Here is a 72,089-nt window from a genome sequence, read left to right as displayed (position 1 = left end):
GTAGTTCTCATTGTCGAGATCTTTCACATCCTTGGTTATACTGATTCCTAGGTATTTTATTTTTTTGGTGACTATTGTAAATGGGCTTCCTTTCTTGATTTCTTTTTCTATTAGTTCATTATTGGAGTATACAAATGCTACTGATTTGTGTGTGTTGATTTTGTATCCTCCAACTTTACCGAAATTGTTTATCAGCTCCAGAATTTTTTTAGTAGAATCTTTAAGTTTTTCTACATATAGGATCATGTCATCTGCAAACAGGTACAGTTTGACTTCATCTTTTCCAATCTAGATGCCCTTTATTTCTTTCTCTTGCCTAATTGCTCTGGCTAGTACTTCCAATACTATGTTAAATAGGAGTGGTGAAAGTGGGCCTCCTTGTCTTGTTCCTGATCTTTGTCAGAATGATATTGGTGGTTGGTTTGTCATATATGACTTTTATCATGTTGAAATATTTTCTTTCTGTAACTAATTTGCTGACAGACTTTACCGTGAAGGGATGTTGAATTTTGTCAAATGCTTTTTCTGCTTGTATTGAGATAATCCTATAGTTTTGTCCTTGATTTTGTTGGTGTGGTGTATCACATTTATTGACTTTTGTATGAAGAACCATCTTTGCATTAGTGTGATAGATCTCACTTGATCATGATATAATTTATTTGAAGTGTGGCTATGTTCTCATTACTAATATTTTGTTGACAATTTTTGTGTCTGTGTTCATCAGAGATATTGGCCCATAGTTTTCTTTTTTTCTTGTATAATATAGATGACATCCCTCAAGTTTTATGCATTATTAGCTTGATTCCCACTGTGACTGTTAAGTGGGTGGTAAATCCTATTATGGTAATTGCAAGGTGTGGCCTTGCAGAGGTGATTAGATTCTGAGGACCATGCATAATGAATGGATTTAAAACAGTGGTCATGGGCATAGTTCAGAGGGCTTTAAAAGGAGAGCACTGAGGAACTATCTCTCTCTCTGTTCTGCCATTTTCCACCATGTGAGATCCCTACATTGCTATAAAGCCACCACTAAAGAAGACCCTCACCAGATGTGTTCCCTGGATACTGGGCTTCCCAGACTGAGAAACTGTAAGCAATAAATTTCATTTTCTTACAAAGTACCCAGTTCTGTGTATTTTGTTATAAGCAAAAAAAAAAAAAAAAAAAAGACTAATACATTTTATCTGTGCCTGGTATTCTTATCAGAGTGATGCTGGCTTCATAGATTGAGCTTGGAAGAATTGCCTCTGTTTCATTTTTAAGGACTAGTTTAAAAAGAATTGGTATCAATTCCTCTTTAAAGGTTTGGTAGAATTCAGCAGTAAGGCCATCTAAGTCCAGGCTTTTTTTGTTAGGAGACTGATGATTACTGCTTCAATCTTTTTGCTTTTTATCAGTCTGTTCAGGTTTTCTGTTCCTTCTTGGTTCAGTCTTGGTAGTTTGTATGTGTCCAGAAATATACCCATTTCCTCCAGATTTTCAAATTTGTGGCATATAGTTGTTTACAATAGTCTCTAATGATTCTTTGTATTTCTGTGGTGTCATTTGTAATGTTTCCCTTTTTGTTTCTGATTTTTGTTATTTGGGTCTTCGCTCTTCTTTTTTTTTTTTTTTTATTAACCTAGTTAATGGTTTGTCTATTCTGTTTATTGTCTCAGAAAATCAACTTTTTGCCTCATTGTTCTTTTGCATAATTTTGGGGGTCTCTATTTCACTTAGTTCTGCTCTGATCTTAACTATTTCCATCTACTAATTTTGGGTTTGGATTTTGCTTGTTTTTATAGTTCTTTGAGGCGTAGCACTAGGTTGTTACTTTAGATCCTTCTATTCTTTTGATGTAATAAGCATTTATTGCAATAAACTTCCCTCAGTACTGTTGTTGCATTATCCCACAGGTTTTGATATGATGTGTCTTTATTGTCAATATCTCAAGAAAGTTTTTGATTTCCTGTTTAATTTCTTCTTGGAACCATAGGTCATTCAGGAGCCTGCTGTTTAATTTCCAGGTATTAGTATAGTGTCTTAAGTTTTACTTGTCATTAATTTGGCTTTAATCCATTGTGGTCTGAAAAGATACCTGAGATTATTTCAATTTTTAAAAATTTGTTGAGACTGAATTTGTGATCTAACATATGGTTTATCCTGGAGGATAAACCACATGCTGATGAGAAGAATGTATATTTTGTAGTGGCTGGATGAAATGTTCTGTAGATATCTGCCACGTCCAATTGTCTAAAGTGTAGTTTAAATCCTGTGTTTCTCTGTTGATTTGCTGCCTGGATGATCTGTCTAGTGCTGAGAGAAGAATTTTCAGGTCCCTCACTATTATAGTATTGGGGTCTACATATTTCTTTAGGTTGAATAGTGTTTTCTTTATATATCTGGGTGCTCTGGTGTTGGATGCATATATACTTATGATTATTATGTCTTCTTGCTGGATAGATCCCTTTTTCATTCTATAGTGGCCTTCTGTGTCTCATTTTATGGTTTTTGGTTTAAAGTCTATTTTATCCAATATATAAGAATAGCTACTCCTGCTCGTTTTTGGTTTCCATTTGTGTGGTATGTCTTTTTTTCCATCCCTTCATTATTAGTCTGTGTGCATCTCTACAGGTAAGGTGAGTCTCTTGAAAATATCATATAGTTGGGTCTAGCTTTTTAATCTAATCAGTCAGTCTTTGTCTTTTGAGTGGGGAGTTTAACACATTTACATTTGGGTTGTTATTGTTATGTTACTCCTGGCATTTTATCACTTTTTTTTTAGACGTTTTAGGTATCTTTTGTTTCTTTCTTTTCCTTTATTATTCATCTTCAACATTTATTGATTTTTTGAGGTGGTAAGATTTAGTTTCTTTTTTCTTTCTCATTTGCATTTGTGTTTTACCAGTGGGTTCTGTTTTTTTCTTGTTTATTCGTGGAAGTGATTATTGTCTTTTGTATTCCAGAATTAGGAATCCCTTGAGAACCTCTTGCAGGTCTGGTCATGTGGTGGTGAACTCCCACGGATTTTGTTTGTCGGAAAAATACACTATTTCTCCCTCATTTCTGATGGATAGCCTTACTGGGTATAGTATTCTTGGCTGGCAGGTTTTTTTCTTCTAGTATTTTGAATATGACATCCCATTTTCTTCCTGCCTGTATATTTCAGTTGAGAAGTCTGCTGTTATTTGGCTGAGGGCTCCCTTATAGGCAACTTGATGCTTTTCTTTTGCTGCCTTCAGGATTCTCTATCTTTGAGCGTTGCCTGTTTGACTATAATGTATCTCAGAGAGGATCTTTTTTTTTTTTATGGAATCTGTTTGGGGATGTCTGAGTCTCCTTCATCTGTCTCTCCCTATACCTGGGAACTTTTCTGTTATTATTTTGTTGAATAAGTTTGCAATGCCTTTTCCTTTCTCCTCTTCTGGAACACCATGATTTGGATGTTTATGCACTTAAAGTTGTCTGCTAGCTCTTAGATTTTCTTCATTTTTTTATTGTTTTCTCCTTTCTTTTGTTTACATGGGTTATTTCAAAAAGACTATCTTCAAGATCAGAAATTCTTTCTTCTGCTTTCTCTAACCTGCTGCTTAAGCTCTCAGTTGTTTTTTTATTTTGTTGAATAAATTCTTTAGTTCCAGGAGTTCAACTACATTCTTTTTTAAAGGTATTAATCTCTTTGTAAATTTTGTCCTTCATATCCTGGATACTTTTTCTCATTTCATTGTTTTTTAACTGGGTCTTCTTTTATCTCATTGAATTTCCTTAAGATTGTTGCTCAGAATTACTTTTCATTCATTTCAAGGGTTTTCTGCTCTATGGGTCTGGTTTGGTACTTCAGAATTATTATATTCCCTTGGTGGTGTCATATTCTCTTGTTTTTTCATATTTCTAGTATTTCTATGTTGATGTCTGGTCATATGGTAGAGCAGGTGCTTATTCTATTACTCTGGAATGAGTTTTGAGGGGAGAGACTTCATTCTCTTTTTCCATTCTCCTCTGGTGACTCTTCTTATGTCAATGCAGTCAAGTGGGCAGTAGGCTGCCTGGTCAGTGGCAATGGCTGCTACCATGGCAATAAACTGTCCTTGCAGCAGTAGTGGCTGTGGTGGTGGCTGTTGTGGATCACCCACATGAAGGACTGTTTGCAGCATGCTCCTGCCTTCTGTCAAGCAGGGCAATCTGCCCACAGCTCATGCCTAGGTCCTAACACTAATTACTAATACTAATACTCATGCCTAATACTAATATACAAATTCAGTAAAGTTGCAGGATACAAAATGAACACACAAAAATAAATTGCATTTTGATACATTAACAACCTACTATCTAAAAAAGAAATTAATAAAATGATCTATTTACACTAGCATCAATTAAATACTTAGAAAAAAATCAAGCAAGGAGGTGAAAGATCTGTACACTTAAAACTGTAATATACTGATGAAAAAGATTGAAGAGGACACAAATAAATGGAAAGATATCCCATTTTCATTGGTCAGAAGAATTAACATCATCAAAATATCCATATTACCCAAAGCAATCTAAAACTCAATGCAATCCCTATCAAAATACCAATGACATTCTTCACAGAAATAGAAGAGGTGATCTTAAAATTTTTATGAAATCACATAAGACCCCATTATAGCTAAAACAATCTTGAAGAAAAAGAACAAATTGGAGGTCTCACACTCCTTGACTTCAAAATATACTGTAAAGCTATAGTAACCAAAACAGCATGGTACTGGATAAAAATAGACAAATAGACCAATAGAACAGAATAGAGAGCCCAGAAATAATCCCAGCTACTTACAGTCAAGTGATTTTCAACAAATGTGGCAAAAATATATAATGGGGAAAGCACAGCCTCTTCAACAAATAGTGCTGGGAAAACTGGGTATCTACATGCAGAAGATTAAAACTAGGCCCCTATCTCTCATCATACACAAAAATCAGCTCAAAATGAATCAAATGCCTAAGTGTAGGACCCAAAACTATGAAATACCAGAAGAAAACATAGAAGAAGTACTACACAAACTAGGAGTGGGCAGCACTTTATTTTTATGAGACTAGAAAGACACAGGCAACAAATGCACACACATAAATAGGACTACATCAAACTGAAAAGCTTCTGCATCGCAAGGGACATTATCAATGAAGTGGACAGAAAACCTACAGAATAAGAGAAAATGTTTGCAAACTACATATCAGACAAGGGGTTAATATCCAGAATATGTAAGAAACTCTAACAACTCAACAGCAAAAAAAAAAAAAATAACCAATTTAAAAATGGACAAAGGACCTGAACAGACATTTCTCAAAAGAAGGCACACAAATGGCCAACAAACATGTGAAAAGATACTCAAAATCACCAATAATCAGGAAAATGCAAATTGAAACCACAATGAGATATCATGTCACTCTAGTTAGAATGGCCATTATCAACAAGTAAGAAAATAACCAGTACTGGCAAGGTTACAGAGAAAAGGGAACCTTCCTACATTGTTGGTGGGAATGTAAATTGTGGAAAACAGTTTGCAGGTTTCTCAGAGAACTAAAAATAAATCTACCTTAGGAACCAGCTATGTCACTACGGGGTATGTACCCAAAGCAAATGAAATTAATATATCAAAAAGACACCTGCACTCCCATGTTCATCACAGCACTGTTCACAATAGCTGAGAAATGGAATCAACCTAAATGTCCATCAGTGGATGAGTGGATAAAAAAAAAACTGTGGTGTGTATATATATACACATATACACACACACAATGGAATACTACTCAGCAATAATAAAAAAAAAGATATCCTATCACTTGCAGAAACATGGATGGAACTAGAGACCATCATGGTAAGGGAAATAATTCAGGCACAAAGACAAATACCACATGATACCATTCATACGTGGAATCTAAAAAAAAAAAAAGTGGTTCTCATAGAAGTAGAGAGTAGAATAATGGTTACCTGAGACCAAGGGGTCAGAGAGGGGGAGGAAAAGTGGTGGACTAACAGGTACAATACTATGCTATCTATGTGAACGTTGTGCAAAATATGCATGTGTCAAAACAACATACTGTCCTGTACTCCACAAATATGTATAAGTACAGGTTAAAATATTCTGAAGACATGGTTGAGCTTGGAGGATATTATGTTAAATGAAATAAGCAAGGAACAGAAAGAGAAACACCACATGTCCTCACTCATAAGTAGGAAGAAAGAAGAGAGAGAGAGAGAGAGAGAGGGAGAGAGAGAGAGAGAGATGGACAGAGGCAAGAAACAGAGTACACCCGGGGTCCTAGGCAAGAGCTAAGGGCAGCATCCCCTGCTGGGATCCAGGCAAGGAGCATGCCAAAAACACCACTTCCTCACAGGTGGCCCACCACAGCCACTGACACAACCACGGCTGCCACAAAAAGTGGCTTGACACCACAGCAGCAGCCCCAGCTACCATGCAGGTGGCCCTGCCAGGCACCCAACTGCACTGACACCAGCAGTGACTGGAAAAGAAAAAAAAAAGGAGAGTCACCAGTGGAAACTGGAAAAAGAAAAGAACCTCTCTCTCCTCAAAGCCCACTCCAGCCTGCTTTACTTCTGATTTTAGTAATTTCTGTCTTCTCTTTTTTTCTTCATCAGTCTGTATAAAGGTTTGCAAATTTTGTTGATCTTTTTAAAGAATAAAAAATTGACCATTAAGCAGTCTACAAATCACCATTGATATAAATATTTTAAATATTAACTTTACATAATTCTTTTAGGGTATAAAAATCTTTATATATATTGTGTAACTTGTTAAATATGTAACTATCATTTATTTTCTTTGACAGACTTTGTTATCAGAGATTGAAATCAAGTTCAAAACTGATTTCTCAAAAAATAAACAAATAACAATAATAAAATGATGAATTTTCAGCAAGAAAGAACAGACCTATAGTTCAGAACAGACTTATAGAGAACAAACTCTGGACGCTATAAACATGTACAATCAAAAGTAAATAAATAAAGATAAATTTTAAAACAAATTTTAAAAAGGAAAAAAATATTTTGAATGCAAAAAAAGAAGCGATCTACAGACTGAATGCAATCCCTTTCAAAATTCCAATGGTATTTTTCACAGAAATAGAAAAACAATTTTTAAATTCATATGGAACCACAAAAGACCGTGAATAGCAAAATGTATTTTTGAGAAAGAAGAAAAAGCAAAAAGTATTTTTGAGAAAGAAGAACAAAGCTCTTGGCAGCACACTCCCTGATTTCAAACTGTATTACAAAGCTATAGTAATCAAAATAACATGGTACTGGCACAAAGACAGACACATAGACCAATGGAATGGAATAGAGAGCCCAGAAATAAACCCACAAATATATAGTCAACAAATCTTTCAGAAGGGTGTGAAGAATACACAATGGGGAAAGAATAGTCTTTTTAATAAATGGTGTTGAGAAAACTGTATATCCACAGGCAGAAGAATGAAATTGAACTCTTATGTCACCACATGCAAATATCAACTCAAAATGGATTAAAGACTTAAATGTAAGCCCAGAAACCATAAAAATATTAGAAGAGAACACAGGGAAAAACCTTCTTGAAATCGGTCTGGACATTAATTTTTGACCCCCAAAACAGGGGCAACAAAAGAGAAAATAAACAAACAGGACTGCATTAAACTTAAGAGATTCTGCACAGTGAAGAAACAATCAACAGAGTGAAAAGGCAACCTATGGGATGGGAAAAAATATTTGTAAGTCATATATCTAATAAGGGGTTAATATCTAAAATATATAAGGATCTCACACAACTCAATAGCAAAATAAACAATAACCCAATTAAAAAATGGACAAAGGACCTGAACAAACATTTCTGAAAACGGTCTTCTGGAATATAGTCCCATGTAAATAGGGACTATGTACATTCCACTTTAAGTTCTGTTATGCATATATTCATACTTCCATACATAATGTTTTTTATCATATACTAAAGATAGCTATTTACATCCATCAGTGTAATTATTGACATTGGATGATAAGCTCCCTTATTTTAACTACATTTCTTATTTTAAAAACCAATTCTCTTCATTATTAATATTTTTATAACATTTGGATAATTTTATTGTTAACATTATTACTATCACAAATGTTCGTATTACCATACATAAATATACATACAGTGACCACATATATGAAATTTACATATAAGTCATACACATTCCACAAAATATACATTTTTACATATGTACGTGATATTACACATAACAGAAATAAAAGACACAAAAGGACTGGAAGAAAGTAGTAAAGTGTTAACAATAGGAACAGAATGCTGGGATATTTTCAAGTTCTTTCTATTTTTTTATGGTTTCTAAATTTCTTGTTAAAACATACATTACTTATATAATTGGAAAAATAAACATAATTATGTATTTTAATATGCTAATGCCCGTTAACCATGAAATCCTCGCTAAACAAGTAAAACAGTGGCATTTTTAGAAAAAAATGTTCCAAACTTGGATTTTTCAACAACAGAGATATTACAATACTTTGAAATAGGACAGGAATTTAGAAATAGAGTAGCAGAGACTTAGAATTAAGAGACTGAGGAAGGTGTCTTTCCGGGAGTAGGGAAAAAAAATCTAGCTAACTGTGGTAGGAAAAAAATCCAATTCTCAGAAAAACAAACTCTTGTCTTTACCTCTCATGCAACAGAATGTGTCACTGGTGCGGTCCCCATTCGTGGTGAGCTTCCTAAACTGAGGACACACGTACCGTTGTGTTATTTCTCAAGTGTGGACACACACACACACACACGACCTAAAACTCCTCCTGTCGCAAGCGTCCCCCGTGCAGACGTCGACAAGGGCTGTGAGCGGGAATACTGGCAGCACCTTGATGCAGGACGCCGTCCCTGCGGGCTGTCACCCGCGCACTCCGAGTCGCTCCCTCACCCGAGCACCGCGGGTGACAGCACCAACTCCCACCCTGACGCTGCGAGGGTCGCACAGAGGCCGGCTGTGGGGCGAAGAACCTGCACGTATGATAATATAATGTCACCGCCGCAGCACGGCCGGGGACAGTCTCACGGGCTCAGGGACGGAGTCCTGGACTGAGACGACAGAGGACAGCTCAGAAACTTGAGGAAGGAAACCCAAAGTTACTCTGGCAGACATTAATGGTCACACAATGTCCATTGAATACTACAGATTTTATGGAAACTATTGTTACTTTGAGACTGGGCCACAATATTTCTGAATCCTTAATGGGATTCCAAAATCTCAAGGCAGAAAAAAAAACTAACGGAGCTTTCAGAAGCGTGTGTCTCGTGGTTCTGAGAGGGCTGCTGAAGATTCGTTTGGGGGAAGGACTCCTGCTGCAGCCTCTGTCTTGGAGACTAAAGGCAGAAGCTTTGTGCCTCCAGTTAACACCCCATAACGGTGAATCCCTTCAAAATCTGTTCTATTTACATAATGCAAAAATCTGCTCTAGGAAAAAGTACATTCAAACACGAAAAAAATTTTCTTATGAAGATATTGACACTTTGCTCTGGGACGTCTGAAGGCAGGATTTTGTAACTGCCATGAGTAATGCCCAAGATGCAAGTACTTTCATTGGGATGAGGAGGGACAAATTTCTAAGCAGTTATTTACAGTATTTCCCTCTTTTATAATGATACTGTGGCATATGTACTGAAAATATCTAGGGGAGTATAAAAATGGTTGACAAAGAATATGTCTTGAGGGTGAGACTGAGAGCGACATTTCATGGCCTTATTTTACATATTTCTGCAAAGCTTTCATTTTTAAGTTTTTGCAGTGAGGAAAAAAAAATGAATAAAGATTTTTAAGGGGGCTGTTACCTTGAGGCAACTACACTCCAGATACTGAAAATACACTGTTTGATCATCATATTTCAAAGTACAGATTTGCCTGCACAAACACAACTGGAGGAGGAATCCCACCCAACAACCATGGAAAGGCTTGGACCTGCCTGGCGATAAGGCAGGCAGAACCCCACAGTGCAGGTGTGCAGGAGGCTGGCCACCACACCTGGGCCCCCCGGTGCTCTGTCCAAGCCTCCCCCTGCCAGGCCAGTGGGGTAGCAGAGTGCCTATGTCTGAGGAGGAACTGGGAAAGCAACAGAGAGACATTGCCAGCGCTGCTGGGGTTGACGAAGGTCATTCCAGCGTCCTCTCTCATGCTCTGTGCTCCTGCTCTTTAAACGCAGCATGCCCTGCACCTGGCCACTGGTCCACTGTGTTACAGATGCTGCAGGACCTGAGGAGCCTTAGGGAGGGCCCGTTGGCTGGTTTGGGAGAGGAGGGTGTGCAGGCGTGGCCCGCAGTATGATGGGGAGAGCGGTCCAGCTGCCACACGTGAGAAAATGGCCCCAAGCTCTGGGACGGCTGAGACCAGTGGCCTCGGGAATGGCACTGAGGCAGGAGAAGCCACTAACTAGACACAGGTGCCTCGTATCTGGAAGGGGTGGGAACAGAGAACAATCTCGGAAGATGTTCTTCCTCTCTCTCCATCAGGCTTCTGCCTTCTGGGCACATCCTCCCAGACAGGAGGAATTTGGGAGTGACAGAAGGAAAGGTGGATGACTAGTGATGGCCTGGGCTGACATAAGTCACAGACATTGTGAATGAAACACAGCATTAATTACCAGCCGCTGGAACAGTCCCTATCTCCGCATTTGGACTCTCTAATGATTCTAGCCCAGCACCAAAATTGAGTTTCTCCCAAATTTGAATTTGAATTTTTCTGTTTCACGGTGATCCCTTCAGCTGATGTTTTCAGCATAAATGATTTCATGGTAACGTCTTTAAACCAATGTGGTGCATTTGCGCTCCAGTTGATTTTTAGCTGTCAGAATCTTAGCTTTCTATTAACTATGTTTAAAAGTATTGGAATGATCACTCCCAGTATTGTCAGGCAGAGACCACTGTTAAAGGGGTTTCTCCAGTGTTTGAAAACACTTGGCCTCTATCCTTAAAATTATTAGACTTGGGCTTAAGAAGACCTGGGCTTCAGATTCCACTTACTAACTTGGGCAAGTCATCTGCCTCTCTGAGCATCAGTTTCCTCAGCTGTAAAAAGTGAATAAGAGTAACAATGCACAGAGCTTTTGTGAGAATTAAAGGAGACAAAAGGCGGAAAAGTATCCAGCACTGTGCCTAGCACATTTCACATCTTAACAGTGTTCTTCCCTTTTAAATTATTAATTTTCTTTGCAAAACTATTTTCCCCATCGACAGTGCAATAAACTGTAGATGAACATTTTAGAATCATAGGTAATTTCAAATTATTGAGGTACATATTAATTAGGCTATTTATTGTAATATCTTATTGCGATCAATATTAAATTGCACGGTAAATAAAACTACTCCTCTTTAAAACACACACACATAAAATCAGATGCTTCTATTCAACAATCTGCTCTAAGTCCCTCCTGGTCTGGCCATAATTTTGCAAGTAGTCTGTCCTGGATCTGTCCTAGCACTGCACATGATCTCAATCCTGTGCTGGCTTCAATCCCAGTCATATCTATCTGCCTTTAGGCCGCAGATCCAGACTGTGCTTTCCTGAGACAACCTGTGCAGACGTCTCATGTGCAAACCCTCTCATTCATGTTTAAAGTATGCAAAAGGCAGACATGGAGGAACGTGCAGGAGACAGGGCCACATGCCCGGTCATGGTGACTGGACACTCTGCCTGCCAGCACTTCACCAGGGAAGCATTGGCAAGCCTGTGAGATCAGACTGTGGTCTTTATGTTGAATGGGATTATTCGTGTCAGTATCACCTACAAGTATTTTTTTTTTTTAAGTTTCAAGGTTTTAGATGCAATTGGGACTGTAGTGCTATGGCCATTACCAAAGATTGTAAACCAAAGGGTCTGTGTCCAGTTTTCAATTTTGCAAAAATTCCATAATTGCTAGGAATCAGTTTTTACAGATAAAAGTGCATAGTTTTAGAATGGATTTCTGCTATCTTTAAATTATGCCCTGTTTAGTGGTCTGAACACAGAAGGGAGAGAGAAAGCCCCCGTTCACTGAGACCACAGCAGGGGCCAGGCACTTGTGCATTATCTCATTTAATCTCCCCAGTACCCCAGGTACGATTCTCACTGTCATGCTGATGTTGGAGGTTGAGTACAAGCCAGATAGCTGGTCTCAACCCACTCGTCCTCTCACCAGGTCCTTGACTCCACCACAGGAAAGAATTCAAGAGAAGAGTCACAGTAGAAAGTGAGAACACATTTAATATAATAGATAAGAAATACAGGTTACACAGAGAGAGTGCAGCATGCTCCAGAGACTGAGCAGGGTCCACACCAAGTTTAACACAAAAGTAAGAAATACACACTTAAAGCACAGTACAGAGTGCAGGCTGGCTCAAGAGAGTGAGCAGCTACTTGCTGAAAGTAAGCTTGATACAGAAGAAAGCATGCACTCCTCACACAGTGAAGTGTGGGTTGTCTCCAGGAAAGTGAGCAAGAACCCCACCTCTGCTGGGATCCCACTTTTATAGTTTTTTTATCTAACACATATTCATGCTCCCTAATGAATATTCAGTTAAGGGGATGGTTCCCAGTTATGTAACATAGTCTTGCACATGCTCACTTGGTCTCTTTTTGGGGTGGGTTCATTGGCCAAATCTTATCACATGCACCAGACATATTCAGGAATATTCTGTGCTCTTTAGCACCTCTAGTGGAAGGTCATTCAGCTACCAGGGTTATCTAATCCTGTACTGAGCATAAGCAGCCACTGGATTTGCATAAGCCAGCCTCCTGTGGTCTCATTTTCCCCCTGTTGGTACTGAAAATAGTTCTAACTTGCAATAGTAATCTTCTGTGAGGAAAATGGAGTCAGTATAGTCAGGTCCCCTGGCCTTCTATCCACCTGGGTATGATTCAGCACGTCCATTGTAAACAAGTTATATAAGAGTAGTGTGACTGCACATATACTCCTTGGCTCATCGTCATTATTTTGTATTTTCAGTATGAAAAGGCAATTGCTCTGAACCACTGGCCAGGGGAGCTCACATCTGAAATAAAGCAAGTCTACTCTGTCATTCACTACCAGAATCTTTCTTCAATTACCTGACTCACAACCTGCAAGGACAGGATAGAGGGATCTGTGATCCAGCCCAACACCTTCCTCTAAGGAAAGGCCAAAAGGAGGGTCCTGAAACCTCAGAGAATGGCTGGAAACCCAGAAGCATGTCCTGTAGCCCAAGCCTGTAACCCAAGGGAAACTGAGCACCTCCTATGTCAATCCCACACTGAAGAATAAGGTCTGGGGAAGGAAAGGTTAAAGGGGACAATGAGGCTTAGACCACACAGCTCCTGGGAGACAGGGTCAAATGCAGAGGCAGGGCTGCATCTCAGCCAGTGCCCATGGCTGTCGCGAGGCTCTGCTGCCCTCAGGAGGACCTCCCATAGCAGCATCTGTGGCAGGCCAGGTCTGCGCTCAATTCACTCCAGCCCTTCCCATATCTACGTCTGCCAAGCCACCCCTCCTCCCTTTAACCTTACCCAGGCCTCTGTATGGGGACTAACTGAAACTTCTAGATTTTTCTGTGGTGATGGAACTGGAGGAATCTGAACTTTTACTTACAAAGTGTATGCTTGTTTGCAGCAACATTTCAGAGTGGGTGTAGAACACTACTGCTAAAGGACAGGCATCTCCTTCCACTCAGCCCACTGCATGTACCTTGGTGTCGTCCCACTCTGGCACTCTAAAACACTCGCCAAGAAGCTGAAACCCATTTCAAGCCTTTGAGGCTAGTAGCTCTGGTTTAGATGGAATCAATCAAAGGGCAAAGTGAGTATAACCTTTAGTTCTCTTTATCAGCTTTTATTTTGCTGTGTTGATTCTGAAGTTGAAAACTCTTTGTAGTTTTTGACTTATGAGTCAATTAATCAAAAAGAAGTTCAATATGATGTGTTCTTTGTTAATGAAAATATAACTGACTCTCCTTGTGCTGGCATGTGCCAGCCCATGGCTGGCTAAGCACAGCGCACGTCAGCCACCTAAGCCTGTCTGGACACATTTGAGCAAAGATAGTGAAGGAAATTAGTTCAGAAACTTAGCTACACTGGGTTGACTGTCATATTTCTGTTGATTTCCACATAAAAGAAACATTATTTCCCTTTCTAGTGTCACCAGAGGAAAGGGAGTAGGAGGTCGGGTCACTGACCTTTTGACCCTGTCCCCTACCAGGTTCTCGAACTCCCCCACAGGAAAGAATTCAAGTGCAGAGTCTGAGCAGAAAGCAAAAGCAAGTTTAATGGAAAAAGTAGGAAATACATACTTCACTGGCAAAGTGTGGGCTGGCTGGAGTGTGAGCAGCAGCCCTGCTCTGTCCTGGCTTCCTCCTTCTGTAGCTGGCAATCTGTACATATTCATCCTGTCTATGAATGTTTAAGTAAAGGAGTACTTCCCGGTTATGTAACTCTTATGTAACTCAAGCCTGTGCATGCTCTCTTTGTTCCTTTTCAAGCACTCTCAGTGGTCAATTTCCAGCACATGCACTGAGTGTACTTAAAACATACTAGGTGCGATCCCTAGCCCAGCCTAGTGCACGCCGACCAGAGAGGCACCCCACGAGAGAGGCCCAAGTCCCATGGAGACCACATGCCCCGTGACCCCAGCACACAACCAAGCAGGTAGGCCTTGCCACTGCTGGACCCCATCCCCAGCCCGGCTGATTGCACATCAACCAGAGAGGTGCCCTGCCGGAGAGGCCTGAGATCCATGGAGACCACGTGCCCAATGGCGCCAGTGTGCGACCAAGCAGGTAGGCCTCACCGCCACTGGACTCCATCCCCAGCCCAGCTGAGTGTGTGCTGACCAGAGAGGTGCCTCCCAAGAGAGGCCTGAGACCTGAGGCAACCACATGCCCGAGGTACCAGCAGGCGATGGAGCAGACACTGAGGCAGCTGTGCCAAATTGGCAGCCCAGCAGAATCCTGGCCAGACAATGGTGGACCAGTGGACTGTAAAATCTCTTGCCACAATGACTAAACTTCAAAGGAAAGATAGCAGAAATATGAAAAATCAAGAAAGTACACCACCAAAGGGTAATAACTATCAAGCTCCAGATCCTATAGAGCAAGAAGCCCTTGAAATGTCTGACAAGGAATTTCGAGTGATAATCCTAAGGAAACTAAATGAGATACAAGAAAACTCAGCTAGACAACACAATGAAATGAGGAAAAGTATACAGGATCTGAAAGAAGAAATGTACAAGGAAATCAATGCCCTGAAAAAGAATGTAGCAGAGCTTGTGGAGCTAAAGAATTCATTCAACAAAACAAAAAACACAACAGACAGTTTAACAAGCAGGCTTGCAGAAGCAGAAGAGAGAATTTCTGACCTTGAAAATGGGCTATTTGAAATAACACAGGCAGACAAAAGAAAAAAGATTTAAAAACATTGAAGAAAATCTAAAAGAGATATCAGACAACCTTAAGCACTCAAATATCCAAGTCATGGGTATTCCAGAAGGGGAGGGAAAAGGAGATTGCACTGAAAACATATGCAACAAAATAGTGGCAGAAAACTTCCCAAGTATAGGAAAAGACACAGATCTTCAGATTCAGGAAGCTCAGAGTTCCCCAAATGTATTCAACTCAAAAAGGTCTTCTCCTTTTTGAGATATATTATAGTCAAATTGGCAAAATTCAAAGACAAAGAGAGAATATTAAAAGCTGCAAGAGAGAAGCAGCAAGTCACCTATAATGGAGCCCAAATCAGACTAACATCAGACTTTTCATCACAAACACTAAAAGCCAGAAAGGAATGGGATGATATATCCAAAATACTAAAAGACAGAGATTGCCTGCCAAGAATACTATACCCTGCAAGGTTATCCTTCTGAAATGAATGGCAAATAGTATATTTCTCAGACAAACAAAAACTGTGGGAGTTCACTACCACATGACCACCCTTATAAGAAATTCTCAAGGGAGTACTGGGTTTGGTACCTGAAAAATAACTACCACTGCCATAAAAACTCAAGAAAAATAAAAACCCATTAGTAAAATAAAAATGTCAATAATGAAGAGAAAAAAAAAAGTTTATCTAGAACCCAAGAAACCATCAAATACAGAAGACAAACAGTATATCAGAAAGAAAGGAACAAAAGACACTTAAGACATCCAAACAAAAATCAACAAAATGCTAGGAGTAAATCAACACTTTTCAGTAACAACTCTTAATGTAAAAGAATTAAATTCCCCAATCAAAAGATACAGACTGGCTGACTGAATTAAAAAGGAGGACCCAACTATATGCTGCCTTCAAGAGACCCACCTCACCTATAAAGACTTACATAGACTAAGAGTGAAAGAATGGAAAAGATTTACCATGCAAATAGAAATGGAAAACGAGCTGGAGTAGCTATTCCTATACTTGATAAAAGAGACTTTAAACTAAAAACCATAAAAAGAGATACTGAGGGCCACTACATAATGATAAAATGATTCATCCATCAAGAAGACATAACCATCATAAGTATATATGCACCCAATGTCAGAACAGCCAGATTTATAAATCAAACTCTATTAGACCAAAGAAGGAAATAGACACTAATACCAAAACAGCAGGGGACTTGAACACCCCACTATCAATATTGGACAGATCATCTAGGTAAAGAACCAGCAGAGAAACACAAGATCTAAACAAGACTCTAGACCAATTGGACTTGGCAGGTATCTACAGAACATTCCATCCAACAATCTCAGTATATTCATTCTTCTCATCAGAACATCAATCATTCTCCAGGATAGATCACATGTTAGGTCACAAATCAAGTCTCAACAAATTCAAAAAATATGGAATTATCACATGTATTTTTTTAGACAAAAATGGATTAAAATTAGAAATCAATAACAAACAAAATGCTGGAAACTATACAAACACATGGAAATTAAACAGCATCCTACTTAATGACATATGGGTCCAAGAAGAAATCAAACAGAAAATCAAAAAATTTATTGAAACTAATGAAAACAATGATACATCACACCAAAACCTGTGGGATACTGCATAAGCCGTATGAAGGGGAAAATTTATTGCATTATGCTTACTTCGGAAGAATGGAAAGATGGCAAGTGAACAACCTAATACTTCACCTTAAAGAACTAGAAAAACAAGAACAATCCAAACCCAAAGTTAGCAGATGGAAAGAAATAATTAAGATCAGAGCAGAGCTAAATGAAATAGAAACCCCAAAAATGATACAAAAGATCAATGAATCAAAAAGTTGTTTTTTTGAAAAGATAAATAAAATTGACAAACCATTAGCAAGGCTAACTAAAAAAAGAAGGGAGAAGACCCAAATAACAAAAATTAGAAATGAAAAAGGAGTTATTACAACTGATACCTCTGAAATACAAGGAGTCATTAGAGACTACTATAAACAACTATATGCCAACAAATTTGAAAATCTGAAAGAAATGCATAAATTTCTGGAAACACAAAAACTACCAAAACTGAGCTGAGAAGATCTAGAAAATCTGAACAGACTAATAACAATAAAAGAGACTGAAGCTGTTATCAGAAGGCTCCCAACAAAGAAAAGCCCAGGACCAGATGGGTTCACAGCAGAATTTTACCAAACATTCAAAGAGGAACCAACACCAGTTCTCTACAAACTATTCCAAAAGACTGAAAACAGAGGCAATCATCCCAGGTTCATTCTATGAAGCAAATATCACCCTGATACCAAAACCAGGTAAAGATACAACAAAAAAAGAAAACTACAGGCCAATATCCTTGATGAATATAGATGAAAAGATCCTCAATAAAATACTAACTAATAGAATAAAGCAACATATACGCAAAATTATACACCATGATAAAGTGGGATTCATCCCAGGAATGCAAGGTTGGTTCAACATATGCAAATCAATAACTGTGATATACCGTATCAATAAAATCAAACACAGGACCATATGATCATCTCTATAGATGCTGAAAAAGCATTTGATGAAATTCAACACTCATTCATGATAAAGTCTCTCTACAAGTTAGGTATGGATGGAAAGTATCTCAACATAATTAAAGTCATATATGATAAACCCACTGCCAATATCATCCTGAATGGGGAAAAGCTAAAAGCTTTTCCTTAAAGAACAGGAACCAGACAAGGATGCCCACTCTCACCACTCTTATTCAACATACTGTTGGAAGTACTAGGCAGAGCAATCAGAGAAGAGAAGGAAATAAAGGGCATCCAGATTCGAAAAGATGAAGTCAAACTATCCCTGTATGCAGATGACACGATCCTATATATCGAACAGCCTAAAGCCTCTACAAAAAACTCTTGGAGTTGATAAATGTTTTCAGCAAAGCTGCAGGATACAAAATCAACACACAAAAATCAGTAGCATATCTATTCTCCAATAGTGAACATGCAGAAAGAGAAATCAAGAAAGCTAGCCCATTTACAATAGCCACCAAAAAAATAAAATACTTAGGAATAGAGTTAACCAAGGATGTGAAAAATCTCTATAATGAGAACTACAAACCACTGCTGAGAGAAATTAAAGAGGACACAAGAAGATGGAAAGATATTCCATGCGCTTGGATTGGAAGAATTAACATTGTGAAAATGTCCATATGACCCAAAGTGATTTACAAATTCAATGCAATCCCCATCAAAATTCCAGTGACATTTTTCTCAGAAATGGAAAAAACTATCCAGACATTTATATGGAATAACAAGAGACCACACATAGACAAAGCAATTCTGAGCAAATAATAATAATAATAATAATAAAGCTGGAGGCATAACCCTACCTGACTTTTAACTATACTACAAAGCTATAATAACCAAAACAGCATGGCACTGGCATAAAAACAGACACACAGATCAATGGAACATAACAGAGAATTCAGAAATCAACCCACATACCTACGGCCATCTGATCTTTGACAAAGGCACCAAGCCTATACCCTGGGGAAGAGACTGCCTCTTCAGCAAATGGTGCTGGGAGAACTGGATATCCATATGCAGGAGAATAAAACTAGACCCATACCTCTCACCATATACTAAAATCAACTCAAAATGGATTAAAGAATTAAATATACACCCTGAAACAATAAAACTTCTTAAAGAAAACACAGGAGAAACACTTCAGGAAGTAAGACTGGGCACAGACTTCTTGAATATGACCCCCAAATCACGGGCAACCAAAGAAAAATAAACAAATGGGATTATATTAAACTAAAAAGCTTCTGTAAAGCAAAAGAAACAATTAACAGAGTTAAAAGACAACCAACAGAGTGGGAGAAAATATTTGCAAAATATGCATCTGACAAAGGATTAATATCCAGAATATACATGAAATTGAAACAACTTTACAACAAAAAAACAAGTAACCCAATTAAAAAAATGGGCAAAAGAGCTAAATAGGCATTCCCAAAGGAAGATATACAAATGGCCAACAGACACATGCACAAATGCTCAACATCGCTCAGTATTCGGGAAATGAAAATCAAAACCACACTGAGATACCATCTCACCCCAGTTAGGATGGCTAATATCCAAAAGACTGTGAATCATAAATGCTGGTAAGGTTTCAGAGAAAAAGGAACTCTCATACATTGTTGGTGGGACTGCCAAATGGTGCAACCTCTATGGAAAATGCTTTGGAGGTTCCTCAAACAATTGCAGATAGATCTACCATATGACCCAGCTTTCCCACTGCTGGGAATATACCCAGAGGAATGGAAATCATCAAGTCGAAGGTATACCTGTTCCCCAACGTTCATTGCAGCACTATTTACAAGAGCTAAGAGTTGGAAACAGCTGAAATGTCCATCATCAGATGAGTGGATATGGAAAATGTGGTATATCTACACAATGGAATACTACTCTGCTATAAAAAAGAATGAAATACTGCCATTTGCAACAACATGGATAGACCTAGAGAGAATTATATTAAATGAAACGAGTCAGGCACAGAAAGAAAAACATCACATGTTCTCACTTATTTGTGGGAGCAAAAAATAAATAAATAAATACACAAATAAACGGGGGCGGGAGGGAAGAAGACACAACAAATACAATTCTTTGAAGTTGATAGGACAAGCTAACAGATATGAGGTTGTTGGGAGGGAGGGGGGAAATGGAGGAGGGAGGGAGGTTTTGGTAATGGGCCACAATAATCAACCACATTGTATATTGACAAAATAAAATAAAATAAAATAAAACAAAATAAAATAAATAAATAAATAAATAAATAAATAAATAAACACACTAGGTGCTCTCTAGCGCCTCCAGTGGAAGGTCATTCCAGCCCAAACTCCTTTCTACTGTGCATGCTCCACCACTGAAATTAATCAAACTTGCCTCCTGTGGTCTCAATCTTCTTCTTGTGCTCAAAAATACCTGTAACATGCAACAGTAACCCTTTTCTGGCTTAGGGCCCAGGGGCGGGGCCTGAGCCCCAGGGGAGTGGTTTGAGGCTCAAAGGAGTGGCCTGAGACCCAGAGTCAGGGAAATTGAGCACCTCCTGTCTCACTAGGATAGGGTCAAATACAAGTGCTGGTTTTATGCAAAGACAGTGTCTTGATTTAAGATATCAAATACATTACAATATATGAATTTGGTAAGTTTATTAATTTTTAAGCCTGGTTATCTGATCGTGTGTGTGTCAACATTTACAGGCCAGCAGCAATTCTTGCAAAAGGGTGTGGGAGAGAGCGTACCTAAACTAAATCATTGTGATGCAGGCATGATTTTTAGGTGAAAATAATTTTTTAAAAAAACAGCTGGAGCCATTATCCCCTTTTCTTATTTAATTGCCTTAATTTAAAAATGGGATAAACTCAGAAGAATGATAAAAACAATCTAATATAAAGCCACATTTCCTTTGTTGTTATTTTTCAGAGCTATCTCAGACGTTGCCACCTGGGAACACAAGTCCAATGCTTACAGAAGAAATAACTATTCCACTAGCCTTGGAACCAGCCAGGGCTTACCAGAGGGTGGCACTGTGATTACAGAGCTCACTGAAAGTGAAGGTCCTCTGCTGAGGAGACCAGTCAGAAGCCAGCCCAGGAAGCAGACTGGCGAGGTCACTGACTGGCTGCCTGGTGCTTGCACCTGGTGGCACTGCAGAGGAAACACCAGCGACCTCCTGGGGCTCCCACTGCCTGTGAGCACACTCTGCTCCTTAACTACCTAGAGACGGCTGACTTTCCAGTTCACATTTTGCTTCTGTTTGGTATAGTCTATTTTGTTCATTTTCCCTTTTCATTCCTGCAGCTTTTACAAACCACCACACTGCGTGGCTCCCGTCCTTCCACCCTTGATGAATGTGGAAAGATAAACAGCCCCCTTGCAGTAGCCGAGCCACAGCCCAGCTCAGTTCTGAGAAAAGAAAGTCTCTGTTAGCCTCTCCCTTTTCATATTCTTCCTGCATGATTTTCTTTAGGGTTGTAACCTTGTCCTACTGTCACATCTTTTCTTCTGAGCCAAAGTTCTGTATTCTAGAAATCATGAGTATGATATGTTCCCTTAGGTCAATACACATCATGCAAAATAGAAAGAGAAGGGGCACAGCAGAGAACGCACAGAAGAAATGCCAAGAGGATGAGAATCTCGGATGGCGGTATTAATTAAGGAGCAAACTAGAACTGATGACAAAGACATCGGCTCTAAAAATGATACAGAGGATATATTGTGAGGTAACTCCTCCCAGTTCTTCCTATTTGCCAAATATTTTGTTTCCTTTACATCATTCATGGTAAAATATAGAAAATAGAATCACCCATTAATGTCGTTCTGCTGGCAATATTGTATGATTTACTCTTTTTGCCACACGCCTTAAAATAATAAATTGATGAGTACTGAAATCACAGAGTATTTAATAGGAACTTATTTTATTTGTGTTACCACTTTGACTCAAAAAACAATTTAAAGTGGTTAGTAAGGTTAGGAGGAAAAAAGATAAACAAGAACTTTAACTAGAACAAGAACTGAAGTTGATCTTTAAGAAACAGTCCTCCACGCATCCTTTGCGTGACTTTCTGGGAGATGTTTGGTCATGGAATGCCATGCTCAAGTTTCACAGGGACCCTGATTTGCCATGTCCAAATTATTGCTAGAATTATCACCAGGAGTTAAGGAAAGGGGAGTGATTGTTCTTAGGATTCAACCAAAAGAGAAAAGGAATTGCGATTCTCAAATGAAAAGTAGTTGATATGTAAAATAATAGAGGGGCAAGGGGGAAGTGTGTGTGTGTGATATGCCCTGTAGATATAAATGTACAAATTATTTTAAAGATAAATAATTAGTATAAAAATTAAATGCAATTACATTTAATAAGTACAGGAATATGATAACTAATAAGAGCCAATAGCTACTAGGACTTTATCTTGTGCCAGAATAGCTGTAAGTGCTGCACAGCATCTTATTTCATTTTAATCCTCATAACAGTACTAAAAAATAGATAATATTATTATTTTACAGATAAGGAAACTAAAGCTTGGTGAGGTTAAGTCTCTTACCTGGCGTCACACACACACTGGCAAAAACTAAGAATCAAGCCTGCCTGACTCCAAGGACAAGCCGCGACCCTTGCACTGTGCTGCCCCTGCAGTGGAAAGATCTGGTAAAGAGCAAACCTGAACTCTGGCTGCGTTACTCGTTTGTTTCTCTACAGCTCTGTGTTCACCTGTAAGGTGAGATGAGTCAGGCAAGGATGTGCTTTTTACTTCCAGCATTCTTAATTGCACCAGTTAGGAAAATAGGTTCATGTATCAAATTTATTCTTAAGTATCTTGACCTCATGGCCAAATTGGTAGCAAATCATTCAGCCTAGAATTTGTAAATTGCATATTATGACTAAATTAGTGTGTCTCGTATCTTAGTCCTAAAGAATATGATTATTGAGATAAAAGCTCCATGAGGACCAGAACCAAGATGGCCTCATTGTCCTTTGTATTCCCAGCACCAAGAACGATGTCTTTCGCCCTGGACATCTCACAAATGACTATTGTATCCTAAGGGATTAATATAAGATCACTAAACCACCTCTATGCTCCTCTTTCTTGGAGAAAGAAAACGAAAACTGGAAACAGTGGACCTTCTGGGCTAGAATTGAATTTAAAAACTATTTATTTTCAAATGATTAAATTAGGCCCAGAAAGGACATTTTTATCACTGATACTGTTGTTAGTAATATTACCGTTGCTGTCATCATCATCTTTATTTTCTAAGGCACTGCTATTGCTGAGAATTGTTCCTTTTTCATCCACTATGAAATATCCTAGGAGAAGAAGCCACAAGGGCTCTTTGCTCGTTTCTTCTGAGTTAGAGATTTGGCAATTACAGCCCTCAGCCCATCACTCTCCACCACTTACCCACTCCCCACTATATATATTTGTATGTCTCAAACAGTAATTCCACCCCATCCTCAAATTGTGGACAATTATTTTCCATAGTGGAGGTATTTTTTTTAATTACTTATAAAGTTTTTATTTGTATTTAAAGGAAGAATACTATGCAAAAACAATACGAGTATGTGCACATGTATGCATCTTTAGAGCTGCGTGTATCTGTGGTGTATTTGTGCATTGGGCTCACTGATAGATACAATTGTCATCAAAGAAATAAGGCAAAATTGTCAACTTGAAACCAACTTCAAATCGGATTTGTAGTCATGATGATTGGCTTGTAAACCCTTCTGTTTCCATATCCCTAGATGGAGAAGCAAAAAAAAAAAAATCTTTCCTGAAATGTAATATTTTGCACTACAAGTATTTATCTCCTGGGCTAATTCCAGTGTCCAAACAGAAAACCTTTTATACTGATGTCTGTATTGTTTCCTTCTTAGAAAGATCCAAAGAATCAGCCAAAACTTTGGAAAGAGATAAAAAACAAGAGATCAAAATAAATAGATCCAAAGAAATTCTTTCAAAATACAGTGATATGAGAAGATAATATTCCTAAAAACTGCATGGGCTTAAGTAGTGAAGAAAAAATGGGAACATAATACAGGTGGGTCCGGTGGAAATGTTCTTCAGTTTTGACAGTCTAGCACAATATAAACCTCGAACATCTGTGAGACAATTTCAATTATATTGGTTAAGTCTTCAAAATTATTTTGAGGTACAACTAAAATGATATTTTACTAGTGTAATATAGAAACATAAGATAGAATTTTGTTCACTGAGAAATAATAAAATTAAATAAAAAGAGCAAAAAGATATTCTTTTTCTTATTCTGGAAAATATTCCATTAAGTTTCAACTTTATAGTATACCCAAAAATAAATTATATATATATACCAACATGTATGCACCAAAATAAAACCAAATAAACACTAGGAAAAAAGTATAGGGGAATCTTTTTTTAAAGTAACTTTGGATGGAGAAGTCCTTTTTAAGTATGACACAAAACCCAGAAACCATAATGAAAAAAAAATACCAACATATTTACTACATAAAATTTAAAACTTCTGTGTAACAAAAAAAACACAAAGTTGAAAGACCAAAGACAAGCAGTAAAAATTATCTACAATTTATTTAACAGGAAAAGATTTGCATTCCTATGAAGGATTGAAAATGACTGCAAAATCTTCAGCATTCCTCCCATCGGTGCTGGGCCCCAGGCCCCTCCCGTTGGATCTAGGTGTGCCTGGGGCTGCTTCAACCACTCAAGTATGGCAGTGCCTGTGCTGATTTTTAGGCCCAGCTAGGCCTTAACAGACTAAGGCTTTTACTTCCTATATCCTGGAAAGCTCTCTTGGAGCCCTGAGTTGCCCTTTAAGAAACCCAACTACCCTCTGGAGACACCACAGAGAGGAAGAGGGCCCCACTGAGTAGCCTTGTGGTCACTGTGCCACAGTAACCATCATGTGAGCAGAGCCCTCTTGGCACCACCACACCATAGCAGCTTCTAGCTGAATACCACTGAGCAACCCAGTACATGATCCTTGGAGAAGGATCACCTAGCCAAGCACTGCTTGAATTCCTAAACAACAAAATTATGAGAGAGAGTAAAATGGTGGTTATTTTAACCACTAAACTTTGAAATTGCTTGTTATATAACAATAGATAACTGAAATAATCCTTAATTTATATAAACAGATTTTATAAGTTGATAGAAAAAAGTCAAATATCTCAGTTGAGAGAGAGAGAGAGAGAAAGAAAATATTAACAGGCGATTAATTGTCTTAGTCCACACGGACTGCTATAGCAAAATACCATAAACTGGGTGGCTTATAAACTTCACAGTTCTCACAGGCTGGGAAGTCTAAGATCAAGGCACCAGAAGAGGCAGTGTTTGGTGAGGGCCACTCTCTGCTTCATGGATGGTGCCTTCGAGCTGTGCTCTCATATGGTAGAAGGGGGCTAGCTAGCTCTCTGGGGCCTCTGTTGTAAGGGCTAATCCAAGTCAGGAGGGCTCCACCCTCATGACCTAATCACCTTCCAAAGTCCACACCTTCTAATACCATCCTCTCAGAGATTAGGATTTCAAAATATGAATTTGGGGGAAACATACACATTCAGGCCTTTGCAGCAATTTATGGCAGAAATACAAATGGCCATTAAATATATATAAAGGTTTTCAGACCTGCCAGTAAGCAAATAAATGAGATTTCTCTTTTTTTTTTTTTTTTTACCAACCAGAAAAATCAAGGCAGTCCAGTTCTGATAAGGCTGTAGGGAGTTAAGCACTTCCCTGTATATTTTATGGAAATGGAGATTGGCAATCTGACAATAAGATACTTGGAAAGCCTTTTTAAGTAGAGTAAAAGAGTAAGAGAGTAATAATTAGATTGCATTAAAGTGTAAACTATCTCCAAGACAAAAGAAATACCATAACTAAGGCAAAATGTGTATTTGTCAGTGGCTTATCTACCATAGGTGTTTATTTCTTGCTTAAGTCTCTATGCAGCGCAGGTGAGCATGTAGTCTCTCTCACCATGGTCGTCACAGACCCACTTTCTTACATCTGGTACCTCCACCAAACCCAAGGCTCAGAGCCCTCCATGGGATTTTTGCATACAGGCACAGATGAGAAAACAGTGAGAAGGATCATATGACAAGTTTCAACACCAGGCCTGGAAATGGTGCATGTCACTTCCATCCATATTCCACTGGCTAAAACTTAGTATTATGGCCCCATCTAACTTCAGGGAGGTTTTTAAATGTAGTTGAACCATGAGCTCAGGAGAAAAAGGAAATGGAGTTAGATAAACATAATAGCATTTTCTCAGTCACAATAAACAAATTTGTCAGAAGATTTAGCAATACAAATAAATAAGAGGCTAATTTCCTTAATATACAAAGAGCACCTATAAAGCAATAAACAGAAAAACATTATAGAAAAATTCTATAAAAAACTAAAATCAATTCAGAGCAAAGGAGATGTAAATGGCCAATAAACCTATGAACAAATTATCAACATCACTCATAATTAAATATATATTTAGATGATAAAATGTTATGTTTTATCAAATTTATTAAAATTTTCCAAAGTTGTATAATACTTGGCATTGATGAGTAAGTATATGGGTTAAAGACACCCTCACAAACCACTGATGCAATTGTAAATTGATACAATGTATTGGAAGGCAATTTGGCTACGAATTTCAAAACATATAGGCATGTAACCTTAATACTTTAATTTTACTGTTAGGAATTTATGTTATCTGCAAGGTGGGGTGTCCAGTTTTCCCAGGACAGTCCAGGCCTACAGGGACATTTCTGTTGTCTCAGCATCCTCTTTTACTTTCAGAAATTTCCTACTTTAAACAATAACTTTTATGACAATAGTGATGGATATATACATATATACATATATATATATCGTGTGTATATAATTATTTCATAATTGTAATAGCAAAGCACGAAAAACTTTCTAAAAGCTGATCAATAATGGATTATATACTAGAGTTTAAAAATAATAATGTACCTATTCAGTGGAGTGCTATAAAGCTATTAATGACAGCCACTAGATTTATTTTCCCCCCACACCCTCCCCTAAACCATACAGTACAAGAAAGTACAAGAAGGAGAGCAAATAAACACTCACAACCTACTCCTACAGCACACCTATCATACAGAGAAAATAAAGTACACACCCACAACCACCAGACTTGGCAGAAACCACGTGGAAAAGCAGAGTATGGACAGTCCCAAAGGGAGTAAAACCCAGAGAAAACCAAGAGGTTTTATTCCCCAAAGGAGAGGGTAGCACTGTGAGTGGGAGCTACTGAGAGCTAATATGACCCAAGAGGGTCTGAGAGCTGAGAATAGCAGAACCAAAGTGACTTGGAAAGTACTCCTTAGGAGCAGTGTTGGTACTGAGTGGGCACTGCGTTTAGGAGAGAACGAAGGAGACTGTGGAATCCCTCGCTACGGTCTGAATGTTTGTCCCCTCTAAAACTCATGTTGAAATTTAATTGCCATTGTAACAGTATTAAGTGGTAGGACCTTTAAGAGGTACTTAGGTCAGGAGGGCTCCACCCTCATGGGTGGGATGGGTGCCGTCGTAAAAGCGAGAGTTCAGCCCCACTTCCAGTATGTGATGACCCAGCAAGAAGGCCCTGGACAGATGCCAGCACCATGAGGTTGATCTTCCAGCCTACAGAACCGTGAGCCAGTAGATTTCTGTTCATTATGAATTACTAAGTCTCGGGCATTCTGTTATAGCACAAAACAGATTAAGGCATCCTTGGAGAGTCTGGTGCTGAAGGTAAAGAAGAAAGCAGCCAGTGACAAAGGACCTCCTACAGTGAGACAGTATTAAAGAATTCAGAAATCCAGCACACACACACACATACTACACTATTATATATAGTATATATACTATATAATTATGTATACTATACTATCACACCGTAACAATATATAATACTGTGACATGATTATTTCTACTTCGTATTTGAATTATTTTTACTTCGTATTTGAGTATTATATTACAAGTTTCCTCTATTTCATGGTGGGTTTTTGGTGCCTGGGCAGGACTGGGATCCAAACCCTTCACCTTGATGGTATCGACACCCAGTTCTAACCAAGTGAGCTAACCAGCCAGGCCCTGGATGCAAGGATCTTGAAGGTGTTTCCACTCACCAAAGTTTAGACAGTTAAAGCATCAAAAGGAACAATAAACAACAGGGAGACAGGAGAGGTCCTGCGGTGATGGAAATGTGTGTCTTGACATGATCAAAAGATGTCGCCACTGGGGAAACTGGGGAAAGGGTGCACAGGCTCTATTATTTTCTACGTCCACATGTGAATCTATAATTAACTCAAAATAAAAGGCTTAGTTAAACAAAGAATAAGTGCAATTGATTTGGGTGCATTTAGATGCGTAATAATCCATGAGGCCCATATGATCTCCCCAGTCCCACAGCAGGCAGCATGCCCGGACCCCACTGTCTGCCCCAGGCCGTCAGCGTCTTTTACATTAGTTATTTTTTAATGTCTTTGCTGAAGTGTGGGAAACTTACTAAGATCTGTATCTCATCTTAGAATTTTTCTTTCATTTTGTCTAATCTACTCTAAAGTTTATTTCTGAGCTTCACATTTTAGGGGGAGTTTTTCTACTTCCAGAAGTCCTGCTTGCTTGTGTTCTTTCCTTACGGTTTCTGCACCTGCGCCTATCTGCTTTAGTCATTGTTTATTCATGCAAAGAGAGGATGCCTTTTGCACAGTCTGATTTGGAGGCGCTTCACCTCCAGTTTATAAACCGTCCACTCGAGCCTGGGGCCTGCACAGGCCCTCACATTCACACCTCTGTGCTTTTCCAATCCCACTCCCCATACTTCTGATAGGAAAATCTCACTCCCCAAAGCCTAAAATGTTACTTCCTCTCTGACTTCCTGACCCTATAGAAAGAGGTACTCCCCTACTTTGTCCCCACAGTATTTTAAATGTAAGCACATCGATTACACTTCACTTGTTTATCTCCACTTCAGACAGAATTCCTTAGGGCAAAGAGCAATTATCTTTTCATACCAAACTATTATAATGATGCCTGCTCCTTACTAGTACCAAGTACTTTAGCACCTTAATACGTGCTCAAAAAGCATAAACTTAGTTTCTAACACTACACAGTAAACCTCCCTACACGAAATTGGAAGCTCAGTCGCAGGCTTTCCCTTAGGAAACATGTCCTGATGTACTAATAGGATCTTTCCCCAGGAAACCACCTGTACTCTTAATTTTGCATTCATTTCAGATTGTTCATGGACCCTACAACCAAACTCAACCTCCTCAACAAACATTATGGCTGGAATTGAGTTTCCCTTCTCACAAAACAGGAAAGTGGGCACAGCAGAGAGCGGTCAGCCTTTGGCAACACAAAATCAAGTTCTAGTACTGGCTCCTGCACTCAGCATAAGTTAATTCTTAAGCTCCAAGACCCAATTCCCAATTTTCAAAATGTGATGAATACTTACCTACTTTGCTTATTTGTTTTGCTTTACTGCAAACTGATAAACACTAGAACAATGCACAGAAATTTATTTTAATTAAAACTTGTGTCACACAACTGGCATGGAATCTCCCGTCACTATGTCACGAGAGTGAGGTCGTGCAAATGTCCTTGCCTGTCATGGAACAGGAAAGGTAGTGTTCATAATTCAAACACTTGCAATATGGGAGTTTGTACTTAAAAATAAAGTCTGAATTTTTTAAATGTTCTATACAATTCTTTTTCAATTCATTCACAGTACTATTTAATCTTAATCTTTATAAGGTGAAATGAATCAACAGGTTCATGACAAGCACAGGATCAGAATTCACTTTATTTTCATTTCTTCTGTATTCTGTACTCTTTGTAAACATACTCTGCAGACTGTGCCTGATACATACCAACCAAATAAACTTCTTTTCATTAATAATGGCCATTAACTTTAGAATCTAAAATGAATTATAAACTACTACCTCCCAGCTCAACTCACATCAACTGATAAACCAATACAATGAAAAATAGGCTTCAAAGTTGTCTCCAGAGATTTAATGCAAGATGCAGTGTACCCATATTCCACGAAATGTGGTTACCGGTCAGGGGATTACAGTCCTACTGAATCAAACAAATAAAAGTATTACAACACAGCTAAATGCCTTATACAGATGTACTTATCTTCTTAATTGCTATAACATAGTTTGATAAATAAGGTTGTCTTTTGTGCTTTTCCTACTTTAGGGGATTATATACTTTAAATATAGATGAGACAAAAAACTCTGATTTAAGAGTTCTAAGGATTATTTTTACTACAGACCATTTTTTATGCCAACTTAGATGGGAAGACCCAGACTTTGGTATAAATAACTTATTTGCATGATGATATTTAATGAATATTGTTAGTGTTCACTGTCAGCTGTGCAGTCTTTTGGTAAGGGGGTAGCTAGAGCCTCTTTACTTTCAGTAAGTGCTCTGGGCTGATGGATAAACACACTAAATTTAACACCCTGGTTGTTTGCAGCTCTGACAAAACCACTATTGGCCGTCATTGTGATGGCTTTTAGGGTGTCTCCTGTCCCAAAAATCGTTAATGAGCGACTATTAATTTTTGAACTGGCCACTAGTCTCAAGGCACGCGCAGAAGGCTGGTCTGGCACTACATTAATTCGCTTAATTAGCAAAGTGGCCCTCTCTTTCTCCCCAGGTCCTCCTAAAGTATCTAGAATAGACCGAAAGTCCTTGACAGCAGATTCACAAGCAAACAACTCCTTGTCCTTCATGAACGCCTCCAGCTGAGGCAGAACCTGCTCCTTCCTCTCTTGCTCTGCTTGTTCTGTGAGCACTTTTTCTCTGAAGACAAAGTGGCAGCCTCCGTAGCTGAGGGCAGATACGTATGTGATTAAAGTAGTAATGTCCAGATTCACTCTTTTGCACACATCGACCTTAATCTCTGTCGGAAATGCAAGACTTGCTAGTATGTTTTCCCTGTCCACTCTGGTCCCCTGCAAAAGTTCAGGGCCCTCCTCATCCGATTCACTCTCACTCAGCTGGAGCTCTTCAGGGTGCTCGAACAGAGAGTTGACTGCTACTATGTCTCCTCTCACAGATATGCCCATCTCTTTCAGCTTCTCTGCCATGGGGCTGGAGACACCATTGTAAAATGCAAAGATGATGTGAGGGTTGCTATACTGCACTGGCTGCTGGTGGCTGGCCTGGAGGAAGTCTGCAGCCTGCTCAATGATGCTCTTGTCCCCATATTGGCCCCTGCCCAGCCAGATGTTATGCAGAGCCTCAGCCTTCCGGCCGATGGCTTTCACCCAAGTATGGCCACCATTTGCAACTACATCCACCACCAGGGTCTGCTTTTCTCCCAAGGTATCTGTGTAACCAAACACGTGAAGAACACTAACGACTCCTTCCAGGTGTTCTGCTGAGTCCACAATGGCTCTCAGGTGTGTGAGATTAGTGCTCTGTAAATGGGATTCCTTAATAGCAACCTTCCCAGCTTCTACTTTCTGTAAGAATTTCAGTTCTGCCTTCAACTTGCTGCACAGCTTTGCCCCACCTTCTATGCCACCTTTCTTTGATCTAGACAGAGCTTCCGCTCTCTTGATCAGCTCCTTGGCTATGGCAATTCGTTCACAGAGCATGGAGTGTGCAGACATTCTGACAGCATTATTCCTTTCCTGTGAAAGAGAAACGGGCAAATTTGAACGGTCCTCCAAAATCATGACAACCAAGCCTTCACTGAAGCTGAAGAACTTCACTGTAGCAGCCAAGCTCATGGAGGCTGAGTCTGTGAACCTGCAGGTCTGTTTCTGGAGTGACTCCCTCCTGTCGTAGCTACGGGAAGGGCGGCTGCTACACTCCTGAGCCCTTCTTCAGGGACGCTGGACTCTGACACACGGTAGCCCTTGAAGGCCGTGGGGTCCACAGCATGTGCTAGGCTGGGCTCAAACGCAGGGGGCGCGCAATCAGCTACGGAAGGGAGTCCCTGTGTCTACCCGCAGCCTAACTGCTCGGCTGTACAGAAATTTTCGGAAAGGGCTCGTAAAGTCGAGATAAAATGCTAACGATAAAAACATCCGCACAGACAGGAGGTTGGCAAACTCGGCCATGTAGCCAGAGCCTCGGCCTCGGGCGCCTCCCGTCCCGCGGGCCGCGGAGTACTCAGCCCGGCGCGGGGTACTCACCAAGGCTGGGCCCGCGCTCCGCACCCGAGCCAGGCGCCCCGCCGCCGAGCACCTCCAGCCCGCGCACGCCGAGGCCGCCGCCACCCCGCCCTGCCGTCTGGGCGCCGCCGCGTCACGTGGTTCCGGCCGGGGACGCCGGCGGCGAGTCCCAGGAGGCAGCGCGACCTCCCAAGCGGGCCGACGCCAGCGCGCGGCCATGTTTGTTGAGGGCAAACATGTCCGCAGGGGACAGCCGGGCGCACAGCCTGGACCTCGGGACGCTGCGACAGGGAACCGGAGACTTCACAGAGGAAGCCCGGCAAAGATGGCGGGCGGCGACAGCGGGAGAAGCGCGGAGTCGTCCTACTGAACAGCAAATGCCCCGGCCTCTTGGCTGCCCCCCATGCCGGCCTTCCTCTTCCCGCCCCGCCACTCTCCGCAAACCCTGTTCTCTGCAGAGACTGCGCCAGCGAAAGACCCCGGGGCAGTGGAGGAAGGCTTTGTAGATACAGTCAGCATCCCCCAGTAAGGAGGTGTGCCTCATAGACACTTTTCTGTTTGGATTTGAAGGAAACAAAGCAGAACAAGATGGTTTTAAAAGTCTTCTGTAACTAGTATTGTTGGAGTGAGCGGGACTAAAGCCATGTTGGGACCTAAAACCGCCTGGGCGCGGGGCAGTGTTTTTAAAAGGACAGGTGTTTCTCTCCACTCTTTATTCCCATCCCGATTTTCTTATCTTGCTTGCTAAGTTAGGAAAACAAAGCTGAGAAGGTAATTAGTACTTTGTAAAGCTAACAGTTCTTTCTTTGAGACTTGTAGAGCTTTGAGAAATGATCGAGGCCAAATAACTGGAAGCTGACATGGGCACCAGCCAAGTACACTTGCTCAAATCAAAATCTTGCAGGGTCCTGAGATAAGAGCGAAGAGGAGAACAGAAACCAGATGAGGCCTTGGCGAGACCTTGTACCTGACCACAGAAGCGGACCCCTAACATATCTTCTCTCCTGCTTTTCACCTCCCACATTCCATTCCCTCAACCCTCTTTAAAAACTCCCCAGTAAATATAAACCTTTGAGATGGGATAGTCTACCATCTCCTTCAACTGAATACATCTGCTTTTCTAACACCAACCATTTGACTTCTGAGGTTTTTTCCTCCTCAAGGGGGTGGGCAGAAGTTCAGTAACAAACATGCAGAGGATGTTTTATAGTTCTGTTAGGAGAATCTGGCAGAACTAAAGACAGAAAACAAACAAAAAAGTGAGGTAGTATTACCTCCATGAAAGTTATTTAGGCAGTGTAATCACAGTAGTGAGGGTACTTCAGAAAGTTTGTGGAAAAACATTATTAAAAGATAATACGAATCTTTCCGTGAATTTTTTGAATACCCCTCATACTTACATAGTCATAAGAAAACAAATTTTGAACTACACAATTTAATTAGACTGAGGAAGAGGGGACATGAGGGTGACACAAGAGTTCTAACTTCTCATCTCACACAACTGAAAGTTAATATAGTGGCTAAACTTCAGGAGTCTAGAAAAAGCTGTATAATCCTACTATTTTTTAATATGTAGATTAAGTACTGATTAAATATCTTAAAAAGTTAAAGGTGATGGCTTTCAGGGAGTAGAACTGTTAAAGTTACTTAACTTTCTAAATACGCTCATGCTCAGGCTATTATCACTTGGCAGCCAGATATTGCTCTTTCTACGTGAAAAGGAAGAGCTCCTAGTTGAAGGAAGCGCATGAGGCAACATGACATTGATACAGGATCACTGGACTAGTCTTCAGGAAATTGGAATTGTAACCCAAAGGAGCTACTGAGTCCTGTGTTCTCAGGCAATTTACTGTACTGCTTGCTCTTCTTTACAATGGGAGGCTCAGACAGCTTGCCTATGTAGGCAGGGAGACTCCTGACACAGGTAAAGCTAAGTGCTGTGAGTTGGCAGTTTTGTTCTATGACAAGAATTGAGCAATAGATGAAAACTCCGTTGATTTTTATTACCTCATCGATGCCCAATGTATCAGCACCCAATAATTATAAAGCCCTGTATGAGTCCTCTTTCTTATTCACCCTTTTCAACTCCCTCCTGCCTCCATACGTGTAAATTTTAAACATTTCCATGTTTCATTGCTAGAAATTGTTCTGCAAATCTAAATTCATGATTCAGTAAGGAACTGGGAAAGAGGATAGAACAATTGAGACAAAAGTCCTTAAGGGTGAAAAGATACAAACTGAACCAGTGGAAGGGAGGGGCTGTGAACTTCAGGAGCATTATCACCCTTAAGATTAAAAGCTAGGATTCTACAAGCCAGAAATGACTCAAGTTTTGGGATGTTTAGGGATTCAATGAGCTGCTACATGAGTTGAGTTTCCCAAGAACTGGGACAAAAAGGAAACAGCTTATATTGAGCCAATGAAAAGAATAAACTGAGAACAAAGGGAGAAGTGTTGTAGGCACCTTCGGCTGGAACTGGCTCTGCATTACAATGGGGCAGGAGACAGAAAATAGAACCTGGATTAAATCTGCTTCACCTAGTTTTTCCTTTTTATTCTGTAGGACCAATTCCATTAGCACCCAGTAAGAAACTACATGTGCTTTCCTTTGATCCCAAATACATATGCCTTTACCTTCCTCTTCTTCGATTTGCAGAATCTGGGCATTCTGGTTTTTTAATGCTGGACATTAGAGAGGGCCTAAGCAAATTCAAGGACAGCTAACATTTACAGTATACTTAACCATCAACCATGCCAGGCCTTTCACTTGCATTATCAATTTAGTCGTCAAAAACCTTGCACAGTCACTCAGCCAGTAAGTGGGAGAGCTGAAACCCAACTTTGAAGATCATCCCTTTTTACTACTGTGTCTGTTTTCTAGGGTGCTGGAGTCACACACCAAGAGCCTATATGAGAGATCATCAGATGAGGCCCTCAAGACAAACGTCTTGAAACAGGAGGTCAGGTTGCCATCTCCCATCTCCACACATAACGAGATGTGGGTATTACAGTAATAATACGTGGTAGAACTGGAAATCCTGACAAAAATCAAAAATGCTCCATGATAAGGCTCTTTTCCCCTAAACTTAGCTAAATATTAATCAAAATCTTTTGAGCTACATTTAAACCATGGAACTGCCTACTATCTCTTCATGTTGGTAAGAATGACACTCAAACTCTCCCTAAGATGTGTGAACTAGACTGATGACGCGTTCTTTTATCCTAATATGCCTTAAAAACAAACAAAACTAAGCACTACGCCTTCACATATGAAAGCAGAGTTCAGATACCCCATTATCTGCTTGCTTCTATGGACCTTATTTACAGTGAAGGTTCTGGTTACACTGAGATTACATTAATGAGGGAGTGCTTATTTAAGCTAGTTTTGACACTTAAGTATTATTTTATTTCCAGCACTTATGTTCATCCTTGAGTTAAAAAGTTCTAGTACAACCTAGGGGGTTCCTTTTAAATATGTCTACCTATTTGTGATGGACAAACCAACAGGAACTATCAAACCACTGTGTAATTTACTTATACAACCTATCTCTCATAGGAGACATATTTGGCCTAGCATTTTTCATAGCTCTAGTACAGTCTTGCAAAGTACCCTAGGATTTCACTGATCCACATCTAAAGGTGCCTAAAAAACACCTATGCTTCCTATCTTGTCACATGAATCCATGCAAGTCCCAGACTTTCAAAAGCAGTGATGTTTATCAAAAACAGCATTTTGCCTCATGGAAACATAGGCAGCATCTGGTAGTAAAGAGGGCAACAAGATGTGACTTAACCAGAACTGCATGAAAACTAGAGTGATTTCATCATTCTGCTTTGCAATAGAGTTATTTCCAGAAATTAACTGATTGAAAAGCAGAAAATAACTATGTTAAAATTTTACTAACTCAGAAAAGGCTGAAAGTTGGATTTAACAGTTTATTATGATTTATAAGTGTCATTTTAAAAACACCAGTTGATTAAACCATGTAGAAATAAGTATGCAAAAAGTCTGCAAAACAACTATACTTTAAACATGTTTAAGTAGATAGACGATCTGAAATTTCAGTCATTCAGTCACTTGATTACTACGCTATGGCAGCCAAGTAATCCTTCACTTCAGTAGGAGTAAGCCTCCGAAATCCAGCCTCATTGCAGATTCCAACTTCTATGTTATCCTCTGTCATTTGCCCTTCAAAGCTTTCCTATTGAGGAAGAAGGAAAAAGGTCAATTTTCCAAGCAGTTAATTATAATAGCAATTTAAATCCTGTTGTTAAATGCTGAACTAACCTTTAGGGTTAAGATGGCTGTATGAATGGCATCTTCAAGCTCCAGATCTTCATTATATCTAAAGCATTTTTTAAAAAACAATGACTTATGACTTATTGACATTCTTTATGACTATTTAAATACAATGATAACAGCAGCATATGATTTTTTTTTAAATCTAAAACACTCTTAAAAATATTAAATCACACATTAATACTTTTGGTCATTGAGATAGCTGTCCCTGGATAAGATATTGACAATTACTTGGTGCCCAATTCCCAGCATCATGAAAAGAGCGTAACTCTAAAATGACTTTATTTTAGGAAACTTCTTAAACATAAATACTTTAATATAATCAAGATATGGAGGCAATATAATTATAGTCAAATATAAATCAGAAAATCAGACCTTTGTTAAAATACCTTGTTTGTTCTTGCTATATGTTACAACGTGGGAAATGTTTAGAAGATTCAATGAAGAAAAGGAAAAGAAAAGTGCTTTAAGATCCTAAGATTATTAAGCTTACCATTTAATCCCAGGCCAAAAATTTTTAATAACCTTATGTGAAAAATGTACTGAAAAGGTACATCTGTTAGTTAAAGTCAATTACAAAATTCTCCCGTTTAAAAGTCAGACATTTTTGGAGCATTACAAAAACACTGAGTCTAGAATACAGATGGAAATAAATGAGAGCAGGTTATTGCTCTCAGGCACTGACAGCAGATTTTTTTACATAGTTCTCCACTCTTTATCAAGCACTTACATCACACAGTTAATCTACCTTCAACACAGATATTTGGTTTCACATTTTTTTTTACTGTCATAATGTAAACTATCATTAAATCATTTAAAAATGTTTCTTCCCAAATTTTTTTACTTCAAATCCAAAGTTTTTTTTTCTTTTGAAATAGTAGGAAAAATGAAGTAAAAAAAAAAAAATTTAGGAAACAACCATAAGAATGTAGAAAGAGAAACCCTTATGAAATAAATATAACCATTTAATATATTAAAGGCTAGGAAGCTAAAATAGCTGTTTCTTTTATATGTCATTATTATTTAAATACAGAATACAACAAATTTGTTTAGACCCATGATATTCATTATTTGAAGAGCACTGAAAACTAAAACGTCAGTTTGCTAATCAATCTAGTTACCTTTTTTCCAGGAAAGTTTTCCCATTCACATAGTTCTTTCCCATTGCTGTGGCTTTCCAGGCAAAGTAAGCTCCCTAATCAGGAAGGGAAGAAAAAGAGAACCATATTTTAAAACTATTGTAATATAATTATATTACCCTGCCATTTATTTTTTAGTTCTATACTGTTCTCTAATTTCTAAGGTCACAGAATATTCACTGGAATGGAATAGAAAAGGTCACAGTATAGGTTATTTTTTTAAAAGGTCAGAAGAATGGAGAACAACGAGGCCTGAAGAAACTTTTGGAGGTTGTGGGAGGTTTGGTGTCTTGATACTGGTGTCCTCAGGTATTTAACATATATTAAAACTCATCAAATTGATGATGATGAGTTGTTGATGCTTTTTCTTTTTCTTTTCTGGCGGCTGGCCAGTACAGGGATCCGAACCCTTGACCTTGGTGTTATAACACCTCGCTGTAAGCAACTGAGCTAACCGGCCAGCCCAATAATATAACTTATTGTACAGAAATTATGTAAAAAAAGCCAGTTAAAAGAAACTGAGGTAAACTGAAAGTAAAAAATCAAGAGTAACACTTTAGCTTAATAAAGGGACCTAAAAATCGCTCACATAAATGTGAAAAATGGTGATCCACTCATCATCACCAAATGAATTTAAAAGATAACAGCTTTTCATGAAAATATTCAAAGACTTTGATATTCTGTAATCTAATGTGAAATGAAAGCAGAAGGAATATATCATTTATAACATGGCCTCAACTGTTGAAAAACATACATATGCATATAGACAAAATACTGAAACAAATATATTTTGAATGAAACAACTGCCTTTTAATGACAAGGAAAAATAGGGCAAAAGATGAAACCAGGATTTCAGAGATAGTGGCTTCTGCTAACCACTGGAAAGAAAGGCAAGAAAGCCTTGTCATTTAGCTTCAGAAGGTCAAGGATGGAGTAACAACACTATCAAAGATCTGGAAATACTTTTACAATTCAAGCAGCAAACAACCTCAATGTTTTTCCTTTGCCTTCTCAGTTTATAAGGTTAGAGCATAAGGTTTGCATTGAGGGAACATGCAATTATCTAACAATCCATAACCTATAAAAGATCAGTTTCTAATCTTGATTTTTTTCTTAAGATTCTAATAAATAGGACAGATGTAGAGTAGTTTTATGCTCTATCAACACTTTCTACTCAAAAACCAATCTCTGCTTCAGAGCAAACAATTCACCCAAGATATTAGTTACACAATTACTTTGCAAAACACTGAATTCAAGATGTTAAATCTGTTTTTGCTGAAGAGTCACACTCAAGTCAACCCCAAGGTTTATTAAACTGATGAAAAAATTACAACACTGTCCTCCAGATCCATATCATTAATTACAGTATTTTCCAAAATGAAAGAATTCTATAGATTTAAAGAAATTTGATAGAAATCATTTCAACAAATCATTCAAGTATGCATTAATAAACATGACAGAAGAACAGAGGGCAGAACTAAAATAGCTTATCAGAAGACTGAATTATCAAGATTTTAAGGGTGCAAACAAATATGCACTACTTCATTTTCTAAAGCCCAAATGAGAAAAAGAAAAGTTTTTATGGCTTCTATTTTTATCTATTAGATATTCAAAGAGCACTTTAAACAAACCCCTCAAATACATCTGATGATACTTACAGATGGATCTGACTGAAATAAATATGGTCGTCCCTCATTCCAACCACAGATAAGTAAAGAAACTCCAAATGGACGAACACCACTGCAGAAAAGAAAATGAAAATTACTTGGTATCCTCATGGTGTTGATGTCATCCTCAAGTAAGAATTTATCAATATTCTCAAGTAAAGCAATTTATCTTGTAAGTTCCTTAAAAAGCATTTAACACCTTTCTGACTGAATCAATTCAAAAATAATTCCCTTTATGGTAGTGAGAAACAGGAGTAAGACAATTTTGGATTAAATGTAGTGAGACCTAAAGACACTGAGGTTAGTAAGTGTGGAGTAACATTTAGCATCCTTACAAAATGACAACTTTCAACTAATGCAGCATTTTCCACTGGGTTTACATATCAACAACAACTTTACGCTATCTTATCCACACCCAAACTTAAGAACATTGGAATTAATGAATACAAATGTGGCAAAGAGCTACTGCTCTCATCATGTGTTTACAATCATTTCTGGTTGGAAAGATAAATTTGGAAGTAGCAACGATTGTCTGCCCATAAAGAAGTGTTTTAGTCACTGGTAAAAGGACTTTGTATATCTAGAAGCTGCTTTCTGCTGTTATTTGAAGAAGAAAACATACACACTTTTTACTTAAGAAAATATTCCAGATCCAGTTAAGATCAGAAACATTCATCAGATGGTTTTCTCCATTTGTTTAGCAAACACAGGACTAGTAAATCCCCCTCTATTCATACATTTACTCCTTTAAAATGACTCTTTTTTTTTTTTTTTGTAATTCATGACACACTTCAAGTAACAAAAGTGACTCACCCTGACTGGGTGTACTCTTGCATCACAGAAGCTACTCTCTGCACCAGCTGAGCTGTGGGAATGGGTTCTTGGTAAACAAGGTAGTACTGCTGAGCTAGTTTTCGAGCTCTGTGTACAAGCACTCTAACGAACAAGGAAGAAATAAGATTTAATAAAAATTAAGAAGCTCTATTACGTAAAGACTCATTCTCCTTCTATAGGCATATGTCTACGGCGTAAATTTAACATGTCTCTCTTTAATAGTAGCTATTAGCTCAAGGCCAGTCTTATTCTTACATCTGAATCTAGCTGATATAAAATAAAATATTAGAGTATCACAGAGGGTCTGAATGAGAGGAGACAGAGAAGAACAAGGCAAAAGGAAGAAACTTACAGACTAGGGCACCATTCGGCTAAAAAGTAACAGATTTCATGTATAAGATGAGAGCTTTCTCCCTCCACATCTTCTTTAAGATTGTCCCCTTACTCAAGAACAGCCACCCTGTCTTTTTATGTCTCCTACCAAGACACACATACAGGTACACATGAACACATAATTCTTCACATATTTTTCTCACTCTGCCTCAGTCTCTTCCGTAGACTGCCTTAATCTCTTTGACTGCACTTCAGAGATAAAGAAACAGTAAAAAACTATAACTGTATCTTCTGAAATGTCAAAAGATATTAAGAATATACCATATAACAATCAAACATATTAGCAAGACAAACAGGATTTATCTTTACCTACTCACACAGTACTGATCTGAAATATGCACATTCCCCCTCTGTACGACACACACGCCTGTCCCTCTGCTTATTGCACCAGTGGCAGCACACTGCAGTATTCCCTCTGTTCAGTGGAAACAGGATCCACTGTGGGGAAGCCTCATCACATTCCAGGGACCTTGCTGCTTTTTCTGACTAATTAAAGTGAAATTTTGTTCTACCTATTTTCCTCTACAAAATCACGAGTAATAAAGTAATACTCTGTAAATGAAAAGCACAGAATGCCGTCAATCTCTTTCAACTTGCTGGTATCCTGATTTAACAGTATTATTCTCTCTTTTCCTGTGAAATATAAAGAGAGTGATTATATGAGTATCTGGATCCTGGCTGATTGCCACATTCAGTAGCTTCAGAGGCCTTTGAGAATTTTGTCCTTTTGCTAAGAACAGAAATAAAGGTAATGAGGTTAACTCTGGATAATGATACTTTTAAAAATAGTTTATTATTATTATAAAATGTATTGCTTTTATCATCTTTAAATTGTATTAGAGAACACCAAAGCCTTCAAATCCAGTCCTTGGATAGTAGAAGAGAGATAGCGATCAGAAATAAGAGGAGTAGGGCCGAGCCCGTGGCGCACTCGGGAGAGCGCGGCGCTGGGAGCGCGGCGACGCTCCCGCCGTGGGTTCGGATCCTATATAGGAATGGCCAGTGCACTCACTGGCTGAGTACCGGTCACGAAAAAGACAAAAAAAAAAAAAAAAAAAAAAAAAAGAAATAAGAGGAGTAAGTACTACATCTATCTCCTCTTTCACAACTAAGTAGTGTAAGGTTATTCTCCTTAAAGTAACCCACACAGGCAAACTAAAATCAGCTGTCAGTGAGGCTGCTGTTACTGAACAAAGCACAAAAGAAAGGAGTTGGGAGATTAAAAGAAAACATCCCTTGATTTTTCTCCTCAAATTATAGATTACGTTGAATTCATGAGATGGGAAGAAAAACTATACATAGTAAAAGCACCTGTAATCTGGGCCCATGCCACTATACACCAGACCTATATGCTTGGTGATTGGTTCCACTTTGTGTACACTTCGCTCATCATACAGAATGGACTTCTGTTTCTTCTCAGTTGCCAATACCACACCATTTGCAGCTTAAAAAGAAAAAAAACAAAAGACCTGGATGTTTAATCATTTAAAGACTCTATTTCAACAGCTTTCTAATTATGAATGCATTAAATTCAAAACCCTTTGTTATTTCCTCTAATTTATAAAACATTTTCTTCTAGATTCCTCTGTCAAAATTACCTAAGAAATGGTAAATCAATTTTTCCCTCATTGGTCATTTATACTGCACTAAAAAAAAATCCCTACAGCTAAAGGATGAACACAACCTTTCTTAAAGTACTCTAGGATACCTGAGAGTTTACATGTTTTAAAATAATGGATTTCTGCCTTCTTGGTCAACTGTGGTATAGACTTGTTTTGAAGGGTACTAGGTTATGAAACAATTATAATATCTTTAGATTATGTTTTATACTTAACTTTTTGTAAATTATAGCAAGGATAAAAACTTCCAGACAGCACTGAAATAATCAGTGGAAAAAGAAAAGAAAACTCAGTTTTCTGAATGGGAAAGCCTATTTGTGGGTTATCACAACTAACAGATAAAAGTGCTATGTTTACTTTAGAAAAATATTTTAATCACTTCCATAGGCTTATTGCTATTTTCTTTAAACTTCTAAACACTGTAAATTAACAAAAAGAACTGTTAAAAATTATGCTGCCACAGATATTTATTTATAAATAAATTACTAATTAACTCCCCAAAATTAGGATAATTATTAGCAGGCATCTGAAATGAATGAAGCATTTAATTACCTTTAATTCCCACTGAAGGGGCTCCTCCAGCTACAGCAGCCAAAGCATATTCAATTTGGACAAGTTTACCAGACGGGCTTAAAAAGAAACAGTTATTTGTTAAGTTCACATATTCTCAAATATTTATTGAAGAAACATCTCTGAGAGAGAATAGATATACAGGTCAAACCCCGTCAATCAAACCCCAGGGAATGGCTGGCCTTTGAAATCTAGCATGAAGCTGTACAGAAAATAAATTTACAAGACAATCTGAACATAGTCATAATGAAGCACTAATTTCTCTTTCCTCTGTTTTTTGTCTGCTTCTTAAAGCAGCATCACTACTCTTTTCACCACTTATCAACCTTGTGACTTTGGCCAAGTCACTTAAGATTTCTGTGTCTGTTTTCTCATCTGTAAAATGAGTGTAACAGTACTACAGTAGTTAATTATTTCAAGGGATGTAATGATGATCATTAAATAAAGTGATGCCTATAAAAATTTCTGGCACAAAATTAGCAATAAGCAAACACTGAATAGAATATTATTAAGAACATACACATGTGTCTGTAAAAAATCAAACAGCAGCACATATTTCACATGGGGGTCATTTAGAAGTACACATGGTCTAAAATATAAGATCTAGATATCACTCACAACAAAATGTTATCTATATAATAAAAAATTACTTGTAGGAGACATTAGAAAGTTATGCTTAACAAACCTGGTTCCATGGATTTGGCAGCCAAGTACTAGTCCCAAACTGACCTTTTAGCCCATACTTTATTTCAATCTACTTGTTGAGTTAGAATCATCATAAATATCACAAACCAACCTTTTCTTATAAAGTCCTTGAATGAAAGTAATTTGTCCAAAGTAACACAGCATACCTCCAATCTTCTACTGAAAAGATAATCTTAGGTTTCAGCCCATTTGTTTCCTCTTCATACAAGTCCCTTTGGCACTGTCTCAACTCACACCATCCCACCTTGCTCCAGACATAAAGACTACTCTTAGACTTCAAAAACCCCTCTGACAAGCTAATCCCTCTCTCTGAAATGCATTTCTCTATTGCCCGGTGAACTTCCAAGCCATCCTTCTTTAGTAGAAATGTCATGTCCTCAGGGAAGCTGCTCTGACCTCTCATATTAGAATTACTCCTCATACACTCATGTCTACAGTGTCCAGTACTTCCTCTTAGACTAAGATTCATCATATTTGAATTTTTTTTACAGTATTTGTCTTCCTCAACAGAGTATAAGTTCCATTCTGTCAAGATTCCAACACATAATCTAGTAACAGGAATACACAATCATTTGGCTGACTGAAACACATCTACACCAAATTAAGGAACACAGGCAGCAGCTTAAGGACTCTCAACAAAATTAGCCAACTTGAGCAGAATAACACCAACCATCATTTAATTAAAAAATTAGGCTAAACTTTTTTTTTTCCTTTAATGGTCACTATCTCAATAATTATATCATGACTTTTTAAACCTATCTAGCTTTCAGTTATTGTTCAATACCTAGTTCAAATATCTCTGGGAAATACGGGCTTATGCAAACTTAACAGTTACCTTTTCTCTGCTCAGAGTCACCTTGTACATACTTTACCATTGCATCTTTCTGTGTGAAAGCTCACTAACCTATAAGCTTGCTGAGCAACCATCCTTGTATTCAGTAACACGGATGCCCAGTTCAAAGCATTGGCATCTCCACTTGGGATAATGAATAGCTTTCTAACTAGTTTTCTTCTTTCTTACCCTTACTTCCACCCTCACCTGGCATCACCTTTGTACCATGTCATTCCCATTTAAATCCTGTAATAACTTCTTGGTTCACTTAAAATAAAATAACAACTCCTTACTCTGGCCTTCAGTGCCCTGCATAATCGGCCCTCACCCACATTACCTCTTTACTCACTATACTCCAGCACACTGGCTTAATTTCAGTTCCTTTAAGCAAGCACTCAAGCTCCTTCCCAGCTTTCGGGCTTTCAAACAAGCTATTCGCTTTGTCCACAACTCTCCTTACTTCTAAATCTTCAAATACCTGGCTCCTTTTCATCTTCCAGTCTCAAAAATCACTCCCGAGCATGGGCCTTTCTTGACTACCCAATCTAAAGTTTTACCAATAGTTTAATTCTGATTACAGCACACTAGAAACAAATGTTTTATTTTTATCTAAAACAGAATTGATTAACATATATGGGGTGCAGGTATCCCTTTGACATGATGCTTTCCATTCGTCTCAGTACATACCGAGCAGGGAGACTGCTGGGTCATAGTAGTTCTATCTGTAGTTGTTTGAGAAACCTCCATACTTTTTTCCATAATGATGGGCTGCACTAACTTACAGTCCCTCCAACAATATATAAAGGTTTCCCGTTCTCTGCATCTTCACCAATATTTGTCATTTTCTTTTTGATAATGTCCGTCGACAGATGATTAGATAAAGAAAATGTGGTACATATACGCAATGAATACTCCTCAACCATACAAAAAAAAGTTTTACCACTTGTAGCAACGTGGATGAGTTTAGAGAAAATTATGTTAAGTGAAATAAACCAGGCACAGAAAGAGAAATACTGCATGTTCTCGCCAATATGTGGGAGCTAAAAAAAAAAAAAAAAAAAGAAAACAAAGCAATCAAACAAAAAATAAATTGAACTGTTAAAAGCAAAGAACTATGGTTACTAGAGGCAGGAAAGGGAAGAGAAGAAGGAAGTCAGAGGCTAATTAATGGACACAAAAGTACAGCGAGATAGGAAAAGTAAGCCCTACTGGTGTACAGTCAACCCAGAAATCTATAATCAGTAATGATTTACTACAGGTAACCAAACGACTAGAAGAGAGGAGATCAAATGTGCACATCACAAAGAAATGATTAAGTTTCGCAATGATGAATAGACTACTCTGAACAAATCAGCACACACTGTATACATGTATTGAGATATAACTCTGTACTCCATAAATATGTACAATCAATGTTTCAATAAAATCCTAAAAGTAAATAATTGAATCTATGACGTTAAAAAACAACTTTATTTTAATACATAAGTTTGTTATAAAAAGGTTGAGTCCCTGATGATATATGGTTGTATTATGTTTCAGGTCCACTAGGATTACACTTTCTTAAAGGCCCACATTTCCTTTGTTCACAAATATGAACAGTGACTACCCTGCACATATTATTCTCTATCACTGTATACGAGACCTTTCATCGCAGAACTAATTTAATTCAAAGTTTACAAAAAACAAAACAAAACAAAACAAAAAATCAATACATACCCTCACTTATTGAAAACTGACAAGAGGAAGGTGTTTGGGGATTTTAGGAAGACAACATAATGTAATGGAAAGTGTTTTTTGTTATCAGAAAAAAGTTTCGATGTCCACTCAGCTACTCATCGATGACCTTGGACTGTTAATTTGTCCAAGCTGTGGCTGGCTCATCCGTAAGACTGAGACAACACTCATCATACAAGGTCGTGGAAAGAGATGGAAGTTATAAAAAGCTGCACCTACGCACAAAGTCCTCAACAGCGCGGTCCCGTCCGCCTTCAGTCGCCAGACAGCGAGGACATCTGAACTAAACGGGCGTCACTGACCCTTAAGAAAACGGCCAAATCAGAATCCCTCCTTGGTTGATTTTTTTAATTCTTCGGTGATTACACTAGAAAGGACGGTTCACCTCAAATGCGTTTTGAAAAATACTTATTGTAGCCTTTTTCACTTTTTAGTCCTCATGCTTCTGATAGGAGCATTGAAGAAATCGAAAGAGAGAAGTTTCGAAAGACACTGGTGCCAAATGGAGACGGAGACTCCGACCTAACTGCAAAGCTGAGGCTTTCCAAGAAAAAGGGGCCCCACATACTCGACCAAGGCTCCAAGTTTCAGAAGCTCCACACCAGGCCCAGCCCGAAGCTCCAAGCTCGCCCGCACCCTGACCCGCCCGCGGCCCCCGGCCCCGCCGACGCCGCTCCCGGGGCCCCGCGCCGGCCGGCAAGTGACTTTGCAAAGCTGCATTTCTGCGTCCATACCCTACTGAGCCCTCCGGAAGCACCAAGCCAGAGGCCAGGACACAAGAAACGAAGTCGACGAGCTCCTGCCGCCTCGGCTACGCGGAGGGCCTTGGCGCCCCTTCCCTACCTGAAGGTGGTCAGCGAAAAGCTGTACCCGCGCTCCGCCATCTTCGCCCGGGGAGCCGACGCACGCCCGGACGCACGCGCACTGCGGCCGGCGCCTCTCCATTTCCCCGCCCCTCGCTTTCCCTTCTCTCTCTCTGATTGGAGGACAGTTCAAGCCATTCCGGGAATAGGGGGCGTTCCGGGAGCCGGGTTTGTCCGCCTCTGTACGTGTGTGTGCGCATGCTCGGAGCGGCGGGGAAGATGGCGTCGGCGGTGCTGGTGCTGGTGGTTGCGGCACGCCCGGCAGCCCAGGGACTGCTTCGAAACTGGTGGCAGCGATTGCGACGGCAGCTTCAGCGGAACCGGCCAGGCATTCCCGGTCCTCCGTGGGGTAGGTGAAGGAGGTCTCCGTACGCAGGGGGCCGAGCGAGGGCACTCAGGCATCGCCTGCTCCGCGTCCGCGCGTGGGGCCTTGGGCCGCGCGACCTTCCCTGACGCAGCGGCGGCCCTCGGCCTCTTCCACACGCACGAACGGTTCTCTGCCCGTCCCATCCGTGCGTGGAACGTAACCCACGCGGCTTGACTGTGTCAGAGGTCAACACAGCCAGGCATAGTTAAAGGCTGAACGGGTTTTTTTCCAGTGATTACTGGCAAGTGGAGAAAGAGGTGAACTTGGTTCCGATGTGTGCGGAGGTGATGTGAGCGTATCAAAGGGAGGATGAGGGAGGGGAGAGTGCAGGGCTCCGTAGAGTCAGAAAAACTCAGGCAGCTGTAGTACCCGGGTGGCCAGTGTGAGTGCGGCCAGGGCAGCCGTGTCTGTGAGCAGTAGTCTGAGTTGGGTGCTGGCCTCCCCAGAGAGCAGACAGAGGCCCGGGCCTTCCCCATGATCACATTTCAGAGGAATGGTCTCTGGTCTTTGACGCTTCTGAGTTGCTAGGGATACACCTTTAGAGTTGTAAGTCCTTGTTAGTAAATGCGCTAAGAAAGCGAGATCAGGGCCCTATCATCAGAGGTATGCTGGTTAGAATAGTACATTTTCCTGGTAGTGTTGAGCTTTCTCAGGCAGGACGTTAAGGAGTGCTGAGGTCATCCTGGGGACATGCCTTATGCTAGAGTTTGATCAAGTTTCTCAGTGCAGGGGTTTGGACACTTAGCATCAGAGCCCCCTCTCTAGATCCTCTTTATCTTTCCTTTGCGGTCCTCCCACCCTCTGATGCACAGCAAATGCAGTTTGCCCTCCTCTGTGGTGTTTGAGCGCTGTGCAGTTGAATTCTGATTCCTATGTTTCCTTCAGTAACTAATTTTAGCAGTACTTTTAGATGTGTTGAAAAGGAATATGAGTTGTTAAGTGTTAGCTTTGCGTACATTTAAGAGTTCTTAAAAGAAGAGATGCAAGTCTGAGGAATAGCAAGGAAAAGGTAAAGGAATCTTTTATAAGCAGTTTAGGAAAGCAAAAGTAGAACGTTGATGGTTGCATAAAATCATACACAGAAGTGGTGAGCTAGCTCTTTTCCTTAGAGAACAGACAGTAATCAATAGTAAATATTTAAAAGAACTAAGTGACTTAAGGCCTATCAGGTTATATAGTAAAGGAGCTAACTCAGTTTGAATATAACAAAAAAAGGCCTATAGACAATTTTCTCAGTGCAGTTCTGAAGTGCATTTAAGGAATTTCAGTCTAGTATTTACTTGTAAATTAATAAGTATTCCCCACCATGTAGCATGTGGACAGTTGAGTGATTTTTTTCTTTTTTTTGCTTGTTTTAAGTTAGGCATCTATCAGACTTTTATTTATGTTTACTACTAAACCCCTGACTCCTATATTCCATGAAGTGAGACACTGATAGAATTTCACTGATCTATTTAAGCAGGTTCCACTAAGAAAAAATCCTATTTGTATTCTTTAAAAATCTATTGAATATAACATTCTAAATTATCTTTATCTATATGTCTTTGTCTGTTGACATATCATTATCGATAAGGAGAATAATATCTACAAAGAGTCATTTAGAAGCTAGAAACCGATTGTATATCTCCATGTTTTATTTTATAGGACCAGCATTAGCAGTCCAGGGTCCAGCCGTATTCACAGAGCAAGCAAATGATACCAGTGGAAGCAAGGCAAATTCCAGCCTTTTGGATAGTATCTTTTGGATGGCAGCTCCCAAAAAGAGACGCAGCATTGAAGTTAACCGGTGTAGGAGAAGAAACCCTCAAAAGCTTATTAAAGTTAAGGTAATATGTTGATTTTTGTGGGTGTGCTTTACCTCAAGTCCACCATTAAATAGCTTCATGGTATGTTCATACAGCCTATGGATAAATTATTCTCAGATCTTAAATGTCCGCTTTGCTCTAACCTAATAAAATACAATATTCTCAGTATTTGTGTATACTGCCCTCTAGCCTAAATATTAGAAACACAGTCAAGGAAGGAGTTTGGAGATTGGACAGAGGACTAGGTTGTAATTTTGAACTACAAATGGGTAAACATCTTAACTATGGCAGAACCTAAAGTTAAAGTTAGAGGCAGTAGGTATATTGGATCTTGGATTTTACTAGTTCTTAAATACTTATTCTATTCTTTATAATGTGCAGTAAAATACTATGAAGGAAAATCCTGAGATAAGTAATAAAGATAGCTAAAATCTGTTAAGAGCCTATGATGTATCTCAGTGTGTTATATTATACCTTCACAATTGGATATGTAGTCCAATTTCTAGTATAGAGTATGGTGAGGCCAGTAATTTACAAGTTTCTTTGTTCCTTTCAGAAAATGTAATTTTTTTTTATTATCTACCTTACAAATGTGAGTATATTAATCTTATGAGTTGTTTGAAGCTTCTTTGATGTTTCTGTGCACTATTTTTTTTTTTGTATTCTTTCAAATCTACCATCAAAAGATGTTGAAAAGCCTTTTAGAGTTTATAATTATTTTTTTGTTAACATTGGATAGACATGTTTAAAAACTCAATAAATATGTAACATAGCAAGAGAGTTTTACATTAAGGAATAATCAGTGTTCATTTATAAAAGGAAAAATTATACAGTATACCAAACCTATGTTCTCTATAGGAATTTGAATTAACACTGATAAAGCAGAGAAAGCCAACTTATAATGTTCTTACTGTCTTGTTTTCCACAAGGTAGACTGAAAAAGACAATGCAAAGTCACTGTTTCTTGATGTCTTATTTAAGACACTGACTATATGGATCATTCCATTGTGCTGATGGATTCCTTATTAGATATTTAGTATTTGGAGTTAGGGGAAGTAGAGTGCCTTTTTACATAAATATGACTGCTGTGTTTAAGTAAAAATGTACCAGATTCAAAATTGGCAGACCTGAGTTCTAGTCCTAGTTTTTCTACTAAATCAAACTCAGTGTTACTAGTCCTCAGTTTCCCTATTAAAGTGAGATTGAGGGCTGGCCCTGTGGCTCACTCGGGAGAGTGCCGTGCTGGTTGCACTGAGGGTTTGGATCCTATATAGGGATGGCCGGTGTGCTCACTGGCTGAGCGTGGTGCAGGCAACACCGAGCCAGGGGTTACGATCCCTTTACCAGTCAAAAAAAAAAAGTGAAATTGAACTGGATGGTATATGCCCTCACGTAGCATGAACATTCTAGGTAAGTTAAAATCACTGATGGAATGATCCTGTTAGTGAGTATTTGTGTTATATTGCCTCTTGTTAAAATCTGTTTCTGTTTGTTGTTGTAAAGAACAATATAGATATTTGTCCTGAATGTGGTCACCTGAAACAGAAACACGTACTTTGCGGCTATTGCTATGAGAAGGTACGCAAGGAGACTGCAGAAATCAGACGACAGATAGGGAAACAAGAAGGGGGGCCTTTTAAGGCTCCCACCATAGAGACTATGGTGCTGTACACGGGAGAGACACCATCTGAACAGGATCAGGGAAAGAGGATCATTGAACGAGACAGGAAGCGACCATCCTGGTTTACCCAGAATTGACACCAATGATGTTTAAAGAAGATAACTTCACAGTAAAACGTTTCGCCTGAAAGAGAGGAAAATTCTTTGTTTTCATGTTGTTGCTGTGCTTCTTTTTAAATCATAAATGTAGTTTAAGCTATTCCTTCCTTATAAGCAGTTAGGTTTGTGTGGGATAATTTGAATATATCATGACTAAACTCTGAAAATGTTTGTTTATGCAAAGGCTCAATGGATTAATATATCTGTTTCTACCACACTGTAACGTTTTAAGTAAACATAAAATTTGCAGAATAATAATAAATCAAAAGATTTAAAATTCAAACCAAGAATTGTATGTTTTGGTTCTGGTTTTGTTTGCTAGTGGTTTTTCTTAAATAAAAATATTTAACCCAAATATTTTCATTTAAGTAACATGTGGAAATATACTATTATATGAATTCTTGGTATTTTTTTTTTTTAAGATGGTAGTCGTGGCAGTAAGAAAACATTTTGTTCTATTATTTTGTTTTAGCAAATTAAAATTGCCTTTGTAGATGATAGAAATAGTTTTTTACATTTTACATTAAAACAAAATGACATTCAGAATCCATTAGATATCTCTTGAGATTTGTATTCTGCAGTTTTGGGAGAGAGGTTTTTAGCAAAGAGATAAAAGCAAATTCCATGGTACACAGAAAATATGCTAAGAATACTGTCTTTGCATTTTCCCTCTAGTATATCTTTTTAGTTTATTTTACATTTTATCATATTTATCTCCTTATAGCAATAGCCTCTTTAAGTTTTAACTTCCTGCAGTTCATTTCTCATTTTCCTCTCCCTCTCTCACTTTTGTGTCCACCTTGAGCCCGAGTTTTGCTATTTTGTTTCCTACGTCATTGAAAATTTTTAAAAGTGAGAAAGCTTATTAAAACATATAGTGATTAGCACGTTAGGGAATTATATAGTTAAAGGGAAAATCAGGAGACAAAATAATATAAAGACTAGGGATGTATTTAAAACAAAATGGGGCTGGCTGGTTAGCTTACGTGGTGGAGTGTAATGCTGGAACTGCATCTACTCAGTATCGCCAGGTGACTAATAGGTTGCAAAGTGTACCTCTAGGTAACAAATTGTCCTTTCATATTATGAACTGAATGTGTTCCCTCAAAATTCATATGTTGAAATCCTAACCCCCAGTGTGATGGTATTAGGAAGTGGGGCATATTTAGGTCATGGGGACAGAGCCCTCATGATGGTATTAATGCTCTCATAGGAAGAGACACAAGAGCTTGTGTGCTTCTCTCTGCCATATGAGGATAAAAGAAGAAGGCCGTTTGCAAACCAAGAAGCAGGTCCTCTCCAGAACCAAATCTGCTGGCACCTTGATCTTGGACTTTCCAGCATCCAGCACTGTGAGAAGACTTGTTTAAGCCACCCAGTCTGTAGTAATTTATTTAGCAGCCCAAGGGGACACAGAAGGTTCTACGTGCAAGTGGACCTAGTGAGAGTATGGGCAGGGTCACTGTTTTCTGTTTTATATTCATGGACTGATAAACTGGTTATAAAATACATCTCCTAATTAGGCAATTTAGATAGCAAAACCAGGTGTCTAGTTCATGTCAGAAAGCACTGTCATAAAAGAGGAGTGCTTGTCAGTTTTCTAAGGGGTTGTCCCCTCAAAATTATCTTTATAATAATTTTATTACTTTTATACTTCCAGTTTTTCCTATCTCAGAAAAAAAGAGGATCATGAGTTTGAATTAAACCATTTATGTAACTGATTCATTCATGTTCTGAACATTAGAAGTTGACTCACTTGTCCCTACTCACCCCCTACATCAGGATGTTGAGACATTTTACTAGGCTATTTTGGAAGGAGTCATCCTGGACTCTGATATTCCACCTACTCTCCCTTTCACATACAATCTGTGAGCAAATCCACAAGTTTCATTGGTTTACTTTTTTTAAATTTATTTTTTAATTGACACTTATTGATTGTACATATTTATGGAGTACAGAGATATTTTAATACATGTATACAATGTGTGATCAAATCAGGGAGTTTGATATTTAAAGTATACTTAGAATCTGTCCATTTATCACCACCTGCACTGCTACCACCCCCATCAGAGCCTCCATCTTCTTGGCTACAATATTAAAGGGCTCCGCCAACTGGTCTCCCTGCTATCACTGTGGTCTTCTGTCTTCTGTTCTCAACACAGCAGCCAGAATCCTTTCAAAACAGGTCAGAGCACATCTCCCCTCTGTTCAAACTCCTTTATTCAAAATCTTAAATGAAACACATGCACATACATAGGATTTTTGCTCTATGTTCAGTCGTGTGCACTCTCTCTAAATATATATATATGTATACACACACACACATCTATATATATATATTTTCCCCTTCGTAAGCCAGAAATATTTTAGGTGATCTCTTATAAATATAAGCAATTTTTTTATAATTTCTTTAAGCAGATATGAAGAGTAGGGGCCTTCGAAACTGGTAGTATGGGAACTGATTTCACACTCTCCTCTGAGAAATATTTTCTGTCCCTCCTCCCACCATCCCATATACAGTTATTATGTTTCAGGGATGAGGTTTCTAAATCTGTGCTAAGGAACTCCATCGTCTGTGATTAGTGTTTATTTTCCTGGCACATACACAAAAATAGATGCTCTGTCTTCAACTGCAACTCTCAGGAGCAGAGTTATTCCAAGGTCTGCATCAGCGAGTAACATTTTCCTCTGTGCCTCCACTAGCTTCTCCAGCAAAGGGCACCAAGAACAGGGACACCTGACAAATGGAGAGTGTGCTCCCTGATGCTCAGCAGGGTGCCCTGGCCCCCTCTTCATGGGGCTACTTTTATCTAATAGAAAACACTCCTTGCAATGATCATGCCTGCGGGCCTCTGCTGTCCCCGCAGACCTGTGTGTTCACCCTCACCACTTCTGTGAAGTCGCTCGTGAGCATTACAGATGCAATGTGGATGGGAGGAAAACTAGAGGGCCAACTTGTTTGGGTCTCCTGGACCCTGGTGTTCAGCTCAGAGGCCACTTGATAGTATCAGCCTTGAAACCAATGCCAGGAACTGCCACAGTTTACCAGTCCCCACCATGCGGCCTCACTAGGGGGCAGCAGGTGAATTGTATTGAGAGTCTTCTCAAGTAAATCACCAGGCCCAGCAGTGGTGGGGACATCATCTGTTTCTACCAAAGCCATTGGCCTGTGGCTAGCAGACAGGATGACTGTGGGGGTAGAAAGGGCAGTCTGCAGGGCAGAGTGAAGCCCAAGCTGCCAGCAGAGTGGAGTCCTCCGTTGCCATGTGCAGGACCTCTCCCTCAGGGTGCTCTCCCTGACCCTCTTCTTTTCTTACCCTGTACCCTTGGATACATGTAGCCTGCTTAATTATAAATCCTTTCCAAGAACATTTTACATGATAAAAGCTCAGAGTGCTACTGCTATGTAGCAATTTCTCCAGTACTCCCCAGTATTAACACTTCCAGTGGCTAAAAAGAAATACCAATTTTCTCACTGACATTCTTCCAATCAAGTAGTTCTCACCAGGAGCGATTCCCTTCCCCCCAGGGGACATTTGGCGATGTCTACAGACATTTTTGGTTGTCATTACCGGGAGCGGGGAGTACTACTGGCTCCTAATGGGTAGAAGCCGGGAGGATGCTCAACATTTTTCCCTCTCAGACTCAATAAAACTAATTTTATTTTGAATAAAAAATGTGACGTGAAAATATTTTAACTTTCTAGAAATCTCACTCTGCCATATTACCTTTTCCATACTTTCAACTCTGTTATGACCCTCAAGTTTATGCCTCCAGGTCTAAGTTTCCTATTGATCTCCAGACCCATATATCCAAATAATACACGATTTACATTAGAATGTCACATAAGTCTTGGACACATCAGAGCCTATCAGCTTTTCCAAGTCCTTTCCCCTAAATTTGTTTCTCTGGTAGCCTAGTTTGTTTCACCAATTTATTCAATAAATGTGTCTATTTCTATTTAACTATAGCACATCTCTGGCTAATTGACATTTCAGGGTTAGCACATGGAAAACAGGACTGTTGATTACCTACACCTTACCCCCACCAGCCAACCCGTACCTGACCCAAACTTTCCTGCCTTGATCAGTCAAGTGGCTCCAGCAAAACCCTAGTCATTCTTGATTTCTCTTTCCTTCTCATTCCACACACAATCATAAGCAACTCCTCTTGACTCTACCCCCATAACATATCCTGAATCCCAAGTGGCATTGGGTTTGAAGTGATAGAGCTGTTACAAGGAGAATACATTGGGGAGAGGCAAATGGATCTAGGGAGACAGGCTGAGTCTCTGGCAGTAACATGGGCCAGAGATGATGTAGCACAGACTAGGATGGTGGCAAAGGACAGAGAAACTAGAAGAATTGAGATATCTTTCAGAAGCAGGATAGACAGGACTTGGTGATGATTTGGTTGTAGGGATGCAACCAAGAGAGGGAAGACTAAGGATGATTCCCAGGTTTCTAGTTTGAGCAACAGGGGGCTGTGATTAGGAAGACTGACAGGTGAGGGTAGGCTACGGGGGAAAACTCGAGACAACCATTTATGTCAATCTTTGTCTGAGTCAATTATTGGACACACTGAGATTGCAGGGAGGCTAATGGATGTGTGAGCATGTACATTTCAAGTCAGCAGATGGAGTGTACTTAAAGCCATGGAAATAAATGAGATTATCCAGGGCAAGTACTCAAGAGATAGAAGAGAACCCTAAACTGAGGCCCGAGAAGGGAGAGCCTGTCGAGGAGGACATTAGACCCCCAGAGAGGAGAGCATCCCAAGACGAGGGAATCACCCATTCTGTCAAACGTGCTGGGCAATGATACGGGATGAGGATAGAGAGATGCCCAGTCATTGTGGCAAATGAAGTTCATTTGCAATATTACAAAAGTGTTTTCATGTCCATGTTGGTGGCAGAAGCCCGACTAGAGTGGACTGGAGAGTAGACTTTTGCTGAAGAGGTGGAGGCAGTGTCCCTAAACAATTCTTTCCAAAAGTTTTCCTCTGCAAGGAAGTAGAAAGTGAGGGTTAAGGGGTCAGCATGCGTGCACTGCCAACTCAGAGATCCATGTGTGTTTATTTATGCGATGGAAATTATCCAGTAAGAGCGGAGTCCCTGATATGCAGCAGTGAGAGGAGTGCACCCTCAGTTGTGACACCTGAAGGTTAAACCAGAGGAGGACCTGGAACCATGCCCTAGGGGACTGCTTCATTGTCATACTTATGTGAAACAGGCCTAGAAGCTGGGTCTTTCCATCTGCCCTCAGCGCAGTCCCACCTATACTTTTCCTGTTTTCCTGCCATTAGATTTAGATGAAGCAAATAATTCCATTCAGTACAATGTATTGATGATTAATGGCCGGCATCATGTATCATGTGTTCTTCCAAAGGCTTAATGGTTATTTTGCTGACACTATCTTCCAGATTATAAAGGCCAGGGACAGGAAAGTGTATATGTTGAGTTAGCATGGGATGTGGCTTATAGCGGGTAAAAATAGCAATAGGTAAGACAAATTTGCAAACCTTTTTTAAAAAATGATTATTTCCAGGAAACTTCCACATTCAAAAACTATATTTACTAATAAATATGCAAGTATTTAATATTTAAAATATATTAATATATTCTTTACATTGAGCTCAAGACTATTTCTCTTTAATCTGATGGGTGGCATTCACTGAACACCTGCTGTATGCATATATTATAAATAATCCTTAAAATAACATTGTGGAGCAGATAGTAATAATCATAGCCACTGCTAGTACTGAGTTCTTACGATCCGTCAGGCACAATGCCAAGAGTTTTACATGGCATAATATTATTGTAAAATTTTAAGTGGCTTTTTTCTCTGTGACATTTCCTTGTATCTTTGGCCTTTGATTCAGAGAGCCGGGGTGTTTCGTTTATTTTCTCAAGGAAGGAAAAGCAGAAAGAGAGAGAGAGAAGCATCTTAAAATCCTACCCTTTAGGGGAGAGAGCAAAAGCTAAAGTTTTGGGGAAATGATTGAGGGAAAACATAGGTTTATTTAGTAGCTAGACTTCCCTGCCACAGGGACTAGATAAAAGTGCCCTGGGCCAAAGGAGAAAAGAGGGGGTTGAGGAAGGAAGTTCCCGAGGTATGGTAGCAGGAGTCTGAGAAGGTATCCCACCAGCCCACCTCATGCAATCCCCAGCCACACTCCCCCCGAAGTGTGGCTTTTTGGGTGGAGCCCCAGAGAAGCAGAAAGACTCAAGGCACTGAACAGTCCCAGCACCACAAGGACACCTCTCTTGATTTTGCTTTTATTTTTTGAATATGGAAGATAATTACTTGATCAAGTCAGAACTCTGTATCAAGGTACAGTCAGGGGAGTCTGGCTTCTGTCCACATCCTCTTAACTCTATTTCCTCCCTTTCATTATCAATAATATTTTAAAAATTGGTTTTTGCTTTATTCTCCCACTGTTTCTTTATGAAATTATAAGCAAATACGTATATGTATTCACATTCCTCCTCTTCGTTCATGTGAAGGAGCCTTGGTCTTTCCTACCGCTTGCCTTTCCCACTCAGCGACAGTACCAGCCTGCACAGAGGCCGGGCTCGGTGTTGGCGGCGTCAAAGCCTCGCTGCTTCACAGCCATGTAGTTTCTCCTCTCGTGGGCCAGGTGCTGCCCGGCAGGGGCTGCTGCCAGGCAGGGGGTGCTGCGTGCCCTGCGGCCTGAGGCTCAGGGAGCAGCCACACCTGCTGCCAGTCGGTGGCAGGGCCCACACTGGCTTCCAGAGGGACTCACCACATTCCTGCCCTGTTACCCTGCCTAAGAAAATTGTCATGGCCAGAGCTAACTTCAGGTGGGCAGGTGATGGAGTTTGGATGTGTTGTCCCCTCCAAAACTCATGTGGAAATTTGATCCCCAATGTGGCAGTGTTGGAAACTGATTGAGTCATGGGGGGGGATCCCTCATGAATGGATTAATGCTCTCCCTGGGGGGGGGGGGATTAATGAGTGAGATCTCACTCTATTTGTTCCTGTGAGAGCTGGTTGTTTAAAGGACCCCGGCACCTCCTCTCTCTCTTTTGTTTCTTCTCGCCATGTGATCTGCTTGTACCCGCTGCCTGCCACTTTCCGCCATGAGTAGAAGCAGCCTGAGGCCTGTGCCAGATGCAGCTGTCCTAGAATCGTAAGCCAAATAAACCTCTTTTCCTTATAAATTACCCAGTCTCAGGTAATTCTGTTATAACAACACAAAACGGACTAAAACAGCAGGGAAGTGCAATTTTATCATATGCCTGGGAAGAGAGGAGCCAGAATATTGTAAGCACCATAGTAACTCACAGTCCACTTTTCTTGGCACCACGTGTTTGGTTTAAATCCTTTCCTGTGTACACTCCTGTCTTTTTAGGCATGCTAACCCATGCGTGGTATTAGCCCCTACATTAGGTGTAGTAGCCCTTACATAAGTCTCTCTGCTGGATCCAAATGTGGCTTTTCTTAATTTGTTTATATTGTATTTTTAAGATTTTCATTGCTGTATATAATAGAACATTTCAAGCACCCTATAATGTTTCCTTGTGCCCCATCTCAGCCAATATCCCCACCACAAAGAACACTGCTATTCTGATTTCATCACTATGGATTAAGTACCTGTTCTTGAACTTCATATAAGTAAAATCATATAAATAGAATCATATAGTATACTATGTTTGGCTTCTTTCACTCAACACTGTGTCTGTGAGATTCGTTCATGTTTTTATGTGTAGGAAGAGTATATTTCCTTATATTGTTGAGTATTATTCTATTGTATAAACAAAAATTTATTTATTCATTCTAATGTTGATGGACATTTGGGTTGTTTCCCATTGGGGGTTATTTTGGGTAAAGCTGCTGTGAACATTTTTGTACATGTCTTTTGATAGCTATATGCACTCATTTCTCTTGGGTTTATATCTGGGAGTGAAACTGCTGGATTATAGGATAGGCATGTATTTTGCTTTCAATAAATTCATATTTATATTTATATTTAACTACTAACCAGTCTTCTAAGGTGGTTGTATCTATTTACCCTTGATATGCCTTTCTTGATCCAAAGACTTGTGAGCCAAAAAGGCAAGTGATCTGTCCCTTCACCCCACCCCCACATACAGCTGATGTGCAATGATGGGATAGAGGATGATAGTCACAGGAGACATTCCCACTTGGAAAGGGGAGTAAAGGGAGGAAGAGAGGAACACACAGTCTCTGAAGCGATGCCACAGCCCCACTGGGCAGAGGTTGAGAGGTTTTTCTGCCCTGGGGGATGTTTCTTGACTAGGACTGTTGGGCTCTCTGAAGGGGCTCCCCAGATCATTGTTTTCTGTGGTTCTTGGCTCCAACCTTTGGGAGGACTTTCTCTTCCCATTATCCTATTTGGCCAAATGTTACCAAATATATTGCCAATACATGACATGGGTCACCATTCTACCAGTTTCCACTGAGTGTCCAAGCCATCTACTGCAGGGCCTTAGGTCAACACCTGCCCTCCTTTTTATTTATTTATTTTTTTGCAGCAGCCCCCTACTTCTGGGTACCTGTTTATATATCTGTCAGGATACTGTGTTAAGTGACTTTGTACAACGGAGGTCTATGCCTTGCTCATGCTACATGCCCTTGTCAGTCCACCTTGGAGCTCTGTTCCCTATCACTGTCATTCTGACTCTGGGATCCAGGCTCAAGGAGCAGCCACATCTAGAACACTGTAGTCTCGGCAAAGGGAAGAGAGATGGCAAGTCATGTTCCCTCTAAACAGTTCCACACAGAAGTGGCTCACATCAGTTTCACTCACATTTTATTGACAAATACAAAATTCAAGTGGCCAGATGTGTGATAGTGTGAAATACAGATGGTCTTCAACTTACAATGATTCGACTTAATTTTTCAAATGCAAAAGCGCTACACATTCAGTAGAAACCATATTTCGAGTACCCACACAACCATCCTGTTTCTCACTTTCAGTACAGCATTCAGTAAATTACATGAGATAGTCAATAGTTCAGTATAAAAAAGACCCTGTGTTAGATGACTTTGCCTAACTGTAGGCTATTGTAAGTGTTTGGAGCATGTTTAAGGTAGGCTAAGCTAAGCTATGATGTTCGATAGGTTAGGTGTATTAAATGTGTTTTCAACTTACAATATTTTCAACTTACAATGGGTTTATCAGGACATAACCCCACTGAAAGTTAAGGAGCATCTGTATATATTTAGTCTTCGTCCAGTTTCCTGGCATACAACTCCTACAGTCCTTGGAATCTCAGAGTTATAAGTGTCTTTTGCATACTAATGAGTTGACTGGTGGCTGGGGGACTCTAGGTAACTTCAGGCTGGGGGCTGGTCACCAGAAAGACCAAGGCAAGATTAGAGAGTTGGGACTTTCATCCCCACCCCCCAGCTTCTGGGTTTGGAGAGAGGAGCTGAAGGTTGAGTTGACAGCAGTGGCCAATGATTTAATCAATCATGCCTACGTAACAAAGCCTCCATAAAACCTAAAAGGATGGGGTTCAGCTTCTGGATAGCTGAACCTGGAGGTGCCTGGAGGATGGCGTGCCTAGGGAGGGCATGGAAGCTCCGCACTCCTTCCCCACACCTCACCCTCTGCTTCTGTTCGTCTGGGTGTTCATCTGTGTAGTGGATTGAATTATGTTCCCCCAAAACTCACTGAAGCTTGAATTGTGTCCCCACATTTCATATATATTAGAAGCTTAATCCCCACTATAACTGCTGAGCGTGAGAAATCCTATTATGGTAATTGAAAGGTGGGGCCTTGAAGAAGTGATTGGATTGTAGGACCGTGCAGTAGTGAATGGATTAAAAATGGTGGTCATGGCATGGTTTGGAGGGCTTTAAAAGAAGAATGCAGAAGTTATCCTCTTGCTCTCTCTTTGCTCTCTCTGCTTCCACCGTCTTGCAATGTGAGACCCCTGGGTCACTGCCGCCACCACCAGATGGGCTTTGGACTTCCCAGCCTCAGAAACTGTAAGCAATGTTTCATTTTTCTTTATAAATCACCCAGTTTCAGGTATTTTGTTATAAGCAACAGAAATGGACTAATGCAATGTGTATCATTTGTAACATCCTTTACAATAAATAGGTAAGTGTAAGAAAAGGAAAAGTATTTCCCTGAGTTCTGTGAGCCACTCTAGCAAGTTAATCAAACCCAAGGAGGGGTTCATGGGAACTCCCATTTATACAGCCAGTCAGACAGAAGAATAGTTTAGAATTTAATCAAATCAGAGGACATCCAGCTGGTGTCCACTGGAGAATTGCTTGATGTGTAGAGAAATCCCCCAAACATCTGGCATCAGAAGAGTTGTGTTGAGTGACTGAGAGTAGAGAGTAGGTAAAAAACTTTGTTTTTTTTTTCTTATTCTATAGCAAAGAAGTGCACCTGTGCCATTGTCTGGAAAGTGAATAAGCTAAATGACTAGTACAGGAATCTGCCCTGGAAATATCTTCACAGCAGGTGTAAGGACCATCCTCGCTTTGGTTAAAGTTCCGAAGGGTGGGCAGTGTGTGGATGGTCCACAGGTCATCCAGCCAGTGTCCTAATGATGGCCATTGGGCTGCCTGCATTCCTTTGGTATTACTAAGAATGTCATTGTTACCAAATTAGGCTCTTGGGTCTCAAAGTCATAGAAATGAATGATGCACCCAGCAGTAAAGCAAGCAATGCTCTATCAAAAGAGGAGACAGACTTAAGCCTAAGAGAGCTAGCTACAGGGAAGCCAGGTCCCTGAGGAGAGCTGTTCAGAGTCCTTTATACAGTAAGGGGTTAAAGGGTGTAAGTGAGAGTCATCATTCTGTGCCTCTGGAGGTAGTTCATTCTGTTCTTCCTGATTGCATCACAGGCTTTGGTCCTTGTGCCTGCTCAGTAGGTCCAAGATGGTGGTGTTGCTCGCTACCGCCACCCCAGGAGGGATGTTGTAGCAGTCACCTTGAAGACGTGTGCATGCAGGGGTCAGGCTAGCTGCCTAGGGGAAGTTGGGGAAGGGTTTTTTTTAAGGCAAGCAGTTCCTCAATTGACGTCATCTTGCTTTGATGATTTCTGGCATTTGTACAGTGGTTGCAAGGGGGGTTGGTTCCTGGAGCATCTTGCAAGTAACTCCTAAAGGGGTCTTAAATTTAATCTGTAACTTAATTCTTACAATTACAGGAGAAGAAAGAATGGGTAGATAATAAGTTTTAAACAAAGCTGACAGTTATATTTTAACAAACCTTGGGGAAGGGGATTTGCAACTCAGTAATATCTGTCCCCCTCTTATCTCAGTTTATTTCATCAGAGTGGTTATGCCCAACTGGTTTTTTTAGTCCCTTTTATCAGGGCCAATGGACAATCACACACCCTGGGGTCTCATGACTGAGGAGTGGAAAAGTAACAAAATGTCCTCTGCCAGGAAGATGGAGTTGATTGTTCCACAGGCCTGGCCCTATCCTGTCTCATCATGATGAGTAACCTTGTGTAAAATCATTTTGCATTTTTGCTCGTGTATCTTTGTCTATTTTTTAACTTTTCTGTGTTATGATATTTTGGGTTCCTTTGAGCTAGTATTTTTAGCCTAATCTGATATTTTTGCATTTTAATAGTTTTGATTAATTGACTCACACGGATAGTCAAATTGGTATATTCTACTATACTTCTGATGCCTTTAATGTTTACTGCTTTTTATCTTTGCTGTATAATTTATTTTCTATCTTACATATGCTATATTTCATTTATTTTCTCTTTTGAAGTAACATAGATGTTAGAAATCATGCTTTAAATCACTAGTTTAAAACTCTTTGCTTTCAAGGGTATCAAGTAAATAGCAAACATATATCAGGATAAAACAACTTTTGTTTATTCTTTAAATAAAATGTAACTTTAATTCTGTGATTCAGTCTCTGTTTGTTTTATTTGTAATTTATAGATCTAGATTATTATTCTTAAAATTCCTACGTTCTTATTCTTCTTTGTATCAGCAATCCACACCCCTTCCCATCCCCTCACCAAATCATTTCTGCCTTTGCATTCAACTTGTTAATAATAGATCTGCAACATAACCAGTGCCATCCTAGACAAGCCCAAGTACAAAATGGCACCGTCCACCTCCTACCCTCCACTCCCCACTTCCCTTTACGAGAAGCCTCCTTACTTAAACAGAAACCCCTTTTGCTTCTGCAAGAATGCAGTTCCCCACACTGATGTTGCTTTGCCTCCCATGGATTTGTTACCCCTTTTCCTTTGGGTGGCGGAGCTGCTAAAAATTACTCAAAGCCCTCTTTTGAGGAGTGAGAAGCCCCAGAAAGGGATTAATATCCCAGGGCCCTCAAGCATGAGGTATTTCTTCCATTTGGGAAATTAACCACAATTGGGGTTCTCTTCCTGCATTTATTCTCCAGACAAGAAGTTACAGGAAGAGACATAGGTGGGGTTTTGCTAAGTACAGTTTAACAAATTTAACAATAGAAGCTGGTAACATTCAGTAAAAACAAGTCAGATGACATTCTGTTAGGCAAGTAAGTGATCCATTAACAAAGACTTGATTTAGCAAACATTCCTTCTCCCTCTAGCAGTTTCTCAGTATCTTTACATAACAATCAGCAACTAGTCTGTCTTTGAGCCAGCAAACTTGCTGTGCCACAAATCTTTATCTCACTCCAGAGACTTATAGCCTGAGGAAAATTTCCTGTCCTTTGCAAGGTCAATATTTGAAACTGCAAGGCTTTGGAAAACCAGGCCCTGTGAGGTACATTTGCTTTATAGTATATTCCACAAGATTATTATTCTTAAAATTCCTACATTCTTATTCTTGTTTGTATCAACAATCCACACCACCTCCCACCCCCTCACCAACTCATTTCTGCCTTTGCATTCAACTTGTTAATAATAGATCTCCAACATAACCAGTGCCATCTTAGACAAGACCAAGTACAAAATGGCACTGCCCACCTCCTCACCTCCCCTCCCCCCTTCCCTTTATGAGAAGCCTCCTGACTTAAACAGAAATCACTTTTGCTTCCACAAGGATGCAGTTCCCCACCCCGATCCACATTAGCATAATGCCCCTCCTTGATGGTATCAGCCAGCACTTGGCACACTATATAAGCTCTACCACCCCCACCCCTGGTGCTGTCCACCATTTTCAGGGCAGCCCCAGGCTGTTCCCCACTTTGAGCGGAGCCCAGTAGATTCTTTTCCTTTAATAAAGCTTGAATAGTACCCGGCATCTCAGCTCACTTTCTTTCATTATGGTGCCAAAACCTGGGAAGGGTTTTGGCCAACATTGTGGCCGATCCCCTCTCTTGAGTTAATTGGCCCTTGGCCACCCTTCCTGGACCTGCCAGAACCGGGTACACTTGGGACTCTCTACTTTTGCCATTTCAGACCAACACATCCAACACTGGCCTCCATTTAGGGTGGGTCAGTGGGTCTGTCCTGCCTACTTCTACGGTTCCCTCGACTACTCTACAATTCAGGTCTCTATGAAGCCCAGGTGCCTGGCTGAGGGAACTCTTCTCATGCCCCCCAGCTATTGGAGGATGCTTCTCTAGCCGGTTGGTGTCTTTTCTCTCAAAAAGAAGGTGGGCACCAAATGGGATGCCCTTTGCTGGCACTCTTCTTCTACCAGGACTGACTGCCCTTTCTCACCCTCTGCACGGGATCCTCAGGATCCAAACCTCCATGGTCTATGCCTCTGGGCCATCTCCTGGACAATTTCTTGGTCTCCAGGGAGACATTAAACCTAAACATCCCATTTTCTACTGTACTCCATGCTCTACACCACTGGGCCATCTCCTGGCCAATTTCTCAGCCTCCAGGGAGACATTAAAACTCGAACCCCTTGTTACAGTGGATCCCAGTGGCCACAAGATGGCACTCAGTTTAGACACTCACTGAAATAGCAAAAGCTGTAGAGATTCCTTGTTCAGGCCTTTTCCTATCTCTGAACGTGTTCTTCTCTCTGTCAAAACTGTCCTATGTCTCAAATTCTCCTAGCTCGTGCTTGACCTCTCTTTCCAGACTCAGATCAATCTTCTGATCCGTCAGCCCTCCACTTTTCTCTCTCTTCCCCACACCTGGCCTCCAGATGCTTGTCCTCAGCCCAACTCCTCCCCTTCTTCCCCTTCATCAGGTAACAACCTCGCCTCAGCTCTGGCTTTTTATAACCCTTCCATGGCGTGGGTGGGATGGAAGGAATTGTCCAAGTCCATGTACAGGGAGCAGGCCTGGATGGCAACTCCGGTACATGCTAAAAATAATAGATGGACTGTGGAAGCCGTTTCTGTTCCTTGCACGGAACCAAATTGAGACTACTGGGCTGGCCATGGGGATCGGGATCTCCGTGATAACATGATCACACAGTTGATTTACGGCCTCCAAAAGGTTACTCACAAGTCAGTCAATTATGACAAGCTTAGAGAAATCACACAGAGATCCACTGAAAATCCCAGCAAGTTCCTAACTTGCCTCTCTGAGGCTTTACATGAATACACATGTATAGACCCAAACTCCCCTGCAGGCATGGCCCTCTTACACTCTCATTTCATTACCCAATCAGCCCCTGATATTCAAAAAACTATAAAAGAGATAAGGCCAAATACCAGCTCCTGGCCAGTGCCATCTGTGGCTCACATACTCCAAAGCCAGCTGCCTCTAAGGGCAAGTCACCCTAGAACTGCTTCAAATGCGGTCAACTGGGCCACTCGACATGGGCCTATCATAACCTGTCCTCACTGCAAATGGCCAGGTCACTGGGGGATTGACTGTGCCACTCGCCAGAGAGGGAGTGGCCCAGTCCCCAACCTACGGCCTTTGGCTTCATGGCCATCCCTACCGGAGTTTCTCAGCTTTGCCAAGGAGAAGGACTGACAATGCTCAGAGCCTGAGGCCCCCATGGAGATTACCACACGTGAGCCCAGGGTAACTTGCCTTGTAGCAGGTAAACCAATCTCTTTTGTCATCAAAACAGGGGCCATTTACTTTACCCTTCCTAAGTATGCAGGACAAACAACCCCATCCTCTATCACAATAGTAGGGGTAATGGGATCAGAATACCACCTATGGGTCACGCAAGTCCTTTCCTACACCCTACATCACACCCAATTCACACACAAATTCTTAATAATGCCTCAATGCCCAGCCCCCTTACTGGGATGGGACATTCTTCTCAAATTCAAAGTTACTGTTACCCTACACACTTTAACTTCAGCTACAATACTCCTGTTACAGGCCACACCCAGACCTGGCCCCTGAGCCTTCCACCTTCCCCTCCCCTTTGGACAAGGTTAATCCCTAGTATAGGATGCTACTTCTCCCTCCATTGCTATGCACCATTCCCCTATCCTTGTTAAGTTGTGGAATCCCTCTTTGTTCCCTAATGTCCCACAGTATCCCATTGCTAACAAACACCTAGTAGGCTTAAAACCCCTTGTACACAAACTCCTTTCTTATCTCTCACAGCCTACCCACTCACCTTTCAATACACCCATCCTTCCAGTTATAAAGCCTAAGGGCTCATACCATTTAGTACAGGATTAATCCTGACATGCGCAGTTCCCAACAACTTTCCTGGGCAGTACTGCCTCAGGGGTTTTAGGATATACCCCACTTTCCAGCTAGGCCTTAGCTCAAGACTTACCTGAACTTCCCCCAACCTCCAGCACTTTAATACAATATGTGGATGACCTCCTCCTTTGTAGCCCCTCCTGTGAGGATTCACAGGCCCACACTGTTGCTCTCCTTAATTTCCTGGCCTCCAGGGGATATCGAGTGACCCCCCAGTAAGGCCCAAATTTCTTCTCCTTCAGTTCAAGAGTCTACTTTCTGAACTCCCTACTCCTACCACAAAGGGTGAAATCCTTTCTTTCTTGGGGCTTGCAGGGTATCTTCACCTATCGATTCCTACCTTTGGCACACTAGCAAAGCCACTTTATGGGGCAGCCAAAGGGGGTCCTGTCATTCCTTTAGATCCCACAAAGCTCATTCATTCTCCCTTCCAGCAATTAAAAGCTGCTCTCCTCGCAGACCCAGCTCTATCTCTCTCAAACCTATCTCATCCTTTTATCCTATTTTTCACCAAAACCCAAGGACAGGCGGTCAGGGTTTTGGGACAAGAGGCAGGAGATATTTTCTCCCCAGTTACAAACCTCTCTAAACAACTAGACACCACATCTCGAGAATGGGCCCCTGTTTATGGTCTTTGGTGGCAGCTGCCCTTTTTAAAGCTCTAAACTAATTTTTAAACAACAAACAGTCAAGACCCTCTCAGCCATAGGCCATGTCAATTCTCTCCCTTTCCCGCCTACAACTTATTCACCTTACTTTCATTGAAAACTCCTAGTTTTCCTTGAAACTTCACCCTCCTTTAAAATCCAGCCTCTCTCATCCCAAAACACTCATGACCCTTAGAACACAATTGCATGGAGGCTTTAGACCTCTTTCTCAATCCCTTTCCACACATCACCCCACATCCCATTATGCGGTTCATAGATGGGAGCGCAACCTCCACACCTGCCCCCCCAGGCAGGTTGTGTCACAGTAAATCTAACACAAGCTACTGAGGCTGCACAACTCTCAAAGGAGGTTGGGGTTATACACTGCAGAGGACACCAAACCTCCAACGACCCCATAGCCCAAGAAAACAAACTGGTGGATCTAACCGCAAAACAGGCTGCTCAATCACCAGGCACCCACTCTTCCTCTCCTGCTCAGGTCCTTCTCATGGCCCCTACACCCTTATCCCAATACACACCCGGAGAAATACAACACTTCCAATAGTTGGGGGCACAGAGAAAGGACAACTGGTATACTCTCTCCAGTCGCTATGTCCTCCCTACTACACAAGCTGAGCAAATCCTTTTAGATTTTCATAATTCGATTAAAATAGGCTATGAACCCCTACTATGCCTTCTTCAACCCTTATATTAGTCTCCCCACAAAAGGACATGCTGTCTTCTAACCTTAGTAGATACCTTTTCAGGTTGGTTTGAGGCTTTTCTCTACACTTCAGAGGATGCTACAGCAGTATCACATGGTCCCACCTCAGAAATCATCCCTTGTTTTGGCCTCCTCACCAGTCACTCACTTACCTACAGGCTGCCTCCCACAAGCCCACAGGCCTCAGCCCCCCTCAAACTTATGTATGGCAGACACTTCACTCTCACACCTCTCCCAGCTCATCACCTTTAGGCTAGTATCTCCCTACTCTTTCACGCATTAGGGATCTTCTTAGGGAACAGGCCAACCTTCTATTACCTCATCCTTTCCCCACCACCCTCTCAGACTTTAAACTGAGCCTGGGACAGCAAGTGTATATTAAAACCCAAATCCTAAGGCCTCTCTCGCCATGCTGGGAAGGGCCTTATACAGTACTTCCCGCCACCCCCATGGCAGTAAAAGTACTAAGAAAGGCCCCTTGGTACCACTTATCCTTGGTAAAACTAGCACCTGAGACTTTACCCAAAGAATCTGTTAACACCAAGCCAGAGGGGTCCCCCTGCTCAACCCACAACCCACATCTCCTCACACTTCATCCATTTTAGGCCCCACAAAACTAAAAATCTCCAGGACCTTTGCTCTTCCCCCAATCCCAAAAGAAGGATGATCTTTCCCCCGGTGATTGTCCTCTCACTCTTACAGGCCCACCTCACGTCCTTCACACAAGAGCTACTATTATACTATCTGTTCTAGTACTTGCTACAGGATTGGCAGCAGCTGCCCCAAAAGACTGTAACAGTATAGGAAGATTTCTCCTGGCATTCCTTTACCTCCTATCAGTAGGATGCTTCTTAGCAATTTCATTGTGGCGATGTGCCCTTTAAATTCTTTTGGCTCCCTAACCCTTCGCATCCTTTTCATGTGTTTCCTCCTATCTCAATGCTCCCCCTCACCTGGAACATGGAGGTTCTAGGCCCACAGGGATGATGCAGTCCTCAGTGGATCAGACTGGTTCCCGAGTGACTCATCTGTCTCCCACTTTGTGAGAAACTTTTTGTGGTCACCCCCTTCCCCCCGCCCTCGATGCAGCCTGCAATGTTTCCACAAACGTCTCTTCACTTTCCTCTAATCTCACCTCAGTGGGGACTGTCAGCATTGTGCAGGGCCTGCCCACGCTATGCCTTATTAACACCAAATGCTACCACTCACTTACCCCCTCCTCTCCCAGGCCCTAAAACTGGAATATATTTCCTTTGTAAAACTTCATTATCATGTTGCCTGCCCCCCTAACACGATTTCTTGCATATTCTTTGATTCGTCCCTGACATCACCCTCCAGACAGATGGAGAGATGGAGGTGGGACTGGGACTGACTTCAGGCCCCCCTCTCAGGAAGTGCCCCCCACTCCTGTAGGGCACTAATTGTACCTTTTAGTTGGGGCAGGGATCCTTCCTGCACCTGCAACTGGCATAGCGGGCCCTGCTACTGCCTCTCAATTCTATCAAAAACTCTCAGAACTAAGCATAGATAGCATCTCCTCCCTTTACAGAACTGTCAGGCCCTTTACTTCCTTACAGCTGAGAAGGAAGGCACCTGCCTCTTCTTGGGGAAGGAACGGTGTTAATATGTAAATGAGTCATGAGGGTGACCCAAGACAACTCATGTAAATGAGGGTGACCCAAGACAACTTAAACCATTTCACTGAACCCTTGGATACCCTGGTTAATGCCCTTACTAGGACCCCTTACTGTGCTGGGACTCGTCCTACTTTTTGGTCCCTGTCTCTTTTGGTGTTTCTCTAATTTCTTGCAGGAACGTATACAGGCTGTCACCAACCAAGAGGTCGCCAAATTGTTCCTGCGAGGAGGATATCAGCCCCTCAGAATCAGTGACCCTTCCGCAGAGGAATACAGCCTCCCCACATGAAACCAATACCCTGCCACCTAATTGTTTTGCGCACCAACATAAATCTTTTATTTTTTTCCATATCTTCGCCCATCTCCAGCAGGAAGTAGCTTCAGAAGAATGAGACCTTCACCCTTTTCCCCTTCTTCTTATACTTAAAAGGCAGGAATAATAGATCTGCAACATAACCAGTGCCATCTTAGATAAGCCCAAGTACAAAATGGCACTTCCCACGTCCTCCCCTCCCCTCCCCTTCCCCCTTCCCTTTACGAGAAGCCTCCTGACTTAAACAGAAACCACTTTTGCTTCCACAAGGATGAAGTTCCCCACCCTGATCCATATTAGCATAATGCCCCTCCTTGATGGTATCAGCCAGCCCTTGGCACACTATATAAGCTCTCCCACCCCCACCCCTGGTGCTGTCCACCATTTTCAGGGCAGCCCTGGACTGCCTGCCACTCTGAGCACAGCCCAGCTGATTTCTATTTTAATAAAGCTTGAACGGTACCTGGCATCTCAGCTCACTTTCTTTCAGTTAGCCATACCCACAATGAGCATTTCCACTTAACATTAAACGACTTCCTAATGAGCTGTATCTTCTCCTTTCTTGATTTTTTGTTTAGATTTGTCTATCTACAGTGCATCTTATAGAGTTGTTCTTTTTCTTTTGCTTTGTTTCTTCAAGAAGGGGGCAGCAGAGTTGCATTGAGCTTTGGTTGCACACTATTTCCCAGTTCTGCTCCAACCTCTGGAAGCAGTCTTCGAGGATCTGATTTCGGATACCCCATTATATTCAGTCATAATGTCTCCTTAGGCTCTGTAATGGTTAATTTTTTATATCAACTTGACTGGGCCACAGAGTACCCAGATATTAGACCAAGCATTATTCTGGGTGTTTCTGTGAGTGTTTTTTCTTTTTTCTTTTTTTTAAATTTATTTGTTTATTAATATTATTTATTTTTACATTCTATGATATTGTTGTGAAGCAGTTGGGGGGTAGTGGGAGAAGGAAAGGGGAAGGGTAATAGGATGGGAGGAAGAGGAAGAAGGGGGAGCATGGTCAAGGCCCATGGCACCCCCCTCATTCTGGCAGGGGAGACCAGGGGTCTTCCAGTGATGGCTCAGTCATTTCTGGGCTGGATGCAGATGTCAAGGAGGTGTTGCTGAAGCCCTCGGCCCCCCCATCACCCCAGTTTGGAAGCCCAGGGCACTTCCTACAGTGGCTTGTTGGTAGTCATCAGGCTGATTGCAGATGTGGAGGGGCAAGGCTGAGGCTGTCAGCCCCCACCGTCCTGGCTCGGAAGCCTGGGGTGCTTCCTGAAATGGCTCAATGGTCATCACTGAGCTGGTTGCAGAAGTTGGTGGGCCGTGGCTGAGGCCCTCAGCGCCCCCCTCCCCCACTGCCCCAGCTTGGGAGCCCAGGAGGCTTCCAGTCCTTCTAGGTTTTATAGGTGTCCTTTGGTGGTGTTAGACCTTTACTGTTTTGGGTTTTTTTGTTTTTTCTTTCAGTACTGTGTTGGATTATTCACTGTTCCCACCACTTAAACTCTGCACTGGACAATAAATAAACTAATTTATTGTCCTTTGCTCACTTCTAAAATGGGGACTCCCTAATTGAACCAACACTTGAGCCTGGTGGTTGAGCTAAATTGCTGCTTTGCTGCTGATTCTCTGGGGAAGGCTTTTGTGTAATTCACGTTTTACTTGTTGACATAGTAAGATCTTCCAGGTCTGTGAGGACCGGTTCACTTGGGTTGTGTGGAAACTCTGCTCTGGGCCTGAGTGCCTTTGGCAAACTGCACCCCCTGTAGTTATATATTCCTGACCAGTCTCTACTGACTGGGCCTATGCTGACTGGAGGGCGGATCAGCTGTCCATGCTATGCCCCAGTGTTCCCCCAGTGGCCCGTCTCCTCCACCACCCACACTCCAAACACTTCCCATGGGACGGGCCATGAGTGGGTCCCTTTCAATGACTCACCAGCCTCTGAGTGGCTCCTTTTTTCAGTTGTCTGTTTACTTTTCACTCATATCCGTGTCCACGGGAACCCTGTTAGTAGTCTTGCTGACCTGGGGGCCACCAAGGCCCTCTTCTCCCCTGCTGCCTCCAAGGAACTTCATAGAAAGGGCACAGCTGCAGCTTTTGCCAGCTCTTGCTCCATGCACTCACCAGCTCCAGCCTTGAAGCTTGGGCTTCAAGTGCTGGGAGCAGTCTTTTCTTTCTCTCATTGTGGCTTCTCCTGACTTTTTGAACTCCGTAGGTCTCTCTTCCTCTTCCCCTGAGCTCTAGTGGCCCCATCTTGGCTACCATTGCTTTCAAATAGTTGTAAAGTGGTTGATTTGTGGTAAATTGGTTGATTTGCAGAATAGTGACACTGGGGACCGTCTATTCCACAGTCTTGACCAGAAGTCTCTCAGTGAGTGTTTTTGAATTAGATTAACCTTTAAATCTGAAGACTGAGCACAACAGACTGTTCTGCATAATATGGGTGGGCTTCATCCATCAGCTGAAGGCCTGAATAGACCACAAGGCTGACCCTTCCCCCAAGTAGGAGAATTTCTACTGCCTGGTGGCTTTCACAC

At 40.6% G+C, this 72,089-nt stretch overlaps 3 protein-coding genes and 1 long non-coding RNA gene across 4 annotated transcripts; 2 read left to right on the top strand and 2 right to left on the bottom strand.

Annotated features, from left to right (window-relative positions):
* Window positions 1–29,725: 29,725 nt before the first annotated feature.
* On the bottom strand, window positions 29,726–32,192 carry C11H7orf25 (chromosome 11 C7orf25 homolog). The gene is made up of 2 exons (XM_063114684.1): window positions 32,097–32,192; window positions 29,726–31,589 (listed from the first exon to the last, which is right to left on the bottom strand). Exon 2 carries the CDS (start codon window positions 31,566–31,568, stop codon window positions 30,303–30,305), a length of 1,266 nt encoding a protein of 421 aa, XP_062970754.1. The 5' UTR covers window positions 31,569–31,589; window positions 32,097–32,192; the 3' UTR covers window positions 29,726–30,302.
* A 116-nt stretch (window positions 32,193–32,308) lies between these two features.
* Window positions 32,309–33,205, top strand: LOC134391295 (uncharacterized). Its single transcript, XR_010024934.1, has 2 exons — window positions 32,309–32,608; window positions 32,980–33,205. It is a non-coding gene; the product is annotated as an uncharacterized LOC134391295 (long non-coding RNA).
* A 2,784-nt stretch (window positions 33,206–35,989) lies between these two features.
* On the bottom strand, window positions 35,990–46,813 carry PSMA2 (proteasome 20S subunit alpha 2). Its single transcript, XM_063114877.1, has 8 exons — window positions 46,712–46,813; window positions 42,580–42,656; window positions 41,720–41,852; window positions 39,995–40,117; window positions 39,173–39,254; window positions 37,497–37,570; window positions 36,364–36,421; window positions 35,990–36,277 (listed from the first exon to the last, which is right to left on the bottom strand). Exons 1-8 carry the CDS (start codon window positions 46,750–46,752, stop codon window positions 36,161–36,163), a joined length of 705 nt encoding a protein of 234 aa, XP_062970947.1. The 5' UTR covers window positions 46,753–46,813; the 3' UTR covers window positions 35,990–36,160.
* MRPL32 (mitochondrial ribosomal protein L32) lies at window positions 46,102–50,965 on the top strand. Its single transcript, XM_063114878.1, has 3 exons — window positions 46,102–47,080; window positions 48,743–48,924; window positions 50,407–50,965. Exons 1-3 carry the CDS (start codon window positions 46,930–46,932, stop codon window positions 50,659–50,661), a joined length of 588 nt encoding a protein of 195 aa, XP_062970948.1. The 5' UTR covers window positions 46,102–46,929; the 3' UTR covers window positions 50,662–50,965.
* Window positions 50,966–72,089: the final 21,124 nt, after the last annotated feature.

Source organism: Cynocephalus volans, chromosome 11 (genome assembly GCF_027409185.1).
Source record: "Cynocephalus volans isolate mCynVol1 chromosome 11, mCynVol1.pri, whole genome shotgun sequence".
Lineage (NCBI taxonomy): Eukaryota > Metazoa > Chordata > Mammalia > Dermoptera > Cynocephalidae > Cynocephalus > Cynocephalus volans.
The sequence above is the reverse complement of the archived record's forward strand: the minus strand, read 5'-3'. Positions and strand labels throughout refer to the sequence as shown.

Coding starts and splice junctions, on each gene's coding strand:
- PSMA2 (XM_063114877.1), bottom strand. CDS start 46,752: ATGGCGGAGCGCGGGTACAGCTTTTCGCTGACCACCTTCAG. Junction 39,255..39,994: donor CAAGAGTACACCCAGTCAGG/GTGAGTCACTTT, acceptor TCTTTTCTGCAG/TGGTGTTCGTCCATTTGGAG. Junction 36,422..37,496: donor AAAACTTTCCTGGAAAAAAG/GTAACTAGATTG, acceptor AAAATGCTTTAG/ATATAATGAAGATCTGGAGC.
- C11H7orf25 (XM_063114684.1), bottom strand. CDS start 31,568: ATGTCTGCACACTCCATGCTCTGTGAACGAATTGCCATAGCCAAGGAG.
- MRPL32 (XM_063114878.1), top strand. CDS start 46,930: ATGCTCGGAGCGGCGGGGAAGATGGCGTCGGCGGTGCTGGTGCTGGTG. Junction 47,081..48,742: donor CATTCCCGGTCCTCCGTGGG/GTAGGTGAAGGA, acceptor TTTATTTTATAG/GACCAGCATTAGCAGTCCAG. Junction 48,925..50,406: donor AAAAGCTTATTAAAGTTAAG/GTAATATGTTGA, acceptor GTTGTTGTAAAG/AACAATATAGATATTTGTCC.